The sequence below is a fragment of the Dendrobates tinctorius genome, unplaced genomic scaffold (genome assembly GCF_039654945.1).
Source record: "Dendrobates tinctorius isolate UK_male_01 unplaced genomic scaffold, ASM3965494v1 ptg000060l, whole genome shotgun sequence".
Classification (NCBI taxonomy): domain Eukaryota; kingdom Metazoa; phylum Chordata; class Amphibia; order Anura; family Dendrobatidae; genus Dendrobates; species Dendrobates tinctorius.
In genome coordinates, this window is record NW_027361728.1 from 50635573 (window position 1) to 50707661 (window position 72089).

At 44.6% G+C, this 72089-nt stretch overlaps 1 long non-coding RNA gene across 1 annotated transcript; it reads right to left on the reverse strand.

The window, feature by feature from the left end:
* Nucleotides 1-24143: 24143 nt before the first annotated feature.
* Nucleotides 24144-25179, reverse strand: LOC141092772 (uncharacterized). The gene is made up of 2 exons (XR_012232908.1): nt 24956-25179; nt 24144-24793 (listed from the first exon to the last, which is right to left on the reverse strand). It is a non-coding gene; the product is annotated as an uncharacterized lncRNA (long non-coding RNA).
* Nucleotides 25180-72089: the final 46910 nt, after the last annotated feature.

Here is a 72089-nt window from a genome sequence, read left to right on the forward strand (position 1 = left end):
TCATAGAAGGAAATTAAGTTAGTCTGACATGACTTTTTAGTTACAAACCCATGCTGACTCTGTTTAATCACTTCATTCTTATCCAGGTACTGACATACATGTTGTTTAATAATTTGTTCAAAGATCTTTCCTGGTATAGAAGTCAGACTCACTGGCCTATAGTTGCCTGGGTCCACCTTCCTCCCCTTTTTCAAGATAGGAACAACATTTGCTCTTCTCCAGTCTTCTGGCACTTCTCCTGTTCTCCAAGAATTTTCAAAGATTATGGAGAGGGGTTCAAAAATTTCTTCTGCTATCTCCTTCAGTACTCTGGGGTGTAATTCATCTGTATATGACAGACTTGTGTCTTCTTTCAACCTTAAAAGTATAAAACTGTTATGTTAAACAAGAAAACAGTTACTTACAAAAGTGTTCACTCCCTGTCATTTTTTTGTGTTTTGCTAGCTCACAACCTGGAATTTCACTGTTTTTTTGAGGGTTTGCATCAGTTTATGTAAAGAATATGTCAACAACTGTGATCATTTGGTTTCCTTTTTATTGTGAAGAAAACAATAGGACTAAATAACTGAAAACTTCAGTGTGCATAACTATTCACCGCCCCTTAACACATTACTTTATAAAGCCTCCTCTTGTAACAGTTACAGCTGCAAATCTGTTTGGATAAGTATCTATAAGTGTTTCATTTCACATCTTGCCATTAGGATTTCTTACCATTCCTCAATGTAAAACTACTGCTGCTGCTTCTTAATGTTAGATGGTTTCCTATGGTGAACAGCAATCTTCATGTCTGACCACAGATTTTCAGTTGGATTCAGGTCTGGTCTTTGACTAGGTAAAAACTACTCGAGTATTGTTGCTTTAGCAGTATACTTTGGGTCTTTGTCTTTTTGGATGATGAACCTCTGTCACAGTTTCAAATCGCTGACAGACCAAAACCAGTTTTGCGCAAGAATATCCCTGTATTTTGCATCATTCATCTTCCCCTTGACTCAGACCACTTCCTCTGCCCTTGCTGCCGAAAAACAACCAAACAGGATAATGCTGCTACAACTATTTTTTACTGTGGGGATGGTGTTCTTAGGGTGATGAGCTGCATTGGTTTGGTGAAAGACATAGCATTTATCTTTGTGGCAAAGAGTTGGATTTTGGTCTCATCTGAACACAGCACCTTCCTCCATACATTTGGAAAGCCTCCAACATGTCTTTTGGCAAACTCAAAAATAGTCTTACAATTTTTGTGTGTAAGTATAGGCTTTGTCTTAACTAAAGGCCACCTCTATGTGCTGTATGTCTTATTGTAGTAGTATGGATGAATACTCCAATCTTGGAAACTCTGCAGCTCCCTCAGGGTTACTTTTGGTCTCTATGCTGCCTTGCTGTTTAATTCTATCCTTGCCTGGGATGAGAGTTTTGGAGGGAGGCCATCTCTTGACAGGTTTGTTGTGGTACTACGCTCTTTCAATATGATGATGATGTATTTTATGGTGCTATGGAGGATCATCAGAGATATTTTTTTTAAACCTAACCCTGTCTTATACTTCTCAACTAATTTGTCACTGACTTATTTGGAGATACCCCCTGGTCTTCATGCTGCTGTTTGGTTAGTGGTGCTTCATACTTAATGGTGATGCAGCCCCTGTGGCCTTTCAGAAAAGGAATTCATATACTGACAGAGCATAAGACACTTAAGGGGCATGTTAGCACCGCTCCCCGTTTCGCCGCCCCCGCTGCCATACTCACCGCTCCTGCTTCTGCCCCGACTCTCTCCTCTGACGCGTCCTGCATGCGCGCCTCCGCTCCCCTCGTTTTCCGGCGGCCGGCGTCCCGACGCTCTCCTCCACTTCCCTCGGCTGCGCGCACTGTGCCTCTGCGCACGCGCCGGAGGGATAAGCGGCACGCCTCTGCTGGCAGCCACCTGTCTGGCATGACCTGACCCGGACCGGCCTCCCGACCTATCAGAGGCCACCACCAGGTATTTCAGGCCGCCCTCCCTTAGTGGAGGCGCCTGACTATTGAGTTGCCTCTCGGTTGTCTAGGCCGCGCTCCCTGCTGCTAGTCCCTTGCAAGCTGCGCACTAGTTTACTCCTTGTGTCTTTTGCCTCCTGCTAGTCCCTGTGTCTTCCGCCTGTGTCCCCAGTGTTCCTCTGACTCTCCGGTCCGTGCCTCCTGCTAACCCCTGTGTCTCCTTCCCTTTTCAGTTCGCCTCTTCCTGGACCCCCGCCATCCTCCGTCCTTCTCCTTCTTCCTCAGCCTCTGGACCCTGGTCATCCTGGTTCCTCTCCGGACCTTCCTCTGTTCCTCATCATCTGTTCACCCTCCTGAGCCGACCCCTGGTCCTGGCTAGCGAGGCGCTAGAACTTCCCGAGTCAGTTCCCTAACGGTCCCTGTATAGGGGTCGGTCCACTTGGTGCGCTCGCTCTGGGAGGGCTCGGCGCCACGGCCCAGTGGGTCCACTCTCGTCACCTGCGTCCACAGCGTAACAGTATAGTCAGGCCATGGACCCCGCCGGGGCCGCTGCCCAAAAGGAGTTGGTTTTCCTTAGGGAGAACCAGACCCGTATTATGTCTTTTATGAAGACCATGGATTCCCGCTTGTCGGCCTTGCAGGCCGCTGACCCTGGTAACGCCTCCCAACTGGCCAGCCTCCAGCAGGAGCTGGTTCAACAACGGGACACCCAATCCCATATTCTTTCGTACATGGCTTCGGTCGACGATCGGCTGCTTTCCCTTCAATCGGCCGCCGGACGCGATTCGTCCCGCAGTTCTGATCCCGGACCCTCTCCGCCTCCCAGGCTTGGTAGACCGCCTCGGTATGGCGGCGACCCCAAGTTGTGCAGAGGCATCTTGAATCAGTGCAGGTTGCACTTCGAACTCCTGCCCCAACAGTACCCCACCGATCGGGCCAAGGTTGCCTTCATTGTCTCCCATTTGGAGGGAGAGGCACTCTCCTGGGTAAATCCCCTGTGGGAGCGGGACGATCCCGTGGTCTCCAGTCTCCAGACCTTCACTGACACTTTCCGTAGGGTCTTTGACGAGCCCGGACGGTTGGCTTCTCCACGGAGTCTCTTTTTTGCCTCACCCAGGGCACTCTTACGGTCGGACAATACGCCATCTGGTTCCGTACCTTGGCCTCTGAGGTGGGGTGGAATAACGAGGCTTTGGTTGGGGCCTTCTGGCGTGGTCTCTCTGGCAAAATTAAAGATGAGCTGGCAGGGCGAGACACCCCAACCTCCTTGGAGGATTTAATTTCGTTGGCCACACGCATCGACCTTCGGTTCCAGGAACGCGCTAGGGAGACTGCTAGGGATAGGAGACCGCTTAGACCATCTGCTTCTTTTCACAGGCCGTCCAGCCCACGTCCGCCTGGGGCATCCTCCAGTCCGGCGCCTGAGCCAATGCAGGTGGATCGGGTCAAGTTGGCAGAACAGCGCCGTAAGGAGAAACTGATGGAGGGTCTGTGCCTGTATTGCGGCAGCGCGTCTCACTTCCTACGCTCCTGTCCTGAGAGACCGGGAAACTCCTCCACCTAGGGCAGGTAAGAGAGGCCGATCTAGGTGTGTCTCACTCCTCTCACCCCCTTACCCTTTCAGTTCAGTTGGTTTTGGGTCAGAGACGTGGTTCGGAGGTGGCCTATGTGGACTCGGGCGCGGCAGGGAACTTCATTAGGTTGAAGGAGGTGAAGAAGTATCAGATTCCCGTGATCTCCCTGAAGACTCCACGTGTCATCGCCTCAGTAGATGGTAGACCCCTACGAGAATCTGTGTTCCTGGTAACAGAGGAGGTATGTCTGCAAATTGGGGCCTTGCACCAGGAGCGGATCGCTTTCTACGTCCTTCCCAACCTTTCCCGTGCTGTGCTGCTAGGTCTTCCGTGGCTTAGGACACATGAACCTGTCTTGGATTGGCGTTCCGGTGAGGTCCTCCGCTGGGGCATCCCTGCCAAGAGAAGTGTCTAGGGTCTGTCTGCCCGGCCAACCCCCCACCAGCCTCCTCGGGTCCCGAGGCTCTACCAGCCGCATACTGGGCATTCTCTGACGTATTTGATAAGAAGGAGGCAGAGGTTCTTCCCCCGCATCGCCCGTATGACTGCCCTATTGATCTGCGACCCGGGACCACTCCGCCCCGAGGACGAATTTATCCCTTGTCCCCTGCAGAGACTACGGCCATGTCCGAGTATACAGTCATGGCCAAAAGTATTGACACCCCTGCAATTCTGTCAGATAATACTCAGTTTCTTCCTGAAAATGATTGCAAACACAAATTCTTTGGTATTATTATCTTCATTTAATTTGTCTTAAATGAAAAAACACAAAAAGAATTGTCTTAAAGCCAAATTGGATATAATTCCACACCAAACATAAAAAAGAGGGTGGACAAAAGTATTGGCACTGTGCGAAAAATCATGTGATGCTTCTCTAATTTGTGTAATTAACAGCACCTGTAACTTACCTGTGGCACCTAACAGGTGTTGGCAATAACTAAATCACACTTGCAGCCAGTTGACATGGATTAAACTTGACTCAACCTCTGTCCTGTGTCCTTGTGTGTACCACATTGAGCATGGAGAAAAGAAAGAAGACCAAAGAACTGTCTGAGGACTTGAGAAACCAAATTGTGAGGAAGCATGAGCAATCTCAAGGCTACAAGTCCATCTCCAAAGACCTGAATGTTCCTGTGACTACCATGCGCAGTGTCATCAAGAAGTTTAAAGCCCATGGCACTGTGGCTAACCTCCCTAGATGTGGCCGGAAAAGAAAAATTGACAAGAGATTTCAACGCAAGATTGTGCGGATGTTGGATAAAGAACCTCCACTAACATCCAAACAAGTTCAAGCTGCCCTGCAGTCCGAGGGTACAACGGTGTCAACCCGTACTATCCGTCGGCATCTGAATGAAAAGGGACTGTATGGTAGGAGACCCAGGAAGACTCCACTTCTTACCCCGAGACATAAAAAAGCCAGGCTGGAGTTTGCCAAAACTTACCTGAAAAAGCCTAAAACATTTTGGAAGAATTTTCTTTGGTCAGATGAGACAAAAGTAGAACTTTTAGGACAAAAGCATCAACATAGAGTTTACAGGAGAAAAAAGAGGCATTCAAAGAAAAGTACACGGTCCCTACAGTCAAACATGGCGGAGGTTCCCTGATGTTTTGGGGTTGCTTTGCTGCCTCTGGCACTGGACTGCTTGACCGTGTGCATGGCATTATGAAGTCAGAAGACTACCAACAAATTTTTCAGCATAATTTAGGGCCCAGTGTGAGAAAGCTGGGTCTACCTCAGAGGTCATAGGTCTTCCAGCATGACAATAACCCAAAACACACTTCAAAAAGCACTAGAAAATGGTTTGAGAGAAAGCACTGGAGACTTCTAAGGTGGCCAGCAATGAGTCCAGACCTGAATCCCATAGAACACCTGTGGAGAGATCTAAAAATGGCAGTTTGGAGAAGGCACCCTTCAAATATCAGGGACCTGGAGTAGTTTGCCAAAGAAGAATGGTCTAAAATTCCAGCAGAGCATTGTAAGAAACTCATTGATGGTTACCGGAAGCGGTTGGTCGCAGTTATTTTGGCTAAAGGTTGTGCAACCAAGTATTAGGCTGAGGGTGCCAATACTTTTGTCCGGCCCATTTTTGGAGTTTTGCGTGAAATGATCAATGTTTTGCTTTTTGCTTCATTCTCTTTTGTGTTTTTTCATTTAAGACAAATTAAATGAAGATAATAATACCAAAGAATTTGTGTTTGCAATCATTTTCAGGAAGAAACTGAATATTATCTGACAGAATTGCAGGGGTGTCAATACTTTTGGCCATGACTGTATTCGTGAGAATTTAGCTCGAGGGTTCATACGGAAATCTTCCTCCCCGGCCGGAGCCGGGTTTTTCTTTGTAAAGAAGAAAGACGGTTCTCTCCGTCTTTGTATTGATTTCCGGGGCCTGAACGACATTACTGTGAAGAACAAGTATCCGTTGCCTCTCATTCCTGAACTCTTTGACCGGTTGCGGGGAGCCCGCATCTTCTCGAAGTTGGATCTACGCGGGGCTTACAACCTCATCCGCATTCGTCCTGGTGACGAATGGAAGACCGCCTTTAACACCCGGGACGGGCATTACGAATACCTGGTTATGCCCTTCGGTCTCTGCAACGCTCCCGCGGTCTTTCAGGAATTTGTCAATGATATCTTCCGAGACTTGTTATACTCCTGCGTGGTGGTGTATCTGGACGACAACCTTATTTTTTCCCCGGATCTGGCGTCCCATAGGAGGAGTGTTCGTCTGGTCTTACAACGTCTGCGGGAGAATCGCCTCTACGCGAAGCTTGAGAAGTGTCTCTTTGAGCAGTCTTCCTTGCCTTTCTTGGGCTACATCGTTTCAGATTCTGGGCTGGAGATGGATCCTGAGAAACTGTCGGCTATTCTTTGATGGCCTCGCCCTGTGGGGGTCAAGGCGATTCAAAGGTTCCTCGGCTTCGCCAACTATTACCGTCAATTTGTGCCACATTTTTCGTCCATCATCAAACCCATCTCCAGTCTCACTCGCAAGAGCGTCAACTCCTCGTCCTGGCCTCCGGAGGCTGAAGAGGCCTTTTCCTGCCTGAAGCAAGCCTTCGCGACTGCACCTGTTCTACACCGACCCGAGGCTAATAAGCCATTCATCCTGGAGGTAGACGCCTCTTCCACCGGAGCAGGTGCAGTGCTCTCACAGAGGTCCCCGTCCGGCCGACTGATTACCTGCGGGTTCTTTTCAAAGGCCTTCTCGCCGGCTGAGTGTAACTACGCCATCGGGGATCGCGAGCTGTTGGCCATAAAGTTGGCGCTGGAGGAGTGGCGTTACCTTCTTGAAGGGTCGGTCCATCCGTTTACCATCTTTACCGACCACAAGAACCTTGCATATCTCCAGTCAGCCCAGAGACTTAACCCTCGGCAGGCCAGATGGTCCCTCTTCTTTGGTCGGTTCGATTTTGAATTGCGTTTCCGTCTCGGGCCAAAGAACATCAAGGCGGACGCATTGTCCCGGTCTCTGCAGTCCCCTGATCTGATGGAGGAACCAACTCACATTATCGATCCCGCTAAGATCATCACTGTGGCCCCGGTGAGACTGATTACTCCTCCCCCCGGCAAGACCTACGTCCCTGACTCTGAAAGAAAAAAGGTACTGCATTGGGGACATTCCTCTAAAATTTCTGGACATGTCGGAGTCAAGAAGACATTTGAGCTCATCGCTCGTTTTTACTGGTGGTCCTCACTCCGCCAGGATGTGACAGACTTCACGGCCTCCTGTCCCTCTTGCGCCAAGGTCAAGATTCCTAGGCGACCACCCGCCGGCCTTCTGCTTCCTCTCCCGATTCCTTCGGTTCCATGGCAACATATAGGTTTGGATTTCATCACGGATCTGCCTAAATCTTCCGGATCTACGACTATCCTGGTAGCGGTCGACCGCTTCTCCAAGATGGCGCATTTTGTTCCTCTACCTGCGCTGCCCTCCGCTCCAGAGTTGGCGAAGATTTTTATCCAGCACATCTTCCGCCTCCACGGCTTTCCACAGCATATTGTTTCCGATCGAGGTGTACAGTTCACCTCTCGGTTTTGGAGGGCCTTGTGTAAACTTCTAGAGATAAGACTGGACTTTTCATCTGCGTACCATCCCCAGTCCAAAGGTCAGGTTGAACGCGTTAATCAGGTACTAGCGTCCTACTTACGGCAGTTCTCTAACGCTCATCAGGATAACTGGGTCCATCTACTTCCCTGGGCAGAATTCTCCTACAATAACCATCCCAGCGAGTCATCAGCCAAGTCTCCATTTTTCGTGGTCTTTGGCATGCACCCTGGTGTCCCTCTACCTTTGTCCGGTTCCTCCGGTGTGCCTGCAGCCGATTCCCTGACCCAAGAGTTCTCTAGGATCTGGTCCGAAACTAAGGAGGCCCTCCGGAGGTCTGGGGAGCGCATGAAGTGGCACGCTGACAAAAGACGCTTGGATGCTCCAACCTACCTCCCAGGTCAACAAGTTTGGTTGTCGGCCAAGTACATTAGGCTAAAGCTCCCTTCCTACAAGCTGGGACCGCGCTACATTGGGCCTTTCAAGATTCTCAAACGTCTTAACAACGTATCTTACAAACTGGAGTTGCCTGCGTCGCTTCGGGTTCCCAACTCCTTCCACGTCTCTCTCCTTAAACCGGTTGTCCTGAATCGGTTTCACCCGGCCCCGAACCTTTCTCCTCTTCCTGTCACGTCTGATGACGTCTTCGAGGTAAAAGACATTCTGGCCTCGAAAAAAGTTAGAGGTAAAACCTTTTTTTTGGTCGACTGGAAAGGTTTTGGTCCCGAGGAGAGATCTTGGGAGCCGCAGGAGAATATCAATGCCCCACACATTCTTAAGAGGTTTTTAGCCAGACGCAGTGGAGGGGAGTGTAAGAGAGGGGGTACTGTTAGCACCGCTCCCCGTTTCGCCGCCCCCGCTGCCATACTCACCGCTCCTGCTTCTGCCCCGACTCTCTCCTCTGACGCGTCCTGCACGCGCGCCTCCGCTCCCCTCGCTTTCCGGCGGCCGGCGTCCCGACGCTCTCCTCCACTTCCCTTGGCCGCGCGCACTGTGCCTCTGCGCACGCGCCGGAGGGATAAGCCGCACGCCTCTGCCGGCAGCCACCTGTCTGGCATGACCTGACCCGGACCGGCCTCCCGACCTATCAGAGGCCACCACCAGGTATTTCAGGCCGCCCTCCCTTAGTGGAGGCGCCTGACTATTGAGTTGCCTCTCGGTTGTCTAGGCCGCGCTCCCTGCTGCTAGTCCCTTGCAAGCTGCGCACTAGTTTACTCCTTGTGTCTTTTGCCTCCTGCTAGTCCCTGTGTCTTCCGCCTGTGTCCCCAGTGTTCCTCTGACTCTCCGGTCCGTGCCTCCTGCTAACCCCTGTGTCTCCTTCCCTTTTCAGTTCGCCTCTTCCTGGACCCCCGCCATCCTCCGTCCTTCTCCTTCTTCCTCAGCCTCTGGACCCTGGTCATCCTGGTTCCTCTCCGGACCTTCTTCTGTTCCTCATCATCTGTTCACCCTCCTGAGCCGACCCCTGGTCCTGGCTGCCGTGGCGCTAGAACTTCCCGAGTCTGTTCCCTAACGGTCCCTGTATAGGGGTCGGTCCACTTGGTGCGCTCGCTCTGGGAGGGCTCGGCGCCACGGCCCAGTGGGTCCACTCTCGTCACCTGCGTCCACAGCGTAACAGGGCATTTACACATAGCGATATCGCTAGTGATATCGCTAAAGCGTCACCGATTTTGTGGTGCAGCAGCGATATCGCTAGCGATATCGCTATGTGTGATACTTACCTCCGACCGGCTCCCCCGCTGGTTATTGCTGATCGTGCGAGATCATGCAGCTCCTTTTCTCATCGGGCGCTTCCTGCTAGGCTTCCTGCTGGCGCCGACGAGTGACACGTGGACGCGGGCAGGAGGATCGCCGCATCTGAAAGGTAAGTAACGACCGCTGCTGCATCGCTACATCACTGTGAGATCTGCCTGTGTGGCAGCTCACTAGCGACCATTTAGCGATGCACCAGCGATCCTGACCGGGTCGTATCATTGTCAAAGAACTATATAGTACGCCTAATGTCATTAACTCTTGCATTACTATGGTATGGTTATAATATGTATGAATAAATCGCATGCACAAAAACTAATTCTGTCTTTAAAAGTAACTAAAGCTGAATTAAACAAAATTGTAATTATGTCATTTGTAATAGAGTTCAATATTCTTTCATACCATTAATTTTGTCAAAACTGACAGCATAAAATGAGTTGGCCGGGTATCTGTAGCTAATTTATTAATTACCTACAGATTGACTTAATGTTTGAGAAAGTAAAAACAAATGTTCCTCAAAATGAAACTCTCCACTGTAGATTCTTTGTTGCTAAGCAATATCAACTTCTTTACAAAAGTTGCTGAGAAAAACTAAATAGCGTTGTGTTAGTTGCCATTTCTTCCTTAATTATTAATTTCAGAATTATAAACATAAATTAAATTTAGACACCAGCCAAAAAATACAATTTACTTGCATTATATTACATTAAACACCACTGGGTCTGTTTTTAATTAGCTTAACATCTTGTACAGAGCTGCTACAATTAAATTGTGATACTATATAATACTATACATTTATACAATCAAATAACAATGTTAAGTACAACTACCACTGTCAGCTCATCTTATTTTTGTTAATATTTTATTAAATGTTTCACAAACTCTGAGAAAATTACACCTTAAGCCATTAACAGTGGCATTTAAAAGGGTGCCCACCATTGTCAAAATTACTGTTATTGTGAACAGTTAAGCAAGTTGAAGATGAAATGATTTATAAAACACCTAACATTAAATATGACACATTTCTTTATTACAAAAAGAAAATGGACCAATGCAAAAGTTTGAGTACATGGTTAGTACCTATTAGCAACCTCTTTTAAAAGTTTCACAGCTTGTAAACACTTTTTGCAGCCAGCCAAAAGTCTTTCAGTGCTTGTTTTAAAGATTTTCAGCTATTCTTCCTCTGAAAATTCTTCCCATTCTGTGAGATTACTGGGTCATCTTACATGTTCTGCTATTTTGAGGTCTAACCACAGATTTTCAATGATGTTCAGATGAAGGGACTGTGAGGGCCAATTCAAAACCTTCTGCTTGTGCCTTTTGATGTAGTCTATTGTGGATTTTGACTTGTATTAAGGATCATTATCCATTTATAGAATATATCCTCTTTTCAAGTTCAGATTTTTTTTATAGATGATGTTATGTTTGCTTAAAGAATTTGTTGAAATTTAATTGAATCCAATCATACCACTACCTGTGAAATGTTACCCGTGTCATTGGCAGCTACACAACCCAAAAGCAAGATTGATCCACCCTCATGCTTAATAATTGTCGAGATGTTCTTTTCCTGAAATGTTATGCCCTTTTTCTCCACACATACCATTGATCATTGTAACCTCATCGGTGAACAGGGCTTGTTTCCAAAATGAATCGAGCTTGTACAGATGTTCTTTTTCATTCTTCTGATGCTGAATTTTATGGTGAAGACAAAGGAGAGGTTTTCTTCTGATGATTCTTCCAAAAAGGCCATATTTGTGCAGGTGTCTCTGAACTGTAGAACAATGTGCCTCAATTCCAGAGTCTGCTAAATCTTTCTAAAGATATTTTGTAGTCAAGCAGGGGTTCTGATTTGCTTCTCTAGCAATACTATGGGAAAGATGTACAGCTCTGGCAAAAATTAAGAGACCGCTTTCAAATGTTCAGTTTGTCTGATTTTTCTCTTCATAGGTATATTTTTGAATAAAATGTAAATTGTTCTTTTAGTCTGTAAACCTCTGACAACATGTCTCAGAACTTCCAAGCAGTAAATTTTGTATTTTTTTTCTGACAAAAAAATTGTCAAAATAAAAAAAACAGTGCTTTCAGACCTCAAATAATGCAAAGTTCATAATCATTTAGAAACAACAATACTAATACTCAGGAAGATTTCTGAAATCAATATTTTGTGGAATAACCATGATTTTTAAAAACAGCTTTAATGCATCTTGGCATGCTTGCCACCAGTCTTTCACACTGCTTCAGGTGCAAAAATGTAAGCAGTTCTTCTTTGTTTGATGGCTTGTGACTATCCATCATCCTCTTGATTACATTCCAGAGGTTTTCAATGGGGTTCAGGTCTGGAGAATGGGCTGCCCATGACAGGGTTTTGATGTGGTGGTCTCTTAATTTTTGCCAGAGCAGTATATATTGTTGTCAAATTTAAAGTATGTGTGGGTGAGGGTCAATTTTATAAGGTTTCACCTCAGAATCAGTATCAGTTCCTGTGTTTTTCATGAAGAATGTGCAGGCATTTAATCCATCCTGGTGTGGGATATTGGAGTACAAAGATTCCATATCCATGGTGGCCAGAATAGTTCCTTCTGGTAGAGGACTTATTGAAGCTAATTTCTTCAATAAGTCAGTTGTGTCCTGAATGTAGCTGGGTGTAACCTTTACCAGTGTTTTAAGAACACCCTATACCCATCCAGATATCTGCTTAGTGAGGGTGCCCACACATGAATCCAAAAGAGCCAAGGACCTGATACCAGAGACTCCAAAAATATTGACATTCTACATGCCTCCCAAAATCCACAAAATCGGGAAATCCAGGAAGACCAATTATTTCATGTGTGGGCACCCATACTGAGCAGATATCTGGATTTTTACATGCCACTGAAATTGTAGTCAAATGGAGGTAATGGTGCACATAGACATTTATGCATTGCCATGCTATGGCTGTATACAACTGAGATTTGTGACCGCTTCGGCCTTGAATTTAGTTTATTCCATAATTTAAAAACAAATAAACTGCAGAAAATAACAAAAAAGTGTGAATTTCTGAAACTATAAATTTGAACCTTAACCCCTTCACTACCAAGGGTGGTTTGCACGTTAACTCTCGGGCCAATTTTTACAATTCTGACCACTGTCCCTTTATGAGGTAATAACTCTGAAACGCTTCTATGGATCCCGATGATTCTGACATTGTTTTCTCATGACATATTGTAATTCATGTTAGTGGTAAAATTTCATTCAAATAGCTTGCGTTTATTTATAAAAAAAAGGAAATTTGGCGAAAATTTTTAAAATTTCACAATTTTCCAACTTTGAATTTTTATGCCCTTAAATCACAGAGATACGGCACACAAAAAACTTAATAAATAATATTTCCCTCATGTTTACTATACATCAACACAATTTTGGAACCAACATTTTTTCTTTCGTTAGGAAGTTATAAGGGTTAAAAGTTGACCAGCGTTTTCTCATTTTTGCAACACCATTTTATTTTTACGGACCACATCACATTTGAAGCCACTTTGAGGGGTCTATATGATAGAAAGTACCCAAAAGTGACACCATTCTAAAAACTGCACCGCTTAAGGTGCTCAAAGCCACATTTAAGAAGTTTATTAACCCTTCAGGTGTGTCACAGGAATTTTTTTGAATATTTAAAAAAATGAACATTTAACTTTTTTTCACAAAAAAATACATCAGGTTCAATTTTTTTTATTTTACCAAGGGTAACAGGAGAAATTGGACTGCAAAAGTTATTGTGCAGTTTGTCCTGAGTACGCTGATACCCCATATATGGGTGTAAATGACTATTTGGGCGCATGGCAGAGCTCAGAAGGGAAGCAGCGCCATTTGACTTTTTTGGCTGGAATTGAGATCGGACACCATGTCGCGATTGGAAAACCCCTGATGTACCAAAACAGTGGAAACCCCCCACAAATGACACCATTTTGGAAACTAGACCCCCCAAGGAACTTATCTAGATGTGTGGTGAGAACTTTAAACCCCCAAGGGCTTCACAGAAGTTTATAACGCCCGGGCGTGAAAATAAAAAAATCGTATTTTTTCCTCAAACATGATCATTTAGTCACCAATTTTTTTATTTTCCCAAGGGTAACAGGAGAAATTGGACCCCAAAAGTTGTTGTCCAATTTGTCCTGAGTACGCTGATACCCCATATGTGGGACAAGACTTCTGTATGGGCACACGTCAGGGCTCGGAAGGGAAGTAGTGACGTTTTGGAATGCAGACTTTGATGGAATGGTCTGCGGGTGTCATGTTGCTTTTGGAGAGCCCCTTATGTACCTAAACAGTGGAAACCCCCCACAAGTGACCCCATTTTGGAAACTAGACCCCCTAAGGAACTTATCTAGATGTGTGGTGAGCACTTTGAACCCCCCAGTGCTTCACAGAAGTTTATAATGACCGGGTGTGAAAATAAAAAAATCGTATTTTTTCAACAAGCATGATCAATTAGTCCCCATTTTTTTATTTTCCCAAGGGTAAGAGGAGTAATTGGACCCCAAAAGTTGTTGTCCAATTTGTCCTGAGTACGCTGATACCCCATATGTGGGAGAAAGCTACTGTATGGGCACACGTCGGGGCTCAGAAGGGAAGTAGAGACGTTTTGGAATGCAGACTTTGATGGAATGATCTGAGGCTGTCATGTTGCCTTTGGAGAGCCCCTAATGTACCTAAACAGTGGAAACCCCCAACAAATGACCCCATTTTGGAAACTAGACCCCCTAAGGAACTCACCTAAATGTGTGGTGAGCACTTTGAGCCCCCAAGGGCTTCACTGAAGTTTATACTGCCCGGGCATGAAAATAAACAAATCATATTTATTCCACAAACATGATCATTTAGTCCCCAATTTTTTTATTTTCCCAAGGGTAACAGGAGAAAATGGACCCCAAAAGTTGTTGTCCAATTTGTCCTGAGTACGCTGATACCTCATATGTGGGAGAAAACTACTGTATGGGCACACGTCGGGGCTCAGGAGGGAAGTAGTGACGTTTTGGAATGCAGACTTTGATGGAATGGTCTGCGGGTGTCATGTGCATTTGGAGAGCCCCTGATGTACCTAAACTATTGAAACTCCCCACAAGTGACCAAATTTTGGAAACTAGACCCCCTAAGAAGCTTATCTAGATGTGTGGTGAGCACTTTGAACCCCCAAGTGCTTCACAGAAGTTTATAACGCCCAGGCGTGAAAATAAGAAAATCATTTTTTCCACAAAAATGATATTTTTGCCCCCAATTTTTTATTTTCCTAAGGGTAATAGGCGAAATTGCACCCCAAAAGTTGTTTTGCAATTTGTCCTGAGTAGGCTGATACCCCATATGTGGGGGTAAACCACTGTTTGGGTGCATGGCAGAGCTTGGAAGGGAAGGAGCACCATTTGACTTTTTCAACGCAGAATTGGCTGGAATTGAGATCAGACGCCATGTTGCATTTGGAGAGCACCTGATGTGCCTAAACAGTGGAAACCCCCCAATTATAACTCCAAACCTAACCCCAACACACCCCTAACCCTAATCTCAGCCCTAACTCTAGCTCTAACCCTAGCCCTAACCTTAGCCCTAACTCTAGCCCTAACCCTAACCCTAATGGGAAAATGGAAATAAACACATTTTCTTTTAATTTTATTATTTTTCCCTAACTAAGAGGGTGATAACGGGGGGTTTGATTTACTATTTATGGCGTTTTTTATGTTTGACAGCTGTCACATGCTAAAAGACGCTTTTTATTGTAAAAATAGTTTTTGCATCACTACATATTGAGAGCTTTAATTTTTTCATATTTTGACGCACAGAGTCATGTGAGGTCTTATTTTTTGCGGGACGAGTTGGCATTTTTATTACTTTCATATTTGGGCATGTGACATCTTTTGATCGCTTTTTATTCCGATTTTTGGGACGCAGAATGAACAAAAACCAGCATTTCATGAATTTCTTTTGGGGGGTGCGTTTACACCGTTCCTCCTGCAGTAAAATTGATAATGCGCTTTTATTCTTCGGGTCAGTACAGTTACAGCGATACCTCATTTAGGTCTTTTTCATGTTTTGACGCTTTTATGCAATGAAAACAATTTTATATAAAAAATAATTATTTTTGCATTGCTTTATTCTGTCAGCTATAGCTTTTTTATTTTTTTGCTGATGATGCTGTATGGTGGCTCGTTTTTTGCGGGACAAGATGATATTTTCAGCGGTACCATGGATATTTATATGCGTCTTTTTGATCATGCGTTATTGCATTTTTGTTCGGCGGTATGATAATAAATCATTATTTTTTGCTTCGATTTTTATTTTTATTTTTAAGGGGTTCAATAAAGGGGTTAACTAATGGGACAGTTTTATAGGGCGGGTCTTTACGGATTGCGGCGATACCAAATATGTGTACTTTTATTGTTTGTTTTTTTATTTCCAAAAAATGAATTTATTTGGGAATATTTTTTTTAATTTATTTAGCGATTTTTTTAAAATTATTTTTACACTTTTTTTAACTTTATTACATTGTCCCAGGAGGGACATAACTGTCATGTGACAGATCGCTGACCTGTCACATCACAGATCACTGTGACAGATCAGCGATCTGTCACAGGCACTGCACAAGGCTTCCTCGTGCCTGCGCTTTGCAGTCACTGAGGAAGCCAGCTCCCTGCAGGCCCCCGAAGGTCCCCATCGCCATCTTGGATCCGGGGACCTGCAGGGATGTAGCCCCCCACAACAGTGCTGCACATTGCGCTGCTGTGGGCGGGGCTCAGGGAAGCATGGAGGGAGCCCCCTCCCTACCGATGCTTCCCTTTAACCCCCGGTGCACCGCGATCATGTTTGATCGCGGTGTGCAAGGGGTTAACGTGTCAGGGGCAGTCCGTGACTACCCCTGACACATTGTGCCGGGTGTCAGCTGTGTTAATCAGCTGACCCCCTCGCCTGCGATCAGCGACGCTCACCACGTGGGTGCCGCTGATCGCTATGACGTAATATTCTGTCCATGGGAATTAGGTCCAGGGTCACATGGACGGAATATTATGTCCATTGTAGGAAAGGGGTTAAATTCCGAATTATTTCTGAAATAAAAATTTTAGGCTGCAAAATATTTACCACAGATACATACCATGCCACTGCTCAATATTGTGGGGCTTTGCAGCTAACCTAATGTATTGTTAGCTTCACTACACATTAGTGGAAGAGGAAAACAAAAAAAAATCCAGAACACTTGCTGGTACAATCACAAGGTAGGTGCTTATTCTCACTGTGGCCAATTTAACAGACAGAACCTAGGACAAAAACAAAATGAGTAAATACTCTTCAGTAATGTAAAAAAATAAAGTGTTTCATTGGCACTATTTCAATCAAAAAATAGAGCCATCCCACAACAACAAGGTGTTCCCATTTGGGAAGGAACATAACTCTTGTAGTTCACCTCACTATATGTAAGCAGATCTCAAAACAAATGAGGGCAGGGCAGGACCCAGACCTGACTGTTAAGACAGCTTTCGGTGGAAAGCTATATACTGTGTACAGGATGACAAGCCAAAAAGAGAGAGCCATACCAGAGTTTGTACAAAGTGCAATGTAGGTACACATTTACACTGTAGACAATAAACAAGATGAGCAAATAACCTGCAGTAAGCAAATAAATAGCAATAGTACATGTAAATAACATAGAGTACTTAAAGTGGACGGGGGCATAGCAGCTGTCATGCTGCTGCAATGCAGGTAGGTGCAGGCTCCACTAGATGGCAGTAGAGTGGAAGCAGGACTGCTTATAAACAGAGCTGGCCTGCAGTGCAGCAGTGAGGCTACCACACGTGGCAGCAGAATAGTCAAACAAGCCAAGTCAAGCAACAAACTGTAGCGTGGTACCAATGGAATGAACAAACTCAGGGTCAGAAGCTAGCCGAGAAGGTCAGTAATGGTCAGGAGCGGATAAGCCAAAAGACAAAAGCAGGTCAGGATACAAGCCAAGACAAAACCAGGGAGTCAGCACACTAAAGGGAAACACTGAGTCAAGACGGGATTAGGGGAAAATAGAGACACGGGATCAGACAGCAAATGCAGCAGGACAAATCAGAGCAATCAGAGTCAGCTACAGCAGCCCTAGGCATAAACTATACCTGACATCACCTGCAGAAAGCAGCATCAATAAATAGCCAACCTGAACCCAGACTGAGGCTGGGAAAGGTTAACTCTTGACATGACCAGACTGGGAAAAAGGGAAAACAGGACACAAAACCCGGTCTGGATCATGACAGCAGCACTTAGACCTGCAGTAAAAGATTTAAATAGTAGTACAAAAAACAATGTCTAAATATATTATTAGTGGACAAGTTACTCAATAATTTGTCTGACTTGTCTGCAATTTAAAGAATATATATCCCAAAAAGAATGGAAGAATACGACGCATCACACAACAAAAAGATGGTAGCTAAATTATGATGTATTATCATTTTATATGATGCTCACTAATTCAAATAAGGCATATACAAATACGTCTAACATATATCCAAAATAGAGAATCCACATTCGTGATCAAAGTAATACTTGTGTCCAATCCATCACAGTAGAATTGTATAATAAGAGATTTACAGGTATAGGTACATATATCACTTGATCAACAACAGTGAGGGAACAATGCATATAAAACCGAGTTCCCAAATCAATATCATCACCATTGAGTAGACACATATATCACTTGATCAGCAGCAGTAAGGGAACAATGCATGTAAGCTGTACAGAGGTAAGTTTAACATCTACGAATGTTTTTTGAGAGATGATAACCCACTAATAGCAGTATCCATGAGGCAATGAGGCAAAGAAAGATAAGACCCATACAAATATATACAATTCAATACATAATTGAAAAAACGGTGCACAGTGCATATATTGTGGATAAATCTTCTTCACTATAATGTTGAATGTGAGACATAATAGGTTGCATTATCTTGATAACCGGAGGCCGGAGACAACAAAGAAGACTAGGCCAGAGAGATCTAAATAAGAAAAAAAGAGTTAAAATCAAACATCAAAAACAACTGTAAAAAACTATAAAAACGGAGCAAACTTAAGACCTCATTGAGGCCTTTGGGTCGTACACAGTCCACCCTCATTATCCACTTGGCTTCTAACTGGGAGAGATTTTTCTTCCAATCACCCCCCCCGTCCATCCATGACAACACGATCGATGCCCTTAATTCGCAGAAGTTTCGCATCACATGCATGTACGCCCTTAAAGTGCCGAGGTATGGGTTTCAGAGTAGACATGTCCGCCACGTCACCAGCCTTGATGATGTCCCGGACATGTTCACGTACTTAACCATAGATATGCACATAGCACTTTATCCTCTTTGCTCGCTTTGTAGCGTTTTTTAGCGCACATGCGCATATGTGTCATTATTATTGTTGTGCTACATTGTGTACCAATTTTCTATCATGCCACTTTTTATGGATTGATGCATCACTGGTGTGGTGTTCACACCTGTCTGTCTCTTCTCCTGTTTTTATGCCATAGGGGCATCAATAAAATCTATTTGCATTTATTTGTTGTGTGATGCGTCGTATTCTTCCATTCTTTTTGGGATATCTGTTATATTAGGAAGGGCGATATATATATACGGACCTTCTTAGGATTTATTAATTTAAAGAATATGTGTGAAAAAATAGGACTCATGTAGCCAAAGAGTTATAGTGAAATAGAGTAAGACATACAGTATATAGATAGAAAGATAGATAGATAATAAAATTTGGAAGGAGCAGTAATGAGCGAGTATGCTCACCACTGCTTGATACTTGATAGAGCATCAGGGTGCTTGGACATGCTCATTACTTGAGAAAGTATCATGGGTGCACAAACGCCAGCTTGATTCCCCAGCTGCATTGCATCATGGGGTTTATAGAAGGCACAGTGATAAGATGCTTGGCACACTGTTCTCAGCAAGCAGTTCTGGGAGAGCTTAGATTATTGACCTTATCCCCTAAATATTGCAAATTTGCACCCATTAGTGCCTTTCATGTGGCACTAAAGGATAATCTAACCTTTTTTAAACCTATTAATTAAATAATAATAATAATGTTAAGAGCAGCTGGCAACCTGGCAGACACAGTGTGCTAATCTGCCTCAATGGATCATAAAACAGTTAATGTAGTGGGTTGCCGCGCTAGTAACAAGTTGCAGCATTACTGCTATGGAACAGATAATCAGTCTCTAAATAATCCAGACTGCAGCACTTACTTTTATGTGCTTGAGGGTGCAAATATCCAGTCCCTCCATTGATAGTGGATATTGGTGGTGTTTTAGCACTCTATCCAAAATAGGGAGTGTCCTCCCGTTATGGAATAAACCCCCATGCATGTAAATCTGCTCTGTACCAAACATTCCTAAAAAATTTTATTAAAAAAATTACAAAGGGATCTTTGGTACATCCCCTGTCACGACATTACGCTGACAAGCATGGGAGGTCATGTGCGGGCACACCATTTTGTGGAATTCAAATTGTTCAGAAAAACCCAATGGGAGAAAACATGTCCAAAATTGAATCTAAATGGATTTTCATATTAGATAGTTTGGTCCCCAAGGGGTTGAGTCACGAAATTGAATTGCATGCCCTGTGAGGAGTTTTTAGGGACATGAGGGTTTGTATTATTAGTTTCAATCAATTTTTAGTATTTTGCACTAATTTTGGTTAATTTCTAAGAGGAATTGAGGTTGAGACAATTAAGGAAATAAAAATAGAAATGAAAAGTATACAACGGTATTAGTAAAATAATTTTTAATCATGCATACAAATAATTTATTATTATGATTTCATTGCTCTTAAACTAATTTAAATTATTTATTTTTAACATTGGATTTAATAAAGATTTTTATTTTTTTTATAACATTTTTTAGGAATGTATAGTACAGCACAGATATACATGCATTATTGCCAAACAGGATGAAGGTTCCTCCTATTTGCTATTTATTCATTTTGCATTACATTTTACATTTATGCACCTTCTATTAGCGGTAATGCAGTAATATTGAAGAATTAGCCCAAAAAGTTAATTAGAGAAGTATTAACATTGACAAAGCTTGCTATCCGCATACAGCTGTAGAAAAAGAGGCGTGGGTGGATATAAGTAGGTAGTGTGTTATGAACTCATTTTCTGGTTTACCTGTTGTGAGTTCAATTTCCCCTTCACCGTCGATGTCTGATGAACTCCCTCTTCTGGTGAAGGAAGGCAGTGAGGCTGATTACCAAACACCTGATCTGGTAGATGATGACTGGGTAACAGGAAATTCTGACTGGATATAAGGCAGCCGATGCCCTTCTGAGTCGCTGGTGAATTCTCTGCTGGATTCTTGGAGACCAGTCTGATTCCTGCTTCCCAAAGATAAGTTTTTGCTCTGCTATTGAACTTATTAGTTTTGTTTTGTTTACCTTGTTTTTTGGAGTTCAGCCATCCCCGGTCGGGGGTATGCTGAGTTCCATTTTTGTCTCTGATCGGTTTGTCTCTTTGCTCTGTCTTCAGAATTTACCTGAGTGCTGATATAGTCATTTTGAAGTCCTAGCGACTTCAGGGCCTGTTTTTCCTATCAGACGGTTGGGACATTTTTTGGTAGGGTTTTTTACGGATTGCAGACAGCAGCTTTTCTGTCCTGTCCTTTTTAGTTAGCTTGGGACCCATCGTTTGCTTAACCTATCTTTCTATCTGTGTTAGTGTTTTCATCTTGCTTCACCGTCATTATATGTTGGGGGCTGCCTATTGCTTTGGGGTCTGCTTTGGGGCAGTTTAGATTTCCCCTTTCTTTCTTTAGGCCTATTTAATTCTCCGGCTGTGATCGAGGGGTCTAGGGCATCGTAGGAACCCCCCACGGCTAATGTTAGTTGTTGTGGATAGGATCAGGGGTCTGCAATCCGATAGCTACCAACCTCTCCAGTTTTCTGTACTTAGCTTGTATTTTTGTTTTTTCCTCCTTCGGTGACGCATTCATAACATTTACCTCTGGCTTCTGGTGAGGGTGGTGGAGCTGGCTGTGTTGACAGAGGAGTCATGAGTTCTCCATCCGGGCTCCCTCTGGTGGTGACAGTAGGTAATGAAGCTGATCTAAATGGCAGAGACCTGTCACCTGAGGAGGAGGACTGTGATTGGACATCAGGAGTCTCTGACTGGATTTAAGACAGCAGACTCCCTAATTTTGTGCTGGTGATTTTTCCTGCCCTGAGGTTCTGATTTCCAGTTCTGTTCCTGCCTTCTCAAGCTAAGTGTGCTCTGCTATTTTTCACATGAGATTTGGTCTGGTTTACTCAGATTAGTGGTCAGCCAGCTCCTGCTGGGGCTGTGCTGAATTTCCATTCTTATGTCTCTGTTTATGCCAGTTTGTTTTTTGTCCCTGATCAGATTGGTCTCTTTTTGCTCTGTCTTCAGAATATACCAGAGTGCTGATATACGGAATATAAGTCTAGCGACTTCATGGTTTTTGTTATCAGAAAGTGCTGGACATTTTTTGGCAGGGTTTTTGGGCGTGATTGCAGACAGCATCTTTCCTTTCCTGTCCTTTCTAGTTAGTGTGGGCCCCATCGTTTGCTCAGTCTATTTTTCTATCTGTGTTTGTGTCTTCATCTTGTCTCACTGACAATACATGTTTGGGGGCTGTCTATTGCTTTGGGGTCTGCTCTGGGGCAGTTTGGATTTCCCCTTTTCTTGCTTTAGGCTTATTTAGTTCTCCGGCTGTGATGAGGTGTCTAGGATCATCGTAGGTATGCTCCACAGCTACTGCTAGTTGTGTGGATAGGATCAGGGGTCTGCAATCCGCTTAGTTACCAACCTCTCTGGTTTTCTGTGGCTTAGCTTGTTTTTGTTTTTCCTCCTCGGTGACTCATTCATAACAGTAGTGGCAGTGCAGGAGCCATAACTTGAGAAAGGGGCGGTTCCCTCAAAACGCATCAAGTTTGGCCCTTGCACACGTCCGTCAATACGTCGGACAGATGACGTCACCGCTCAACCACGCCCATGCTCATCACGTTACTACATGGTGGCACCATTAGCCGAGGCTGAACGCTGTACTCTACAGTGATCCTCATGGGGGTTTATTCCATAACTGGAAGACGCACCCTATTTTGGATACAGTGCAAAACACCACCGATATCCACCAACAACGGAGGGTCGGGATATTTGCACCCTCAGGGCTCATATTCAATTGCGAGAGACTCTCATGATTCTCATGCAAGTCTCTTGCATGAAAACCTGGCACTGCCACCGGCACTCGGACTGGAGCATGCGGATACATGTATTTCTATGCAGCCGCATGCTCCGGTCTGAGTGTCGGGGGTAGTGTCAGGTTTTCATGCGAGAGACTCGCACGAGAATCGTGCGAGTCTCACGTGAGTATGAGCCCTCAAGCACATAAAAGTAAGTGCTACAGTCTGGATCATTTAGAGACTGATTATATGTTCCATAGCAGTAACACTGCTACTTGTTACTAGTGTGGCAACCTAGTACATTAACTGTTTAATAATTTTAAAAAATGACGTGCGGTCCATCTATCTACTATAAAATCGTCTAATTCTGTCTGTCTGTCTGTCTGTAACGGAAATCCCGCATTGCTGATTGGCCAGCCGAGACCAATCAGCGACAGGTGCAGTCCGTCCATGAATTGGCGTGGCATTCAAACGACACATGCCACCGCTACCGCCGGGAGATGTGCGGCGCTAGCCGCTGATCTCCCGATGGTTGCCGCAGGTCACCTCCTGCCGCACGGAGGTCAGCAGCAACACAGCTGGGAGATGACAGGTGCAACGATCAATGTGCAGATGGTACCCAGGGTCCGGAGGAGAGGAGATTCTCCTCCAGGCCCTGGGTACCATAAACCTATAAAAAATAGAATTGAAATAAAAAATAGTGATATACTCACCTTCCGACGGCCCCCGGTCTTTTTCCCTACTCTCACCACGTGCCCGGCATCTTCCAGGCCCAGTAATGCTTTGCGTAAAAGACCGCTGATGACATCACACTCTCACGAGAGTGACGTCATCTCCTGTCCTTCGCGCTAAGCATTACTGGGAACGGGAGATGCCGGGAGCATGGAGAGGAGATCGGGGGCCATCGGAAGGTAAGAATAAAAATAAATAAAAAAATAGGTTATTCTCACCTTCCGATGGCCCCCGATCTCCTCTCCACGCTCTCGGCATCTTCCGGTCCCAGTAATTCTTAGCGCAAAGAACCGGAGATGACGTCACTCTCACGAGAGCGTGACATCATCAGCGGTCTTTTGCACAAAGCATTACTGGGACCGGAAGATGCCGGGCGCATGGTGAGAGGAGGAAAAAAGTCCGGAGGCCGTCGGAAGGTGGGTATATCACTATTTTTTATTTTAATTCTATTTTTTACAGGTTTATGGTACCCAGGGCCAGGAGGAGAGTCTCCTCTCCTATGGAGCCTGGGTACATCTGCTCATTGAGCGCTGTGCCAGTCATCTCCCGGCTGCGTCACCGATGACCAGCGGCAACCATCAGGAGAGATCAGCGGCTAGCGCTGCAGATCTCCTGACGGTAGTGGTGGTGTTGGGAGATCTGCGGCGCTAGCTGCTGATCTCCTGATGGTTTCCACGTGTCATCTCCTGCCACACAGATTTGCCGCAATCAGCGATATTGGCGCGGAATTTAACCCTCCGTCAGGCGCAATATAGATTCTCCTCAGTTCATGCGCAATGTGCCTGACAAGCACAGGTCAGAAAACCACCTATAGTAGCTACATATTTCAATTTCAGGACTATAGAAGTAGTCAGTGACCTTCATAGGAATGTATTAAAAGAGATTACACCAAATCAGATGCAAAAAAATACATTTATTAACCATAAACTTATTAAAACTAAAAGTACCACTTTTCGGTTGTACCGCCAAATAGGCTCCAGTTATCTTTACTTAAATATAAAATTATGGAAAAAAACTTAAAGGATATTGCACTTAGATGTTACTTAATTATTTTCTACTCATCTTCAGTGGTTTCAATTGCAGCAGAAGCAGCACAGGTACACTTAGAAAAGCAAGGCTGGCAGACGAAAGTTGCATGGGAAAGGCAGATTGATTCTTTACATATTTTGCAGTCATATTTAGAAAACCTTCTGAAACCAGATACAAATGAGCAGGTAGTACAACTGCGTCTTTTAGAAGGTGGTAGAGTCGGTGTTTGTTCTGGAACGTCCTTGGGACGTCCTTTGTATTTTTATCTTTGCCCAAATAATAAGCTAGATCTGTGTCTGTTTCCTCTGTATCAGTGTCATCACCATCCTGCTCTGTTCCAGAATCAGTGTTACATTCTGCTACCTCATCTTCAGATGAAATGTCACTAGATTCCTCTAAATCCTCAGTTACTGCTGGTTCTTCCTCATCATCTTCTAACAAAAAAATCTTCATTTCTTCTAAATGAAGGGGTTTAGATGAATCATACTGTTTTCTGGCCATTGCAGCAGAAAATCTGAAGCAAAAGAGAAAGAGTATGTGTTAGGGCGCAATGTGCCTTAGAAGCCACCCTCCTTTTGTATAAGAAAACAGTACTTATGTACACTAACTTAACATTAATCCTTCATAAAACAAGCTAAATACACAATCGTGATGAATAAAAAAAGAAAATACTAACCTTTCAATTTGTGTTGAAATCAGGCGCAATGTGCCTGAGAAGCCAAAGTGTTGATATCTGCTCACTAGAAGGTCTGCTGAGTCACTGTGATATCAGGTTTCACAGAGCCTGTAGAGTCAGGAGATAACTAGGAGGGGTGGGGTTTTCTGATAAGTGGGCAAGGAGAGAGAAGTGAAACTAATTACTGTGTGCCTGTCAGATCTATTGCGCCTGACGGAGGGTTAAAGGGGATCTGTCACCCCTTTTTTGGCCTATCAGCTGCAGCCACCGCCATCAGGGGCTAATCTACAGCATTCTGTAATGCTGTAGATAAGCCCCCGATAAAACCTGAAAGATAAGAAAAAAGAGTTAGATTATACTCACCCCAGCATTCGGTCCGGTCCAATGGGTGCCACCGTCCCGTCCGGCACCTCCCATCTTCATACTGTGATGTCCTCCTCCTTGCTTCTCCCTCAGGTCCTACGCACACATACTTTATCAACCCTGTTGAGGGCAGAGCAGAGCACTGCAGTGCACAGGCGCCAGACCTCTTTGACCTTTCCTGACGCTTGCGCACTGTAGTACTTTACTCTGCCCTCAACAGGGCAGATAAAGTACGCATGTGCAGGAGCTGAGGGAGAAGCAAGGAGGAGGACATCATCATATGAAAATGGGAGGCGCCGGACCACAATACCCACTGCACCTGCCTCCACCCCACGGTGAGTATAATCTGTGTTTTTCTTATTTTTCAGGTTTCATCAGGGGCTTATCTACAGCATTACAGAATGCTGTAGATAAGCCCCTGATGGTGGTGGCCCCAGCTTATGGGGCAAAAGTGGGTTGACAGATTCCCTTTACATAAACTACATACATTTTCTAGAATACCCGATGCGTTAGAATTGGGCCACCATCTAGTTTTTGATGAACAACAAAGGTAAAGCAGACAATTGCAGGTTTATATTCTCAGGCTGGGAAGGTCCAATGTTATTGACCCATTCCCAGCAAAAAAATACAAGCCCGTAGCTGCCCCAGAATATTTTTTGGGGTTGATGTCAGCTGTGTAATGTCAGCTGGCAGCAAGCCCAGAAGTTACTAAAGGTGAGGTGTCTTATCAGGTAATAAAAAAAGTAAAAGCACACTGAAAAAAAACTGATTAACCCCTTAGTGACAGAGCCAGTTTGCAGCTTAATGACCAGGCCAATTTTTACAATTCTGACCACTGTCAATTTATGAGGTTATAACACTGGAATACTTTAACGGATCCCGCTGATTCAGAGATTATTTTTTTGTGACATATTGTACTTCACGTTAGTGGTAAAATTTCTTCCATATGACTTGTGTTTATTCATGAAAAAAATGGAAATATGGTGAATTTTTTAAATTTCACAATTTTCAAGCTTATCATTTTAATGCCCTTAAATCAAAGAGACCCTATTTCTCTCTCCTCTGATGTGCGATCACATCAGAGGAGAGAGAAATTAAATGGCAAAATAGGACTTTATTTTTTGCAGTCACCATTATACTGTTAATAGCAGCGATCGCTACCATGGGGTCAGTAAAAACCGACCCAGATTATGTTCTCTGGGTTCTCAGATACCCCCATCAGCCAAGGCCCCAGAGAAATTTTGACTCTGGGAGTCGCTATACACTTTTTGCTCAGTGCTGCTAATTAACAGCACTGTGGTTTAAGTACCCTTAACTACCTCCGTTAAAAGGCCTATCGGCAGACGTTAAGGGGTTAAAGTCTCCCCAACACTATCCCTCGCTCACCAATTTATTACCAAAAATGTTCTCACAAAGCTTGTATGATGTAGTCCATCATTCCCTAATGTCTTCAGCATCTCTGAATAGCAGTGAAGTTCCTGTTATTCATGGGTGCTTGGTAGTGAGGGCAACTATCTTCAGAGCCGCTGGCTCTTGCTGAGAGAAGTATTGAGCCGGTGGCTCTGAGGAGTGATGGTGTCACTACCTGGCACCTTTAAATAGCAGTGCTTTACTGCTATTCAGAGAAGCTGGAGACATAGAGGAATGCTGAACTACATTATCCCTTACACATTAATTGGTGTAGTGTAGTTAACAGGATGTTGTCGCCATGCAAAAAAATTATTTGGGAAGATGCATGGCACAATGCGGATGGCGCCTGAAGATCTAGCATAGTAACATAGTTAGCAATGCCAAAAAAAGACATTTGTGCATCCAGTTCAGGCTCTATTCCGTCAGAATAAATCCCCAGATCTACATCCTTCTAAAAAACCTAATAACTGTAAGACACAATATTGTTACACTCCAGGAATACATCCAGGCCCCTCTTGAACCCCTCATATAGAAAGAACACCGTGAGCACAACTCAAGATGGTGCTAAGGTTAGGTTCCCAAACCGTTAAAGCAACAAATATAAACCTAGCACTCAACTTAAAGGTATTTGCAAGGTGGTTTATTGTAGTACACGAAAAAAGACATTTCGGTCAATGTGACCTTCTTCAGTTACGTGTGGTATATAGATTGTGTAGAGCTTATAGGCATCTATCAGAAAGGACGATGGTGCTTTAAGCATTGAGGAGAATAATCTCTCTCAGGTAATGAGCTTGTCAGTATATAGGAGAGGGGCAAACGTGGCTCCAGATGCGGTGATTATTCTCCTCAATGCTTAAAGCACCCTCTATATACCACACATAACTGAAGAAGGTCATATTGACGAAACGTCTTTTTTTCGTGTACTACAATAAACCGCCTTGCAAATACCTTTAAGTTGAGTGCTAGGTTTATATTTGTGTCTCTTGAACCCCTCGACTGAGTTTGCCATCACCACCTCCTCAGGCAAGGATTTCCATATTCTCACTGTAACATTAAAGAATCCTCTTCTATGTTGTTGGAAAAACCTTCTTCCTCCAGAGGCATAGATTGCCCCTTGTGACAATCACATTCCTCGGTATCAACAGATCCTCAGAGAGAAATTTGTATTGTCCCCATATATACGTATACATGGTTAGTCATCTTTTTTCTAGACTAGTAATAATATTAATCTTTATTTATATAGCGCCAACATATTCCGCAGCGCTTTACAGTTTAACAGTTTTAAAACACAAGTCATAAGTAACAACGTTAACAATACAATAATTAAAGCAATATAAGATGACTCTGCTCGTGAGAGCTTACAATCTACAATGAGGTAGGGGAGATACAAAGAACAGGTGTGTATTTACAATGGTATATTTACAATGATGGTCCAGCCATCTTGAGGGAGTGAGGGATGGATGGAGATAGTGAATGGGCTACACATGCACACTTACACATGACTTTGATTAGTGAATGTGATAGGACGCTCTGAACAAATGTGTTTTAAGGGAGCACCTGAAACTATGCAAATTGTGGATAGTCCTAATTTCTTGGTGTATAGAATTCCAGAGGATTGATGCAGCGCGGGAGAAGTCTTGGAGTCGGGAGTGGGAGGTATGGATTAGTGCAGAGGTTAGTCGAAAGTCGTTTGCAGAGGACAGCGGTCGGTAAGGACGATAGACAGAAATGAGGGAGAAGATGTAGGGAGGTGCTGCATGGTGGAGAGCTTTGTGGGTGAGAACAAGTACTTTGAATTGGATCCTATATTGAATGGGATGCCAATGTAAGGACTGGCAAAGAGCGGATGTTTCTGAGTACCGATTAGCCAGATAGATGACCCAGGCTGCTGTACTAAGTATGGACTGGAGAGGGGATAGTCGAGTAATCGGGAGGCCAATTAATAGAGCGTTGCAGTAATCCAGACGGGAGTGGATCAATGCTACAGTGAGGGTTTTTGTTGTTTCCATGGTGAGAAAAGGGCGGATTTTAGAGATGTTCTTTAGGTGTAAGTGGCAAGAGCGGGCAAGAGATTGTATATGGGATGTGAAGGAGAGATTGGTGTCAAACATAACACCCAGACAGCGCGCCTGCTGCCGGGGTGTTATTGTGGTGCCACCAACGGAGAGGGAAATGTCAGGTTTAGGGAGGTTAGTAGATGGCAGGAGCAGAAGAAGTTCAGTTTTGGAGAGGTTGAGATTCAGATAGAGAGCGGATATGATGTTGGAGACTGCGGTCAGACAGTCACTGGCATTCTGTAGTACAGCGGGGTAAGGTCAGGGAATGACATATATAGTTGTGTGTCATCAGCATAAAGATGATACTGAAAGCCACATCTGCTGATGGTCTGTCCAAATGGGGCTGTGTAGAGAGAGAAGAGAAGGGGGCCAAGGACTGAGCCCTGAGGTACCCCGACAGCGAGATGAAGAGAAGATTACTTTGAGCCAGAGAACAAAACACTGAAGGAGCGGTCAGAAAGATAGAAAGAGAACCAGGAGAGAGCAGTGTCCTTAATACCTAGTGACTGGGGCAAGAGAGTAGGAGATGGTGGTCAACAGTGTCGAAAGCTGCAGATAGGTCGAGAAGAATGAGCAGAGAGTTGTCACCATTACGTTTTGCTGTCAGAAGGTCATTGGTCACATTGATGAGTGCAGTTTCAGTGGAATGTAGGGGGCGGAAGCCGGACTGTGAAGGGTCTAGAAGGGAGTGAGTGGAGAGGTAACGGGTAAGGCAGGAGTAAACTAGGCACTCCAAAAGTTGAGAGATGAAGGGGAGATTGGAGACAGGTCTGTAGTTGTTTGTGCAGGATGGGTAAAGAGCGGGTTTTTTTTAGTAATGAAGTAACTATGGCGTGCTTGAAGGAGGATGGGAAAATGCCTGAGGAGAGGGAGAGATTTAAGATTGCAGTTAAGTGAGTTGTGACGACTGGAGAGAGAGAGACTGGAGGAGATGTGAGGGAATGGGGTCAGTAGTACATGTGGTCAGACGAGAAGAGGAGAGGAGTCTGGAGACTTCTTCTTCTGTGATGGGGTCAAATGTGGAAAGTGAGCCAGGGGAGATGCAGGTGGTTGGGAGCAGATTTCCTGATGGATATTATCTATTTTTTCTGTAAAGTGGGAGGCCAGCTCATCAGTACAAATGTCTGTGATAGGGGCTTGTGCTTTCGGCCTGAGGAGGGAGTGAAAGGTGTCAAAAAGTTTCTTGGGATTGTTGGCTAGTGAGGATATCAGGCTGGTGAAGTAGGTCTGTTTGGCGAGGTGAAGTGCAGCGTTATAGGTTCTTAACATAAATTTGAAGTGGATGAAGTCTTCTGTGTGCGGGTTTTTCTCCATAGGCGTTCAACACTCCTAGAGCATCGCTGTTGAAGTTGAGTTTGCAATGTGAGCCAGGGCTGTTTTACTCTGTGCTTGGAGGCTCTGAGGGTGAGGGGAGCTACTTGGTCAAGGGTGCTTCTAAGAGTATCGTAGTGATGAACAGCCAGATGAACTAAATAATTCTAATTTTGCTAATCTCTCCGGGTATTGTAGTTCCCTCATCCCCTTTATTAGTTTTGTTGCCCTCCTTTGTACTCTCTTTAGTTCCATTATATCCTTTCTGAGCACCAGTGCCCAAAACTGTACACAGTACTCCATGTGCAGTCTAACCAGGTATTTGTACAGAGGCAGTATAATGCTCCCATCATGTGTATCCAGACCTCTTTTAATTCACCCCATGATCCTGTTTGCCTTGGCATCCCCTGCCTGGCACTGGCTGCTCCAGGTAAGTTTATCATTAACTAGTATCCCCAAATCCTTCTCCATGTCGGATTTACCCAGTGGTTTCCTGTTCAGTGTGTAATGGTGATATTGATTCCTTTTTACCATGTGTATAACCTTACATTTATCATTGTTAAACAGCAACTGCCACCTTTCATCCCAAGTTTCCAACTTAAGCAGATCCATCTGTAGCAGAATACTATCTTCTCTTATATTGACTGCTTTACATAGTTTTTTATCATCTGCAAATATTGATATTTTACTATCTAAACCTTCTGCCAAATTGTTAGTAAATATGTTGAAGAGAATAGGTCCCAACACCGATCCCTGCGGTACCCCACTGGTCACAGCAACCCAGTTAGAAAATATACCATTTATAACCACCTTCTGATTTCTATCATTAAGCCAGTTACTTACCCATTTACACACATTTTCCCCCAGACCCAGCATTCTCATTTTGTGTACCAACCTCTTGTGTGGCACGGTATCAAACACTTTGGAAAAATCAAGATATACCACATCCAATGACTCACCTTGGTCCAGTCTATAGCTTACCTCTTCATAACAACTTATTAGATTGGTTTGACAGGAGTGATTTCTCATAAACCCATGCTGATATGGAGTTAAACAGTTATTCTTATTGAGATAATCTAGATTAACATCCCTTCAAATATTTTACCAACAATAAAGGTTTTACTTACTGGCCTATAATTTCCATGTTCACTTTTAGAGCCCTTTTTGAATATTGGCATCATATTTGCTATGCGCCAGTCCTGCGGAACAGACCCCATCGCTAAAGAGTCCATAAATATAAGAAGCAATGGCTTGTCTATTACATTATTTAGTTCTCTTAGTACTGATGGGTGTATGCCATCCGAACCCTGAGATTTACCTATTTTAATCTTATTTAGCTGGTTTCGTACCTCTTCTTGGGTTAGATTGGTGACCCTTAATATAGGGTTTTCTTTGTCTCTCTGCATTTTTAAGTATATACAGATATTCATTATGCAACCTAGGGGGCAGGTCAGTGAGGGTTCAGTGACCAGTCAGCAGTCTGCATTATGAATATCTAATCAGAGCACCACATACTCCAACCCCGCCTTGGGGCACGAGAATCTCATTAACACAAAACTGAAAATAAAGATTAAAGGACAACTACAAGATGGATTTCATCAACCAAGGTACCATTTTGATCAGTACAATGGCATCGACCTGACACTGTCTGTAGTGTCCTGTGCACAATCCTGCTGACAGGTTCCCTTTAAGAGTACTTGCTGTAGGTGCCCCACTTTTGTCTCCTTAGAGGAGAAAACTACCCTGTCTGTTGCTGTGTAATGCAGAATCTTGCTACCTTCTCTTGAGTCTGCTATTCTTTTCATGCACACCCAAACCGGTTCCAATGCTCAGAGCAGTGTTCCTTCTTTTCTAGCTAAACTCAAACTTCTCTAATACATGGGATCTAACTCTCATTCCCTACTTAATTCCTTCTCAACCCTTGGCTGGATCAAAACTTAACCCCGTCCACCCCTGTGACAGGAAATCAGCAGCCTTCAAGACAAGAAAGCATCAAATTACAAATCACAGACTGTAAAATACACATTCCTGGGTCTTTAGAAGGGGTTCTCCACCTTTACAATATCAAAAGCCCCACTAAACAGTTCAATAGTGACTGTGTCAGTAAAATTTTTAAAACTGATGCACAAGTTGTCAGATTCCCAAAATAATTAAAATATTATTCTTAGAGTGTCCAATATGAAGTTGAAATTAATAATCCCATTCAAGAATAAGGAGATGGTATAATCACAAATTTACTAAGTATATGAGCAAATCAATTTGAGGCAAATCATATTCACTTCAACTTCACAAAAATTCTGATTTTCAAAAAATGTGATTTTTTTTTTGCAATTCAGTTGAACAAATGAAGTAAAATAGCACAAGCTGGCTAGATTCATCTCTTCTTTTTGCTGCAGTCCTCACTTTTGTTTTCATCTTTACTATTCATGGCTGATTAGGCCACATGCAAAAATATAAGACAGTAAATGATGTCATATGATTGCTAGTCAGTGCTACAGTCTCCAAAAAGGGAATGTAAAAGCTAGATGTAAGAGAGCATCACCATATATAGGATATATATATATATATATATATATATATATATATATCTGGGATACAGAAGTCACATAGTGTGAGCAAGATGCTTGGAAGAACAAAGAGAAAAGCACTATGAATGAAAATGAAATGAAAAGTGATCAACCAAGAATATACAAAAAATAGAAATATTTATTGTGACCAAACAGATCAAAACAACAAGTATTTAAAAGACACAACAAAGCAAAATACTGGGGATTAGACTGAACAGTGTCATAAGTCTAATCCTCAAATATTCCTGTCAATAAGACATAATAGCAAAGATGGGGATATAAATAGTCAGACACATAATAATACGCTTGAAAGGACATGAAAGGTCAAATGTGCAAATAAGCAAAAAATGATACAAAGTGCATAGCTGTGAAAAATTGCAATACAAGCATCAATGACAATAGTATGCCAAAATAATGAAGTGTGTGTATATATATATATATATATATATATATATACACACACACAGGGGTTGGACAAGATAATGGAAACAACTGGAAACATCAACAAAAGTTAGTTTAATATGGTGGAGGTCCACCTTTTGCGGCGATTACCTTTTACGGAATTTTAGCCCATTCTTCAGTTAAAACACCCTCCAGTTCTTTGAGCGACGATGGCGGCGGAAATCGACATCTAACTTGAATCTGTAAAATCGACCATAAATGCTCAATAATGTTGAGATCTGGGGATTGTGGGGGCCAGATGAGATGCTCAACTTCATTAGAATGTTCCTCGTGCCATGCTTTAACGATTCTATGAATTGGTGCATTATCATCCTGAAAGATGGTGTTCCTCTCCGGGAACAGTGCTTGAACCATAGGATGCACTTGGTTGCCCAAAATGCCTAAATAATCTCGGCTGTTAATTCTTCCATGAAGGGATATCATTGGCCCGGCGGATCTCCATGAAATAGCACCCCAGATCATCACTGAACCTCTGCCATGTTTTACGGTTGGGAGAAGGCAGTCTGGATGGAATGCTTCTTTCGGCTGTCTCCAAACGTACACTCGGTCGGAGGTCGGAAATAGGGTAAACGATGATTCGTCTGTGAATATCACATGTTTCCATTACTCGAGGGACCAATTCTGGAGGTTTCTACACCATTCTAAACGCTTGGAAACATTTGTCATTAAGAGCAGCGGTTTTCGAATTGCAGCTTTTCCATGGAATCCAGATTTGTGCAGCTCCCAAAGAACAGTTTTCATGGAAACTCGGTTCTGTAGGTGCTCATTGAGCTCAGCAGTGATTTTCGGAGCCGTGGTCTTGCGATCCTCTCTCACAATTCACTTTAGAGTCCGACGGTCTCTCTCAGTCAACTACGACTTTCGGCCGGACCCGTGCTTTGCTGCAGATGTTTTTTCTTCTCTTTCAAACGCAGTCATTACTTTGGAGACAGTACCTCTGTACACGCCAAGCATTCGGGCACTTTCTGTTTCACTAGCGCCTGCCATACGAGCACCAGCAATTTGGCCTCTTTGAAAATCCAAGAGTTCTGCCATTGGTAGCAGGTTTTCCTCAATGTTCTTACAATTCTGCAAAACAAACAGTTAATTTACATACACATATCACATAATACAAATAATCAACTACAAAACATTACCATATTTCACGGTTTGCATGTTTATAACCTGTTCGAAGACTATGATGCCAAAACATTAGGTGTGTCCATTATTTTGTCCAACCCCTGCACCTAACATGAAAGAACAAATGATCTATCCTGCCTCATTCTGTTGGAGAAAAATAACGTGTTTGGTTAAAAAACGACATGCAGAGCAAAGATGTTACCCATGTCTGTGGCACAAGAGGAAAAGGGGTGAGCCCAGCCTCCAAAAAGGGAAGAAAAACTCTGAAGAGATGACAGGCACAAGGGACAGGAAGTAAGGGAACCAGAATAATACCGGGTGGGATCTTTGGAGTGAGGTCAGGTGAGTAAAAGGTTTGCTTTTTATTATCCCCTTCCAGTTCTAATTTTCTGGAATCTCCAAGCATAACAATTGTCTTTTAACCCCTTAATGTCTAATGACGGACACAGTCCATCATTAGACATATCCCCTGCTTTGATGAGGGCTCCGGCGCTGAGCCCGCATCAAAGCCGGGACATGTCAGCTGTTATGAACAGCTGACATGTGCCGCAATAGGCACGAGCGGAATCGCCGTCCGCCCGCGCCTATTAACTAGTTAAATGCCGCTGTCAAAGCTGACAGCGGGCATTTAAATAGCATTTCCGGCCGCCGGGCCAGAAATGACCTCATCGCCGACCCCCGTCACGTGATCGGGGGTCGGCGTCATGTTGCCTGGACAACCAGAGGTCTCTATGAGACCTCTATGGTTGTTCCAGGCATATGGCTTTCAGCACCACCCGGTGGTCGGCACTGAAAGCACAGCAGTAAATCTGCTACATATGGGCGATCTGCTCATCGCCCATATGTAGCAGAGCCGATCGGGTTGCGCAAGCTTCTAGCCTCCTATGGAGGCTATTGAAGCATGCCAAAAGTAAAAAAAAAAAGTTTAAAAATAAAAAAAAATTAAAAAAACCTAAAAGTTCAAATCACCCCCCCTTTCGCCCCAATCAAAATAAAACAGTAAAAAAAATCCCACATACACATATTAGGTATCGCCACATTCAGAATCGCCCGATCTATCAATAAAAATTCAAAACGCCAGAATTACGTTTTTTTGGTCACCAAGACATTGCATAAAAATGCAATAACGGGTGATCAAAAGAACGTATCTGCACAAAAGTGGTATCATTAAAAATGTCAGTCCGGCACGGAAAAAATAAGCCCTCACCCGACCCCAGATCATGAAAAATGGAGACGCTACGGGTCTCGGAAAATTGCGCAAATTTTTTTTTTTTTTTTGCAAACTTTGGAATTTTTTTCACCACTTAGATAAAAGAGGACATAGACATGTTTGGTGTCTATGAACTCGTAATGACCTGGAGAATCATAATGGCAGGTCAGATTTAGCATCTAGTGAACCTAACAAAAAAGCCAAGCAAAAAACAAGCGTGGGATTGCACTTTTTTTGCAATTTCACCGCACTTGGAATTTTTTTCCTGTTTTAGAGTACACAATATGGTAAAACCAATGATGTCATTTAAAAGTACAACTCGTCCCGCAAAAAATAAGCCCTCACATGGCCATATAAACAGAAAAATAAAAAAGTTATGGCTCTGGAAAGAAGGGGAGGGAAAAATGAAAATGTAAAACCAAAAATACCCCTGGTCATTAAGGGGTTAATACCAGTTATTTTAATCACATTGAATAAATTGCATGCAGACCGATTTTTCAGGCCAAATTGAGTGAAACTGGTGAATTGGAATTTTAACAGATTCGCTCATACTTCTTCATCAATCATAATATCGTATCAAATTTCATACCTCTAAAACTCACTTAAATGTACTGAGAGTTTATTTCTGCATTAAGATTGACAAAAGCAATTGTATATAATTCAAATATATACAAAATTCTCTGGCTCGTTTAAATGGAGATATAAATAAAACAACTGAAAACAACTTCTGTAAATGCTTTTTATAACCGAATAACACTGAGTAATTATAATTGTCATTGTGAAATTGCAACTTTATTTTATCTTGGCTCTGAATGTATTTCTTCTGCCAAATGAATTCCCCTGAAAGTAACCTTCCTGGAATGACAACATAAGTAGGCTTATAATCAGATATAAACCGTTAGACGTCTGATTTTTTGCACCTGTTGACACTACGGTTCAAAAAGACACATCAATCTTATGCTGCTGATGCAGCTTTTATTACATTAAACTGTGCAAAAACATACAGGCAAATATATCCTGACCTTTTTTTTTACTCTGAAAAGATGTTCATACTCTTCAATCAAAATTATTAGATTATGGAAAAACATTTGTTACAATATCATTATACTGTGCATATCTATGCACATTTGGAAAGGGTTGTCAATTCATTTAATGATTTTTAGAATTATTCATTATTCTTAGAGAGTTGCTTTAAATAACAGGTTTAAAGCAAGTTTCCAGTTAGAGCAAATAAAAGTTTTCCTATATGTAGTAAAAAAGACATACTATATTCTAATATGCATATTTTGATATGTTACTTTGAAGTTATTTGCTTACTAGAGAAGGACTTGTGATGAGTGAACCCATGGTTTTTTGGGTTCTCCGGTTAGAAACTTTTTAAAAAGTCCAGTTAGGGATACAAACTTGACCCTGGAACCCAAATCTGAAAAAAGTCAATGGTGACTTGAACTTCAGTGCTGTAAAATGACCCGGAGTAAGGGCTAGGGGGCTGCAAATTGAATAAAAATGGGGTTAAGAGCAAAACAATTGCCCTGCAAACAAATGTGGCCAGGTAAATGATGTTAAGGGGTTCTATCACCATAGCAATCATGGCAAAATAGAAAGTAAAGTCAGTCCAGTGAAAAATTTCACCGATAGAGCATTGGACACAGAACCCTGACAGAAACTGATACATTTCAGCTCCAAAATGTCAACTCCAGTAGCATACGCTATAAATGTTGCTGATGAAAGCTATTAGTATGATCTAGGATTGAGATGGCAGCTCACCATGAGGCTTGCTACCAGAAGACCAGTTAAAAATTTCACACAAAGAGCATGTTTTCACATTTCCCCTACAGAAGCTGATAACAAATTTCACCCACAGAGCATGTTTACATATTTTCCCCACAGAGCCAAACTTTTACTTTCAGTAGCATACAGTAGAGCAGCCACAGAAAAAAAGCTTATAGTTTGATTATGGATAGAGCTGGCGATCCACCTCGAGGCTTGCTACTGGCAATGCCAGCCCCTTTGACTTGGGACACCTCCGCAATGCTGTTGCCTTAGGGTCCTGGGGGCCTGAAGTGTTTATTATTGTTCAAAGCAGGCAACCACGCCTGAATACTTCAGGGCCTGAAGTGTTTATTATTGTTCAAAGCAGGCAACCACACCTGAATACTTCAGCTAGGGTTAATGGAATTGTACTGTTTCTATTTTCTTACTTGTTGGAACTGGTGCCATGATTATCAGGGTGCCAGGTGTAACACAAAGTGAAGGAACTGGAGGCATTCTCAGACATCAAATCTCAAACAGCCTCTATTTGTTCTGCCCCTCACCATTAGTACAATGGAAATTGGGCTTATGATATTGCTCTTAATGTAAATATTGCACAGTGCACAAATTATTTTGTCCATAACATTAGTATGGGGCAGACTAATGCAACAATGACCTTAATGAGATCACAGCAGTCATTCGTGCCGCTCACACTGAACTGTGCTCTTAGCAGATCACTTTGTCATATTTTTCAGACTGAATGGTTACATCATGGTACCGGTCATGTTGAAAATCAGAGAGATGGATTGCAGCGTGAAACCTTATGGATTATCTTCACATTGGACAGGTGAGGGATACAGTTTATTATTTTTGCTTTTTAATTGGGGACATGGACAATGGATGGATATCTTCACATCTGACAGCTAAGAGATATGGTTGTTAATTATTTTTTATTTTTTTAAAGGGGACAAGGGCTTCAATGGATTAGGTGTAAAGATGAGTATAATTGTGTTTTTTATTTTTAAATAAATGTTTAAAACAGAGTGTTTTGTTTTATTCTTGCTGTGTGTTTATTTCAATACTTACTATGGGGTTAGTAATGTGGTCATCTTATAAATGCCTCTCCATTACTAGCCCCTGGGCTATATGTCACCTGACAATACAAAGGTGACATCAACCCCAACCCTATTACCCCACTTGCCAACACCACAGGGCAATTGGGAAGAGTGAAGCTAAACTCCAAATTTTGGGGCGGCTGAGGGCTAATATAGCTTGGAAGGAGGGGCAATATCTCTGGCCCCTTCCCAAGCTATTAATATCAACCCACAATTCTCTACTTAGCTTTTGCTAGTTTCAATTCATAGGGGGACCATACATCATTTTTTTCTGGGATCCCCATATATTCACCAGGAAAAACTAAGCTCTGAGCTGTTTATAGCCTGGGTGTCACGATCCATTTTTGGATTTGTGGCAGCTCTGATTCCACTCAATTTAAACTTTTTTCCTTTGAGGCCAGCGGGGGTTATTTGGCAATCTGGTGTAACTGCAGTGCTGCTGGGTCAGCTGATGTGGGCAGTAACCACTCCGATCATCCTTTAAATGGTCACCTGTTGCATCAACTGACTGTCAGTGATAGAGTATTCTTCAGTGACTAAGCCTGTGTGAGGAGCTCTCTGGGTTCAGTGGTGCTTCTGCTAGGATCATTATCATGGTGCCTTTATACTGCTGTGCGGTGCTTTGCAGCAGAGAAAGCGAAGTGTTTTTTCCTTGTCCCTTTTGTGTCTGTCACTATCTCCTGTGTATTATCTTTAGTGGCTAGGCTAGCACCCTTAGCCAGCCAGTGCACTAGCCAGGGCAGTGTTAGGTGACAGTGAGGGTTGAGGTATTCTGATGGCAATGGGGGGAAGGACCCACATACGGTATTAGGAGAGTGCAGGGACAGGCTCAGGTTTGAGCTCAGGTGGTGACCATCCCTTATTCCCTATTTGTAGGGCCTTCCTCTCCCCAATACCATCCTGTTGCTTGTGTGTTGTGCATCCGCTGACCCACAACCCGTTGGGTTGTGTTACATCGTGACATTATCACCGACCCTTAATTTTGTCCGATGAACCCATTTCTCAAAAGCAGGCATTTCCCAGCTGATCCCGTTGCTCACTGATGAGGAGAAGGAGATGTTGTGTCAGGTATTGCAGCAGCTTCAGCAGTTGTCAGATTTCTGGGCCTCGGCTCAGGTGCAGGCTCAACCAGAACCCAAGATATTTCTCCCTGACAGGTTCTCTGGTAGGAGAGATAATTTTTTGATTTTTCAGGAGTCCTGTAAATTATACTTCAGGCTCCGCCCTTATTCCTCAGGAAGTGAGGAACAGCGTGTGTGGATTATAGTTGCCCTTCTCAAGGGTGATCTCCAATCCTGGACCTTATCCCTGCCGGCCGATTTCCCATCTTTTGTGGTCTATGGACGAGTTTTTAACGGCATTGGCACTGGTGTATGCAGATCTTGGTGGAATCTCTTTGGCTGACTCTCATCTCCATAAAATCAAGCAGGGGCCTGGGCAGCTGAGAAGTACTGCTCAGGGTTTATGAAGTGGGCCACTGGCATGCAGTGGAATTACCCTGCCCTTAGGAGCCATTTTTGTCAGGGTCTGTCACCTAGCCTGCAAGATACTCTGGTCATTGAAAGCCACCCTGTCCCTTGCTATCTGGGTGGATATATGCCTCAGGGAGAGACATACACCAAATCTTCCCCCCTGTTGTCCATTCTAGGGAGGAGGACACATCAGTGCAGATGGACAAACCCATGCAGGTGCGAGGAGTTACATCTCAAACAGGGTTGCCTGCAGTTTGCCATGGCATGGGGCATGTTTTTTCTGTGGTCAGACTGGTCACTTTATCAGTCCAAATACATAGAAGAAGCTGACAGCACTCACTATATTGGGGCGCCTATTCATGATTCAAGGAACCCACTTTGAAAATCCCAGCAGTCATAAGGTAGAAGAACAGCGCTCCATCCAGGTGTAGTAATTGAAAAAGAAAACTTTATTCCGCCATGGTAAAAAATGATGTTCTGACCAACAATAGGTCTTTGTCAAGTATAAATGACAGTGCACAGGGCTGACTTAAATAGTGTGGAGCCACAGCAAGCACCAATTACCACCAAGTCACAGCCCATGCATAAAATGCTTGCAATAAATGACAAATAACAGACATCAAAAACATATAAGATCCATATCATTTACAATAAATATGAATATAATATACACCATCAAAGAATAAGTTGAATTGACATATATCCATGCTATATTCATCTCCATACCAGCAAATGAAAGACATGCATCCTCATCTCTATAGAAACCATCATCCAATCATTGAGTCTGGATATTATTTAATGCAAAAAATTTCCATCATGATAGCTCAATCATAATCACTTACAAAAAAGCGCCAGACAATTCATAAACAGGACGGGCCATCAATCCATGGTCATCTCTCATTATTTCCCAGGCCGGCATCAGTGTAATCATCAATCCCTTATTTGCTATTAAAATCCAGTGGCTGAGTCGCGCATACATCACCCTGCGGCGCCCCAGGAGTCAGGCACCCTGCCAGGTAACGTGACATATCAGAGACAAATCACCAGTGCTCAGGCTCGTACAGCCACCGGAAGAAGCACCATCACATGAACGATACTTCATCTGCCGGCTGGCCACCACACATGTTACTAGCCGGCACCACTAGGCATCCGTCAACTGTCCGGCTCACATGTCCCACCCAGAATGCACATCCATAGCACACAGGCACGCACAGTCATTAGGAAAAAAATGCCGCTCATCTAAGGGAGCGATATCGCCCATATCCATGGTAACAAGAAAACATAGGAGCTTCCATAATGGGAGAGAGAGACAATCATTATATTTTTAATCTCAGTATTTTAGAAATTTGACAATCATCAAATCTTTGGAAAAAAAATATAAATAAACCAACAAAGACAATTTTAAATCTTTATTGACTTCTCATTAAAGGGAATTTGTCACCCCATTTTCGGCCTATGAGCTGCAGCCACCGCCATCAGGGGCTTATCTGCAGCATTCTGTAATGCTGTAGATAAGCCCAGGATGTAACCTAAAAGATAAGAAAAACAGCTGGATGTGGCTGTTATAGATGTCTAGTCATTGAAAAGTATGGACAAGTACTGTGGGACATATGCCTGGTTCATTTTAAGGAATGTAAGTTCCCCACATTGGCTGTGCTCCAGCTGTGATGGTGACATCAGCCTCTGCATTGTTCTTCAACTGAGCATTCACTGTCAGGAGTTAAAAAAACAGCAGTAGCTTTTTAACCAGCTTGTTTTTGTAGTCACATATTTTGCAATCACTTTCTAGTTACGTATGTAATGATGGTAAGTTGTCCTTGTAGCAGGGATTCATCAGAGTGGCCACTGGTCATAATCACCACTGGTAACAATACAAGCAATTTGTTGGTTGTTAAACAAGCACAGCAGCGTGTATTGTTCATATGTGATAGGCTGCTCAGAGCCAACAACAAGGTGTATGTTCTGGGTCCTCTGTATCCAAAAGCAACACTCCAATGACACCCATGAGCTGATTTCAGAGCCACCATGCTGTGAGTACGGTTGGTCATCCTCCTCCCTTACTGTCCCCTGGCTTCAGATTTTAGTACCTGGCTGCTGTTGGGCCACTAACCCACCCTCCAAGCCATGTGTGGGTGACAGGCCTGATAACAGTGTGAATTGGCCCTGCTCCTTTTTCCTCCTGTTCCATCTCCTCATCCATCATGGCCTGATTTGCTTCTTCCAGCTTGCATATAAGTGGTATAATAATGCTAATAAGGGTGTTCTGATGATATTGTTGGAATATTTGAAATAACTTATAATGGCAAACATGGCCCTCTTGGAGGACCACTCATTTTTGATGAAGTGGTGTTGTTCTGCAGAGTGACTCAGCCATGCATGCTTCATCTGAAACTCCACTATTGCCTGTTGCTGCTTACACAGTCTCTCCAACTTATGCAAGGTGAAGTTCCACTTTGTTGATACCTTGCACATCGGCTGATGAGCGGAAAGGTAAAAGTGATGCTGCAGCACAGACAGGCGATCAGCAGCAGGGACTGAATGCTGAAAGCACGCACACACTGCCCGCACTTTCAGCAGCAGCTCCGACATGTGGGGATAGTTTTTCAGGAAACTCTGGACCATGAAGATTAGAACACATGCCAGGCTAGGGATGTGCCAGAGTTTCTATGAGACTTTGCCCTTTTTTCCAGACCACAAGGCAGGGCTTGAGGTTCACCGGCACTAACCACTCATCTGTCTGCTGTTTGATCTCAGTTCACAGCTCCTGCACATTGTGGGATTTGTCTACCAAACAGAGAAGTTTAAGAACAGCCTGGTCTTGTTTCGTCCTGGCTGTTCTCAAGTTGGTGGTGTAGATCTTCCTGTGACTAGATGTGAAAGTGATGGAAAAAGCGGAGTAGGAGGCAACCTGAACAGGTATATGTCCAGGTAGAGGTAGTACCCGAGCTTGAATGCCTTCTGCCTCTTTCTCAGCAGCCACTGCATTTTCCCAGTGGGCAGTTAGGGAGATGTAATGTCCCTGGCTGTGCCTACTGGTCCACATATCAGTGATTATGTGGGCATTGCCACTGATGGCATTGCGTAATATATAGCTTATTTTGTCTGCAACATGTGACTCTGAACAATGCACTGTCGGGCAGCCACACCATCATTTTATGAAGCTATCTGTCTCCACCAGACAGGATGGCAGCATTTCAAAGGTCAGTAATTTTGACATGCTGTCATTCAGGGCCATGGATCATGGGTGGCTATGAGGGTATTTCCTATTTCTTTAGAGGGTTTGGAGGATGGAAAGCTAAATACTTCCATGGGATGCTGTTGACATGCTCGGGGACACTGATGATGGTGATGCTGTAACATCCTCACTTTGCAGGGAGGCAGGTGGCCCTGTTGATCATGAGCAGAAGGAAGAGGCAGACACTGCAGCAGAAGACGGAGCAAGAGGAGGCTCTGATCTGTCATGCTTTTTAAGGTGTGTACTCCGCTACATCTCGTGCTTAGAATTTGCATGCCTAGTCATACAGGTGGTGCTCAAGCTCAAAAGACCAAACCAACAGTTGCTTGTCATCAGCAAACTCCCAGAAGAAATGCCAATTCAGGAAGCTCTGTGGAGCTGTCTTTGGTGTGCTGATTTCAGGGGTGTGGTGGGAAGTAGTATTGAGCAATACCGTCCGATATCGTGAAATATCAGATCGGATTGGATCGGACCGATACCCAAAAAGTATCGGATATCGCCGATTCCGATACCGGAAACCAATGCAAGTCAATGGGACAGAAATATCGGAATTAAAATAAACCCTTTCTTTCCTTGTAGGTTAATTCTACATGAGAAAAAACAACTAATAATAATGTAGAATGTATTGGGGGAGGTGGAGGAGAGATTAAAGGCATAGAGGTTTAGCCCAATCAAATGGAATAGCAGGAATAAATTTTTTTTATAATACGTTCGGAGTTACAAAGAAGGCTGAGGAACTGCCGAGAACCAGCTGACGGTACTGGAACCCGGATGGGTAGCAGAAGGAACAAAAGCCAATGGAACTACCGAGGACCAGCTGACAGTACTGGAACCCGGTTACTAAGAAGGAGGTACCTGTGCTAGAAAGCACTACCAAGGACCAGCAGACGTTGCTTGAACTCGGTACCGAGAAGGAGGCACCTAAGCCAAAGGCACTGCCGAGAAACAGCTGACGGTACTGGAACCCGAATGGGTAGCAGAAGGTACCCATGAAAAACAAAGTTGCAAGGCTGCGAGCTGGCCGCAGTTACCGAAACCCACAGTCCTACAGGGGGTGCTTGTCCTATTGGCACTACGGTGCCAGCCTTTATTGCCAGAACCCGCAGCCCACATAGGAAGCACCTAAACTGCAGGCACCGTAGAGTCGGCTAACCCGACCGCAACACGACAGGACAAGGTATTCGTGCCAAAGTGACGTTGACACTTCCCTGAAACAGCTGACAGTGCTGGAACCCGGAGGGGCAGCAGAAGGAACAAGAGCCAATGGCACTACCGAGGATGAGCTGATGGTACTGGAACTCGGTTACTAAGCAGGAGGTACCTGTGCTAGAGAGCACTACCAAGGACCAGCAGATGTTGCTGGAACTCAGACACCGAGATGGAGGGACCTAAGCCAAAGGCACTGTCGAGAACCAGCTGATGGTGCTGGAACCTGGAGGGGCAGGAGAAGGAACAAGAGCCAATGGCACTACTGAGGACCAGCTGTCGGTACTGGAACCCGGTGACTAAGCAGGAGGTACCTGTGCTAGAAAGCACTACCAAGGACCAGCAGACATTGCTGGAACTCGGATACCGAGATGGAGGCATCTAAGCCAAAGGCACTGCCGAGAACCAGCTGACGGTGCTGGAACCTGGAGGGGCAGAAGAAGGAACAAGAGCCAATGGCACTACCGAGGACCAGCTGACGGTACTGGAACCCGGTTACTAAGCAGGAGGTACCTGTGCTAGAAAGCACTACCAAGGACCAGCAGACGTAGCTGGAACTCATATACCAAGATGGAGGCACCTAAGCCAAAGGCACTGACAAGAACCAGCTGACAGGGCTGGAACCCAGAGGGGCAACAGAAGGAACAAGAGGCAATGGAACTACCGAGGACCAGCTGACGGTGCTGGAATCCAAATGGGTAGCAGAAGCTACAAGTGCCAATGGCACTATCGAGGACCAGCTGACGGTGCTGGAACCCGGAGGGGCAGCAGAAGGAACAAGAGGCATTGGAACTACCGAGGACCAGCTGACGGTGCTGGAACCCGGAGGGGCAGCAGAAGGAACAAAAGGCATTGGAACTACCGAGGACCAGCTGACGGTGCTGGAACCCGGATGGGTAGCAGAAGCTACAAGTGCCAATGTCACTACCGAGCACCAGCTGACGATACTGGAACCCGGTGACTAAGCAGGAGGTACCTGTGCTAGAAAGCACTACCAAGGACCAGCAGACGTTGCTGGAACTCGGATACCGAGATGGAGGCACCCAAGCCAAAGGCACTGCCGAGAACCAGCTGATGGTGCTGGAACCCGGATGGGCAGCAGAAGGAAAAAGAGGCAATGGAACTACTGAGGACCAGCTGACGGTGCTGGAACCCAGATGGGTAGCAGAAGCTCCAAGAGCCAATGGCACTACCGATTACGAGCTGACAATACTGGAACCCGGTGACTAAGTAGGAGGTACCTGTGCTAGAAAGCACTACCAAGGACCAGTAGACGTTGCTGGAACTCGGATACCGAGATGGAGGCACCTAAGCCAAGGCACTGCCGAGAACCAGCTGACGGTGCTGGAACCCGGAGGGGCAGCAGAAGGAACAAGAGGCAATGGAACTACCGAGGACCAGCTGACAGTGCTGGAACCCGGATGGGTAGCAGAAGCTACAAGAGCCAATGGCACTACCGAGGACCAGCTGACGGTACTGGAACCCGGATGAGTAGCAGAAGGTACCCATGAAAAACAAAGTTGCAAGGCCACGATCTGGCTGCAGTTACCAAAACCCACAGTCCTACAGGGGGTGCTTGTCCTATTGGCACTACGGAACCAGCCTTTATTGCCAGATCCCGCAGACAACATAGGAAGCACCTAAGCTGCAGGCACCATAGAGTCGGCTAACCGGACCGCAACACGACAGGACAAAGGATAGGTGGCAAAGTGACGTTAACACTACCCGGAAACAGCTGATGTGCTGGAACCAGGCTGGGCAGAGGGAGTAGCCGTGCCAAAGACACTGCCGGGAACCAGCTGGCGGTGCTGGAACCGAGGGTAAATACTACAAACAGAGTGGAGACACAGGCCTAATTGGAGCAAGTTTAAATTCTGTAGTTGTGTGAGTGTGGACAGAGCAGGAGAAATTGCCGGACACACAGCTGGGGATCAGCTAACATTACTGAACCCCAATAACACTGGAGCATATGTTGACTGTGCAGGCGGCACTTCTGAGCAGTAACTGGTGGTGTTGGAGCCCAGGGTTAATACTACAAACATAGTGGAGCCAGAGGCCTAATTGTATCAAGATTAATATCTGTTGTAGACTACAACTGATTTTAAACTTGCTCCAATTAGGCCTCTGGCTCCACTCTGTTTCTAGTATTTCCCTGGGCTTCAACATCGCCAGTTGCTGCTCAGAAGTGCCGTCTGCACAATCGACACTTGATCCTGTGTTATTGGGGTTCAGTACCGTCAGCTGATCTCCTGCTATTTGTCTGGCAATTTCTCCTGCTCTGTCCACATTCTAGTGGGAATGTGGACAGAGCAGGAGAAATTGCTGGACACACAGCAGGGGATAAGCTGACGTTACTGAACCCCAGTAACACAGGAGCAAGTGTCGATTGTGCAGACGGCTCTTCTGAGCAGCAACTAGCGGTGTTGGAGCCCAGGGTAAATACTAGAGACAGAGTGGAGCCAGAGGCCTAATTGGAGCAAGTTTAAAATCAGTAGTAGTGTGAATTTGGACAGAGCAGGAGACATTGCTGGACACACAGCAGGGGAGCAGCTGACGTTACTGAACCCCACTAACACAGGAGCTAGTGTTTTTCTCTGTGCAGACGGCACTTCTGAGCAGCAACTGGCAGTGTTGGAGCCCAGGATCAATCATGGTGTAGGCTGAGGCCTAATTGGAGCAAGTTTAATATCTGATGCGGGGTGAATGTGGAGGGAGCAGGAGATATTGCTGTACACACAGCAGGGGAGCAGCTGGCGTTACTGAACCCCACTAACACAGGAGCTAGTGTTTTTCTCTGTGCAGACGGCACTTCTGAGCAACAACTGGCAGTGTTGGAGCCCAGGATCAATCATGGTGTTGACTGTGGCCTAATTGGAGCAAGTTTAATATCTTGTGCGGTGTGAATGTGGAGGGAGCAGGAGATATTGCCATACACACAGCAAGGGAGCAGCTGGCGTTACTGAACCCCACTAACACAGGAACTAGTGTTTTTCTCTGTGCAGATGGCACTTCTGAGCAACAACTGGCGGTGTTAGAGCACAGGGTCAATCATGGAGTAGGCTGAGGCCTACTTGGAGCAAGTTTAAAATCTGATGTAGTTTGAATGTGGAGGGAGCAGGAGATATTGCCGGACACACAGCAGGGGAGCAGCTGGCGTTACTGAACCCCACTAGCACAGGAGCTAGTATTTTTTTCTGTGCAGATGACAATTCTGAGCAGCAACTGGTCGTGTTGAAGCCCAGGGATTACAGTTCAGGTGGTAGAAACATGAACACAACAGGAGACCTGGATACTGTTGCCAACCAATTATTTAATCTGGAAGAGGACTGGAAAATTGAGGCGAGATCCAGGCCTTGTTCATTTTCAGAAAAGTAAGCCGGGCAACGTTATCGGAGGATAGTCGCATGCGATGGTCTGTTAGTACACCACCTGCGGCACTAAAGACGCGTTCCGATAATACTCTAGCAGCAGGGCAAGCCAGCACCTCCAATGCATACTGGCTAAGCTCTGGCCATGTATCCAGCTTAGAGACCCAACACTTGAAGGGGGAAGAGCCGTCTGGGAGTACATTGGGATGGCAAGACATGTAGTCTGTCACCATCTGACGGAAACATTGCCTCCTGCTGACTGGAGCCATCTGTGACGGTGTAGACATTTGAGGCGGGCACACAAAACTTTGCCACATTTTGGCCATACTTGTCTTGCTCTGCTCAATCTTTTTGCAGAGCTTCCTCCAATGCCTCGACACACAGAGCTGCTTTGTAAAGCACTGGCAGCACTGCTCTCGGGTAGAATTGAGAACATGATGGAATGCACCAGTGTGTCTTGGTACTCCCGCATTTTTCACTCCCGATTCAACGGTGTTAGGAGGCTTTGTAAGTTGCCCCGGTAGCGAGGATCTAGGAGTGTGTACACCCAATAATCAGTCATGTTGAGAATGTGTGCGATGCGGCGGTCATTTCTCAGGCACTGCAGCATGAAATCAACCATGTGCTGCAGACTCCCAACTGGCCAAGAAACACTGTCCCCTGCTTGAGGCATCATCTCTGCCTGCTCTGCATAACCCCACCCTCGCTCAACATACTGACTACTAGAGCATTGTGTACCTCCCTCCTCTGGAGAGATGTCTTCCTCCTCCATTGACTCCTCCTCATCCTCCTCACAAAGTGTCCCCTGCCTAGGCCTTTGTGAGGAACCACGTTGCACAGACTGTCCTGAAGCAGAAGGCATTTGTGACTCCTCATTCTCCACCTCTTCCAAAACCTCCTCCTTTAGTGCTTGCCGTGTTTTCTGAAGCAGGCAGAAAAGGGGGACAGTCATGCTGACTAGTGCATCATCTGCACTCGCCATCCATGTGGAATCATCGAAGGCACGCAAAACGTGGCAGATGTCCTTCATAGAGGCCCATTCAGTGGTGGTGAAGTGTGACCGGTGCGCAGTGCGACTTGTTTGCGCCTGATGCAGCTGGTACTCCATTAGTGCTGCCTGCTGCTCACACAACCGCTCCAACATATGTAACGTTGAATTCCACCTGGTGGGTAGGTCACATATGATGCGATGTTCCGGAAGGCGTAATCGGCGCTGCAGAGCTGCAATGCACGATCTTGCCATGCTGGAACGCGCAAGTGAGCGCACTCTATGCAGACCTTGTGCAGCAGTGCATCAAGATCCGGATAGTCCCTCAGAAAGCTCTGCACGACCAAGTTGAGCACATGTTCCAGACATGGGATGTGAGTGAGGTTGCCTAGGCCCAGAGCTGCCACCAGATTTCGGCCATTGTCACACACTACCAAGCCTGGCTGGAGATTCGCTGGCACAAACCACACGTCGCTCTTCTGCTTGATGGCATTCCAGAGCTCCTGTGCTGTGTGGCTTCGATTCCCGAAAGAAATTAATTTCAGTACGGCCTGTTGACGTTTGGCCACGGCTGTGCTCATATCGGTCGTAACAGGTAAACGTTCACAGGTTCATGTGGAGATAGACCGTGATGGCTCCTGCAGCGCTGATTCTGAGGAACTGGAGTATGAGGAGGAGTCAATGTGTACAGACTGGATTCCTGCAATCCTTGGAGTTGGCAGAACACGTACAGTGCCACTCTCAAGATCTGTACCCGCCTCCACAACATTGACCCAATGGGCAGTGAGGGAAAGGTATCGTCCCTGTCCATGGGTACTGGTCCACGCATCGGTGGTCAGGTGGACCTTGCTACTGACGGCGTTTAGTAGCGCATGTTTAATTTTTCCCTCCACATGCTTTTGCATGGCAGGGACGGCTTGTCTGCTGAAACAAAAGTGGCTGGGCACGGTGTATTGTGGGACTGCCAATGTCATGAAGTTACGGAAGGTGTCCGTCTCCACCAGCCTGAATGAGAGCATTTCAAGGGCCAGTAGTTTTGCAATGCCAGCATTCAGAGCCTGTGCTTGGGGATGGTTTGCCAAGTATGACCATCCTTTCTCCCATGCCTGTGCTACCGATGGCTGTAGAGTGGCCTGGGAGTGTGAGGATGACAAGGAATGTGGTGCTGTGGGTGGAATGTCACTGGGTCTCTGGACAACAGTGCCAGAGGTTCTTCCATGGCGATCCTGCGAGGAAGCCGAACCAGATGTGTGTGAGCTGGAGGAAAGGCTACAACACGAGCTGAAGAGGTAGTAGGTGATGTTGTAGGTTGGCCTACGTCTTCAGTGCGTCCTTGTAACTCCATCATGTGCTTTGTCCGCACATGTTTCCACATATTTGTGGTATTGAGGTGGCTGACTAGTGTTGAGCGATACCATCCGATACCGTGAAATATCGGATCAGATTGGCTCGGACCGATACCCAAAAAGTATCGGGTATCACCGATTCCGATACCGGAAACCCCATTCAAGTCAATGGGACAGAAATATCGGAATTAAAAAAAACCCTTTCTTTACTTGTACATCCAGTTCAGGAGGGGGGAAGAGTGTGGGCGGTGCGTGGACGGACACTGTGCGTGTCTGTGTGTGCAGGCAGGGTCTGTACGGGCCTCTCGGGGGTCTGTGCAGACCTGCCGGGGGACTGTGCGGGCTGCCGGGGGTCTGTGCGGCCTGCCGGGGGTCTGTGCCGGCCTGCCGGGGGTCTGTACGGGCTGACAGGGGTCTGTGCAGGCCTGCCAGGGGTCTGTGCGGGCTGTCGGTGGTCTGTACGGGCCTGTCGGGGGTTTGTGCGGGCTGCCAGGAGTCTGTGTGGGCTGTCGGTGATCTGTATGGGCCTGCCGGGGGTCTGTGCGGGCTGCCGGGGGTCTGTGTGGGCTTGCCGGGGGTTGTGTATGTGTGCAGGCATCGTCCGATGGGAATACACGTCCAATCGGGCTATGCCTGCTACAATGACAGAGATTGACACATTAGCCAATGATGGGACAGTAGTAGTCGCATCATCCGGCTAATGTGTTGAATGTAAAAAAAAAAAAAAAAGAAATCATACATACTACATACATACTACATATATAATACATTCATACAACATACATGCATACTACATACTACATACATACTTCATATATACTACATTCATACAACATACATACATACTACATACTACATACATACTTCATATATACTACATACATACAACATACATACATACTACATACATACTACATATATACTACATTCATACAACATACATACATACATACAACATACATACTACATACAATACATTCATACATTCATACAATACATACATATAGACATACAGTACATATAACATAGTGTACATACTCACCATCACTTGTCACTTTGATCCCCGAAGCCAGTGTCATCTTTAAAAAAATATTAAACTAACAAACAACCGATATACTCCCTGATCCGCTGAAATCCACGAGTGTCCCACGACGATCTCCCGTGGAGAAAAGCAGCATCAGCTGATGCCACCGCTCTCTAAGGGCCCCAGGAATACAATGACGGAAGGTAGGTATCCTTCCGCACTGTATTCCTCCGCCACTGTAAAGAAATTGTCCCCAGTCTCACTTTTGGCATTGCTGTGTGAGAAAGTTCCCACGCAGCTTTTGCCATAAAGTGAGACCAGTGAACTATAGTAACCTCTCAGTGATGCAGTGCAGGAGATCGTCATGGGACACTTGTGGATTTCTGCGGATCAGGGAGTATATTGCTTGTTTGTTTTTTTAATATTTTTTACAGTGAGATGACACTGGCTTCGGGGATCAAAGTGACAAGTGATGGTGAGTATGTACTCTATGTTATATGTACTGTGTGTCTATATGTATGTATTGTATGAATGTATTGTATGTAGTATGTATGTATGATGTATGAATGTAGTATATATGTAGTATGTATGTTGTATGAATGTAGTATATATGTAGTATGTATGTATGTTGTATGAATGTAGTATATATGTAGTATGTATGTAGTATGTATGTAGTATGTATGTATGAATTTAGTATATATGTAGTATGTAGTATGTACAGTATGTATGTTGTATGAATGTAGTATATATGTAGTATGTATGTATGTTGTATGAATGTAGTATATATGTAGTATGAATGTAGTATGTATGTAGTATGTATGTATGTTGTATGAATGTAGTATATATGTAGTATGCATGTATTATGTATGTAGTATGTAGTATGTATGTATGTTGCATGAATGTAGTGTATATGTAGTATGTATGTATGATGTATGTATGTATGTTGTATGAATGTAGTATATATGTAGTAAGTATGTAGTATGTATGTATGTTGTATGAATGTTGTATATTTGTAGTATGTATGTAGTATGTCTGTGTTTTTTTTTACATTCAACACATTAGCCGGATGATGGGACTACTACTGTCCCATCATTGGCTAATGTGTCAATCACTGTCATTGTAGCAGGCATCGCCCGATGGGACTTGTAGTCCCATCGGACGATGCCTGCACACACACACACACAACCCCCAGCAGGCCCGCACAGACCCTCGGCAGGCCCGTACAGACCGCCGGCAGGCCCGCACAGACCCCCGGCAGGCCCGCACAGACCCCTGGCAGCCCACACAGACCCCTGGCAGGCCCGCACAAACTCCTGGCAGGCCCACACAGACCGCGCATCATGATGACATCATTTCAGCAGCCAATCACAGCCACAACACTGGCTCATTGCATTATGGGAACTTCCGATTCCGGTATCCGATATTGTTAAAAATATCGGTACTCGGTATCGGAATTCCGATACAGCGAATATCGGCCGATACCCGATATTTGCAGTATCGGAATGCTCAACGCTATTGCTGACACTTTTCCCTCTTTTGACTTTCTGATTACACAGCTTGCATTTGACAAAGCAAATGTCATCTGCAACTGTGTCAAAAAAGGACCACGCACTGCAAGTCCTGGGAGCGCCCGCTTTGGGTTTTGGAAGAGGAATGCTCCTAATGGGTGCCGAAGTGGAGGCTACCGGCAACCAAGTCTGCCCCCTCCCTCTCCCTCCTGTTTTGGCCATTCAGGGAATCTCTTCCTCAGAGCTGCTCCCACCACCTTCCTGTTCCTCACGCCATGATGGGTTAAAGACCTCATCATCTACACTCCCCTCTTCAAACACCTGCTTCTCCTGGGTAGTCTCACCAGCACAGTATGCACCAGAAAGTGGCACCTGAGTCTCATCATCTGATGCGTACTGAGGTGTGCTGACCACAGGCACTGGCCCACCTGCCTCTTCAGATTCAGAGGGACAAAGCAGTTGCGCATCACTGCATACTCCCTCTTCTTCACATTCTAGAATGCTACTTGGCTGGCCCCCTGTTTCCAAGACAAGAGATTCAGAGAACAGAAGTAGAGATGGCTACTGTCCAGGGCTCTCTGACTGCCTGGGCAATTTGGCAGGTGGTGAAGAGACAGATGGTTGCTCTTCAGTGCTCTGGCCCTGAGAGGATGTGGAAGTAATTGAAGTCGATGCGTTAGCTGCCATCCATCCAACAACGGCTTCAATTTGTTCGTCCCGCAGCAGTGGGGTACAGCGAGGTCCTACAAAGCTGCGCATAAAGGACTGTTCCCTGGTAAAACTGGAGGATGCTGAGTCACTGGTGCCCGCAGCAGGCACAGAATCCCCACGTCCTCTCCCTGCTGAAACTCCACGCCCACGACCACGTGCCTTATTCCCTGCCTTGTTCAGGGATAAAGATAGGCAGAAAAGTACAAACGGGAGCTTAGTGTGCTTATTCCTGAACAGCTGCTAACAGGTATAAGAAACACTAATTTTATAAAGTGTGTGGACTACACTTTAATATGAGCTAATGTGGCCTGCACAACTGTCAAGTGGAGTGTTTGGTGAACTTTATTTACGTGTTTTTTTTTTTCAAAAAAACAAAAAGGATGTGACCAAATTGTGAAAGCGATAGTATCGCAAACTTTTTGGAGCTATTACAATGCAGGAAGGTAACCTACAATGCAATAGATGAGGCTCCAAAAAATAGGATAATACTAATCTGGCTGGGGCTGCAGGGCACAAGCCAGAAAAAATGCTCCTCTATCTACTCCTATATAGTGTTTGCAACCAATCTAGCTGAATACAGATGGAAGCACACTAATAGGAGAAATTCAGGAAAAATAAGCAGCACTACAGCAAAAAAGAACAATGTATGAGGCAGTGATGCACGCTGAGCGGACTACAACCAGAGGTGGCTGCAGAACACACTACAGCGTGAGCTGCACTCACACACAGAGACCTCACAGACAGCAGTGAACAGTGCAGAGAACTGTGCACTAGCACTGAAAGGCTGCAGAAAGGCTCCGCTGTCTACTCCTATACTGTTTGCAACCAATGTAGATGGATATGGATGAATGCACACTAATAGGAGAATTAATGAAAAATGAGCAGCAATAAAACAAAAATAAATATGTATGAGGCAGTGACGCACGCTGAATGGCCTACAACCAGAGGTGGTGCAGGACACACTATAGCATGAGCTGCACTCACACAGACCTTGCAGACTGCTGTGAACAGCGCTGCAATGCAAAAGAAAGCTTCTCACAGGGGTTGCTAAACTAGCCTGGGTAAAGCACAATCTAGCAAATCGATATTTCTAATTGACCCTCAGAGTCACAAGAGCAGCGTCCTGTCCCTAACTGAATTCACAGCAGAGTGAACCTAAAATGGCGGCGGCTTTTATAGTGCATCATGACATCATTTCAGCAGCCAATCACAGCCATGCCATTAGTTAACATGCCTACATGCCTAACAGGATGTGCCCACACTGCTTAGGATTCCTCGTGGGCTGAATCAAATCAAACTGGCTCATAGCATTATGGGAACTTCCGATTCCGGTATTCGATATGCAAAAAGTATCGGAACTCAGTATCGGAATTCCGATAAAGAGAATAATGGCCGATACCCGATATTTGCGGTATCGGAATGCTCAACACTAGTGGGAAGTAGTAGTGAATGTACTTACTATGGGCCAACCCCTGTGCCTTTGCACCATGCTACCTCTTTTGGTGTGCTGCTGTGGCAGTGTGGCCACCTGCTCTTCATCCAAATTGTGCATGTCACTAGAATGACCTCTGCTCACTGTGAGATCTCGGACCTCATCATCCTCTGTATCATCTTCAACCCACTCCTTAACTCTGCTCTCCTTGCTGGTGTTACGACTTGGCGAGGCAAGCCTACCTGAAGTGGACCCTCTGCGTTGGGGTGCTGAGGGGCCCTCAGGTGAGCGAGTCAGGTGGTGCCGACCCCTATACAGGGATTGTGAAGAGCAGGCCCAGGGGTTCAAGTACCATGACAGCTGGTACCAAGAGGGACGGCTCAAGGGAAGCAGGATGATACCCATGGGACAGGGAGAGCCCCAGATGACAGGTGTGGACTGAGCGGGAGAGGTAGACAGAATACTAGAATGGCATGGAAGGATCCTCAGAGAGGAACAGGCGAGAAGAAAACAGGACAATTGATGGGAACAGGACTGGTGCTGGACAGTACTGCGGAGCCGAGTAGGGACCAGGGGATACCAGCACAGAGCAAACACAGGAGGCAGTAAGGACATAGGCTGCAGAGCCAGGAAGGGACCACGGGGTACCAGGACGGAGCGGGTACAGGAGGCAGGAAGGACTAGGACTGCAGAGCCAGGAAAGGACCATGGGTTACCAGGACAGAGAAGGCACAGGAGGCAGGAAGGACTGGGACTGCAGAGCCAGGAAGGGACCATGGAGACCAGGATGTAAACTGGGCTGGGGGAACACAAGCATAGGAGAAAAACTCAGACTAGGCTGAGAGACAGAGGGCAAGCCTAACCACAAGTATTACACAAAGATCAGGGGACTCTGCTAAAGGTGGGCGGCCTGATATACTAGGCTTCAGCCTCACATTGGTCCGGCGGTGCTTCCGGGTCAGGGCCACCGGAGCTTAAGGAGGAGAGAGATGCACGGCTGCAGCCTATGGCACATGCGCAAAGAGTGCAGTGATGTCGTCGGCCGCGGACCTGACAGCGCTGGAGGAGGACTCCGTGAGACTCGGTCAGCAAGATGCTGCGATGCTGGAGCAGGAAGGTGAGTATCCTGGAGTGGGGTGGTGGTGATGGCGGCTGTAATAGTACCCCTTCCCTTTTGCCGCTCCCTCCTGAGATTGGCAAAAAATTTTCTAAGAATGCAAGGAGCAATGATATTTTCCTGGGGTTCCCAAGATCTTTCCTCAGGCCCAAAACTGTTATGAATGGGTCACCGAGGAGGATAGCAGGCCCAGGCTAAGCTACAGAAAAACAGAGAGGTTGGTAACTAAGTGGATGCAGACCCCTGATCCTGTCCACACAACTAGCAGTAGTCATGGAGCGTACCTACGATGATCCTAAATGCCTCAGCATAGCCGGAGAGCTAACTAAGCCTAAAGCAAGAAAGGGGAAATCTAAACTGCCCCGGAGCAGACCCCAAAGGAATAGATAGCCCCCAAACATATATTGTTGGTGAGACAAGATGAAAACACAAACGCAGGCAGAAAAATAGACTGAGCAAACGATGGGGCCCACACTGACTAGACAGGACAGGAAAGGAAAGATACTGTCTGCAATCACGCAAAAAACCCTGCAAAAAGTCCATCACGACTGATGCACAAAAACACTGAAGTTGCATGACTTCGCCCCCCACTATATCAGCACTCTGGTATATTCAGAAAGCAAAGCAAAAAGAGACCAATATAAAAGGGGACAAAACAAACTGGCACATGCAGTAACATATGGGCGGTGATTCAGCACAGCCCCAGCCGAAGCTAGCTGACCCATACAAAGCAGAGATCAATGCAACCAGATCAAATGCAAACAGAATAGCAAATGAACCACTTAGCTGAACATGCAGGGAAGGAGCAGGAGACTTCAGGAGGCACTGGAAGAAAATCACCAGCAGGGATAGAGGGAGTCAGCTGTCTTAAATTCCAGTCAGAAACCCCAGATCTCCAATCATCTTCCTCATCATCAGGGGGCAAGCTTCTGTCAATCAGATCAGCTGCACCACCTACAGTAACCAACAGAGGGAGTCCAGAAAGAGAACTCTCAATCCGACCAGCTCCACTATCTTCAGCAACCACCAGAGGGAAGCCAGAGAGAGAATTCACAACAGTACCCCCCTTGGGGAGGGGTCACCGAACCCCCATCCATACCACCAGGCCAGTCAGGATGGACCTGGTGAAAATCACGAACCAATCTTTCGGCATGAATGTCAGAAGCAGAGACCCAAGAATTATCATCCAGGCCACAACCCTTTCATTTGATCAGGTACTGAAGTCTCTGTCTAGCCAAACGAGAATCCTTTATTTTCTCTTCCTCATACTCCAAATTACCTTTAACAAATACAGGGTCAAGAGGCGCCGCCATGGGAACTACTGGCTCTACAAACCTCTTCAACAAGGATTTATGGAACCCGTTATGAATCTTAAATGTAACTGGAAGAACCAAATGGAAAGAAACGGGATTAAGGATTTCCAAAATCTTATAAGGTCCAAAGAATCTTGGCTTGAATTTTGGAGACACAACCTTCATAGGAATATTCTTTGAAGTCAATCAAACCATATCACCCACTTTAAACCCGGGACCAATGGTCCTATGCCAGTTGGAAAAACGTTGGGCTTTTTCCTGAGAGTGGGACAACTTATCCACCACATGGTCCCAAATCTGCTGCACTCTCTCTACCACAGAATCCACACTTGGGCAGGCCGAAGATTACACCTGCCCTGAAGAAAATCGAGGATGAAACCCAAAGTTACAGAAAAAGGGCGACATCAAAGTGGCAGAACTAGCCCTATTGTTTAGCGCAAATTTAGCTAAGGGCAAAAATGTGACCCAGTCATCCTGATCAGCAGATATGAACCATCTCAAATAGGATTCCAAAGTCTGGTTTGTTCTCTCAGTCTGACCATGGGTCTGAGGATGAAGTGCAGAGGAGAAAGATAACTGAATTCCCAGTTTGGAACAAAAAGCTCTCCAAAATCTGGAAACAAACTGGACTCCTCTGTCCGACACAATGTTCTCAGGAATCTCATGCAACCGAACCACCTGTTGTAAAAGCAAGGGCACCAACTCAGGAGAAGATGGCAACTTTGGGAGTGGTAAAAGATGGACCATCTTAGAAAATATGTCACAGATCACCCAGATAACAGTCATTCTCTGAGAGACAGGAAGATCAGAAATAAAATCCATTGAGATATGAATCCATGGCCTCCTGGGCACCGGCAGGGGCATCAACAACCCACTAGAACGAGAACAGGGCTTGGACTGAGAACAAGTCACACAGGACTGCACAAAATTCCTGACATCACAAGATAAGGCAGGCCACCAAAAAGACCGACTCACCAAATATCTGGTACCCAAAATACCTAAATGACCAGCCAATGAAGAGCAATGAATTTCAGACATTACTCTTTTTCTCCACTGGTCAGGGACATACAATTTTCCCCTAGGGCAACGTTCAGGATTGTCCTCCAGAAATTCCTCCAGGGCAAGTCTCAAATCGGGTAAGATGGAGGAGAGAACTACACCCTCATTTAGAATGGAAGTAGGCTCAGTCACATCAAGAGAATCTGCAAAGAAACTGTTAGGAGTGGCGGAAGGCACTAAAAAAAAAAATAATTAAAGTGCCTTCGCCACTCGGGGTCCACCGTTCGGTGGATGACAAAACCGCTGCTGAGAGAGGCAGAGCACTAAAGCGGTAATATGCACAGGGTTCTAACTCACCCAGGTGCAAAAAGGCAAGCTCTGTTAGATGACACAGAGCTGCAGGGAAAAATAATACCAAAAGTATTGCTGAGCCTGTTAACAGCACAGGATCTCAGCGGCACACGTGCGGTAGCCGGAAACCGGAGTAGTTAATACAGTCACTACAACCGAGCGGACTTACCGTGTACATGTGTGCTTGGCGTCGCAACTGCGCACGCCTGGACAGGCTGCAACCGCAAATATCGCAAGCGCGATGCAGGACACTAAGCTGCTGGAAAGATGGCGCTTATGCGCGCTGGCGCAAGCGCAGGTGCTGACAGAATACCACCCACACAGACGTAATAACCGAGGGAAGACCGACTCACCAAATATCTGGTACCCAAAATACCTAAATGACCAGCCAATGAAGAGCAATGAATTTCAGAATTTCAGACATTACTCTTTTTCTCCACTGGTCAGGGACATACAATTTTCCCCTAGGGCAACGTTCAGGTTTGTCCTCCTGAAATTCCTCCAGGGCAAGTCTCAAATCGGGTAAGATGGAGGAGAGAACTACACCCTCATTTAGAATGGAAGTAGGCTCAGTCACATCAAGAGAATCCGCAAAGAAACTGTTAGGAGTGGCGGAAGGCACTAGAAAAAATAATAATTAAAGTGCCTTCGCCACTCAGGGTCCACCGTGCGGTGGATGACAAAACCACTGCTGAGAGAGGCAGAGCACTAAAGCGGTAATATGCACAGGGTTCTAACTCACCCAGGTGCAAAAAGGCAAGCTCTGTTAGATGACACAGAGCTGCAGGGAAAAATAATACCAAAAGTATCGCTGAGCCTGTTAACAGCACAGGATCTCAGCGGCACACGTGCGGTAGCCGGAAACCGGAGTAGTTAATACAGTCACTACAACCGAGCGGACTTACCGTGTACATGTGTGCTCGGCGTTGCAACTGCGCACACCTGGACAGGCTGCAACCGCAAATATCGCAAGCGCGATGCAGGACACTAAGCTGCTGGAAAGATGGCGCTAATGCACGCTGGCGCTAGCGCAAGTGCTGACAGAATACCACCCACACAGACGTAATAACCGAGGGAAGGGGTTTCTTAATGAGTCAGTCACCAGTCCAAGCATCCGTCACCATACACACAGCAGCAGTATAAAAAATACTAGCGCATGGCATAACGGCCATGCGCACTTTTTATAGCGTACGAGACCTGCCGGAAATCTCCAGAGCCCTGAGCTAAGCCAATGAAATCAGGAGCAGGACCTGAGCACCTGACTCCTGGACTCCAATGGGAGCTCGTCCCGTGGGCATGCTCAGAAGCTGGGAAAATGGACTTAGCCTCTGGAGACAAATGTGTGAATCTGGATTCCCACACAGGCATTATAGAACTCAGATTCCTAACAGAAACTCCTAGAAAGGGCGTCCACCTTAACATTCTTAGTGCCCGGATGAAAAGAGTCCACAAAATTAAAATGTGTGAAAAACAAGGCCCACCTAACCTGTCTATGATTCAAGCGTTTGGCTGATTCAAGAAAAATCAAATTCTTGTGGTCGGCGAGGACCACAACTTTATGTCCAGCTCCCTCCAACCAATGTCTCCACTCTTCAAATGCCCATTTCATGGCCAACAATTCCCGATTCCCCACGTCATAGTTATGTTCAGATGGGGAGAATTTTCAAAAAAAGAAGGCACAGGGATTCATCTTAGAAGTCACCGAATCTCTTTGGGACAAAACAGCTCCTGCACCAATCTCAGAAGCATCTACCTCCACCTGAAATGGGAGTGAGGCATCAGGTTGCCGTAGAACCGGAGCAGAAGTGAATCTTTGCTTAAGCTCCTGAAATGTGGAGACTGCCTCTGGAGACCAATTCACCACATCAGTGCCTTTTTGGTCAAATCAGTCAGTGTTTTAACAATACCAGAAAAATTACTTATAAATTTACGTTAGAAATTAGCAAAACGCAAAAGCTTCTGGAGAGCCTTCAAAGAAGTGGGCTGAACCCAATCATAAATGGCCTGTATCTTGGCCGGGTCCCTTTCGATAGCCGATGGGACAAAATGTATCCCAAAAATGAAATCCTCTGTACACCAAAGAGGCACTTCAATCCCTTAACATACAGAGAATTTTCCCTCAAAATCCGGAACACAGTCCGGACATGTTCCACATGAGAATCCCAAGCACTGGATAATATCAAAATATCATCCAGATAAATGATCAAAAACTTATCCACAAAGTCCAGGAAAATATCATTCATAAAAGACTGGAAGACAGAAGGGGCATTAGTGAGCCCAAAAGGCATCACCAGGTACTCAAAATGTCCCTCCTGAGTATTAAACACCGTCTTCCATTCATCCCTGTGCTTGATGTGAATAAGATTAAATTTTCCCCTGAGGTCAAGCTTGGTAAACCAACAGGCACTTTTAACTCTGGAAAATAAATTAGAAATCAGGTGTAACAAGTACTGATATTTAACAGTGATTTTGTTGAGGGCACGATAATCAATACAAGGCCTTAATGAACCATCTTTCTTGGCCACAAAAAAAACAGCACCTAAAGGTGAAGAGGATGGTCTAATATGACCCTTCTCCAACGACTCCTTAATATAGGATCGCATAGCATCATGTTCGGGTACCGATAAGTTGAAAAGCCGACCCTTGGGAAATTTACACCCTGGCATTAACTCAATTGCACAGTCATAACTCCTATGACAAGGCAAAGACGCAGACTTACTCTCACTGAATACATCAGAAAAATCAGCCAAATAGTCAGGAATATCATGAGACTGGGGAGAGGTTGAGAAAACAGGAGTGTCACTAAGAACACATTGACAACCCCAACTCACCACAGACACAGATTTCCAATCTAAAACAGGATTATGAGTTTGCAACCAAGGGAAACCCAGAACAATAGTATCATGCAAATTGTGCACCACCAAAAATTTACAATTTTCTTGGTGGTCTGGGGTGAGCCACATTATCACCTAGGTCCAAAACTGGGATTTATTCTCCGCCAAGGGAATAGCATCAATACCCCTCAAAGGGACAGGAGTCCGCAGGGGTATCATGGGAAAATCACAACGTTTAGCAAAGTCCAAATCCATCAGATTCAAAGCTGCTCCTGAATCAGCAAAAGTCCTAGCGGAAAATGTAGACAAGGAGCAGATCAGGGTAATCGCCAAAAGGAATTTAGGCTGTATACTGCCCACCGCAAATGTGTGAGCAAAATGCTTTTCTTGTTTAGCGCAGTCAGCAATAATATGAGAGGCGTCCCCGCAGAAAAAACACAAAATATTATGCCTTCTAAACTCCTGACGTTGCGCCCTAGACAAAACCCTATCACATTGCATGGGTTCAGAAGTTCATTCGAAAGGCGGCAACGCCTCTCTTGTAGTTTTACGTTCACGTAAACGCTGATCAATTTGAATGGCCAATTACATAGAGTCGTCAAGACCAGAGGGAACAGGAAATCTGACCATAACATCTTTTACGGTTTCTGTCAAACCCTTCCGAAAGAGAGCTACTAGGGCATCGTCATTCCATTTAGTAAGGACAGCCCACTTTCAGAATTTTTGACAATATAACTCTGCAGAATCCTGACCCTGGTTCAATGCCAGTAAGCTTAACCTCAACTGTGGGTAAAATCCTAGAGGGTTTCCTAAGCGATATTATACTGGGGTATCTAAAGAAGATAAACATGCGAGTCTCTCGCAAGTGATTATGAGCCCTAATGGTCTGTATGGCATCTGATTTTTGTCTAGCACCCATTAGATTTAGGAGTCAAATTGCAACATGTTGTGATTTTTAATTACAACAAATGCAGCTGAGAACCAATTTGCAGATCTGAACTGCCTCATTAAATTACAATGATCTGAGTGCAATCCCTTTTTTTGATTGGATTGAACTTGCCGATTTATATGGCCATTTGAGTGAGCAACAATGCAGCCATTCAGTTTATAACACAAGGTCGAGAGTAGAGATAAGCGGTGTTCGATTCGAAATGTTCGCCAATTTCAAATTCGACCTGTTTTGGGCGGTGTTCGAGTCATTCGACAAATACGAACCATTTGCTTCAAATTCGGCAGTTCAAGGTTATGTTCGATAGCGCTCATTCACCAAAAGCATAACTGGATTTTCACAGTAATACTGTTATTCATTGCTAAAATACAGTTGCAGTGTATAGTGGGCGGGGAATAGATCTATGCTGAAATAATGCCGATCTCCATTTTTTTTACCGTATTTACAGTGGGGTGATGCAGTTTGTCAGCCTATCAGCACACACACAGATCAAAGTGCATTTTTTGCACACAAGCAAGGGCATGTGTCATTGGCTGTGTATGTCACATGTCCTTTCCCTATAAGACCCAGCCATTTTTCCCATCACCGCCATTTCCTCAGTGCTGCAGCTCTGTGTCAGACGGCACCACTGCTGCTGTGGGCACTATACAATGTCAGTTAGTCAGCCAGATAGCGAGTGAATTTCAAGTTAGATAGAGAGATAGGTTTAGGGAGTAGGGACTAGTTTTAATATCAGCCCTTATGAGGGCTAGTTCAGAGAAGTAGGGATTAGTTGTAATATCAGTCCTTTTTGAGGGCTAGTTCATAGAAATAGGGACAAGTTGTAATATCAGCCCTTTTGAGGGCTAGTTCTGAGAAGTAGGGACTAGTTGTAATACCAGCCCTTTGAGGGCTAGGTTAGAGCAGTTCACAGCACTTTTTGCCAGGCAGGTCTGTGCCAGTGCTGTGAAAGTGTTTTTCACAGCATCTGGCCTACTCCTCGTCAAGACGTGGTTGACTTTGTTGCGTCCTGTTGCCTGCGGTTCCCTGGGAGCACATTGCCATGGATTTCATCACCGACCTGCCCCGCTCATCTGGGTGTACAGTGATCCTGGTAGTTATGGACCACTTCTCCAAAATGGCACATTCTGTCCCTCTACCTGGACTACCCTCAGCTACTGAGTTAGCCAAAGTGTTCATCTGCCAAATCTTCAGGCTCCGTGGATTATCTCGACGTATTGTGTCTGACCGAGGAGTTCAGTTCACCTCCCTCTCTTCCGCTTACCATCCACAGTCTAACGGGCAGGTGGAGCGAACTAACCAGGCATTGACGAATTACCTGCATCACTTTTCCAATGCCCATCAAGACAACTGGTCTATTAGTTCCAAGTTCAATTTTTGTCCCCTTTTTGAATATTGGCACCACATTTGCTATACGCCAGTCTTGTGGTACAGACCCTGTTATTATGGAATCTTTAAAGATTAAAAATAATGGTCTATCTATGACTGTACTTAATCCCTGCAGTGCTCGGGAGTGTGTCCCATCTGGGCCTGGGGATTTGTCAATTTTAGTGATTTTTAGATGCCGCCGTACTTCCTGCTGGGTTAAGTAGGTGACATTTAATGGAGAATTTTTGCTATCACTGATCATGTTATCCGTCATGGGATTTTCTTGTGTAAACACTGATGAAAAAAAGGCATTTAGCATATTGGCTTTTTCCTCATCCTCATCCACCATTTCACCCAGACTATTTTTATGGGGGCCAACACTATAATTTTTTAGTTTTTTATTATTTATGTAGTTAAAGAATATTTTGGGATTATTTTTACTTTCTCTGGCAATGAGTCTCTCTGTCTCAATCTTTGCTGTCTTGCTTTTTACAGAATTTATTCAATCTTCTGTATTTATTTAATGCCTCATCAGTAGTGTTGAGCATTCCGATACTGCAAATATCGGGTATCGGACGATATTCGCTGTATTGGAATTCCGATACCGAGAATCAATATTTTTACAATATCGGATACCGGAATCGGAAGTTCCCATAATGCAATGAGCCAGTGTTGTGGCTGTGTTTGGCTGCTGAAATGATGTCATCATGATGCGCGGTCTGCGCGCATCATGATGCGCGGTCTGTGCGGGCCTGCCGGGGGTCTGTGCGGGCTGCTGGGGGTCTGTGCGGGCTGCCGGGGGTCTGTGTGGGCTGCCGGGGGTCTGTGCGGGCCTGCCGGGGATCTGTATGGGCTGCCGGGGGTCTGTGCTGGCCTGCCGGGGGTCTGTGTGGGCCTGCAGTGGGTCTGTGTGGGCCTGCCAGGGGTCTGTATGGGCCCGCTGGGGGTCTGTGCGGGCTGCCGGGGGTCTGTGCAGGCTGCCGGGGGTCTGTGCGGGCCTGCCGGTGGTTGTGTGTGTGTGCAGGCATCGTCCGATGGGGCTACAAGTCCCATCGGGCTATACCTGCTACAATGACAGTGATTGACACATTAGCCAATGATGGGAGAGTAGTAGTCCCATCATCCGGCTATTGTGTTGAATGTAAAAAAAAAACATACATACTACATATATACAACATTCATACAACATACATACATAATACATACATACATACTACATATATACTACATTCATACAACATACATACATACTACATACTAGATATATACTACATTCATACAACATACATACATATTACATACATACTACATATATACTACATTCATACAACATACATACATTCATACAACATACATACTACATATATACTACATTCATACAACACACATACATACTACATATGTACTTCATTCATACTACATACTACATATATACTACATTCATACAATATACATACTTACTACATACTACACATATACTACATTTATACAACATACATGCATACATACTGTACATACTACATACATACTACATATATACTACATTCATACAACATAGATACATACATACTACATACATACTACATATATACTACATTCATACAACATACATACATACATACAACATACATACTACATATATACTACATTCATACAACATACATACATACTACATATATACTACATTCATACTACATACTACATATATACTACATTCATACAACTTACATACATACATACTACATGTATACTACATATATACTGCATTCATACAACATACATACATACTACATACATACTACATATATACTACATTCATACAACATACATACATACTACATGCATACTACATATATACCACATTCATACAACATTAATACATACTACATATATACTACATTCATACAACATACATACTACATATATACTACATTCATACAACATACATACAGTGGGGAAAAAAAGGATTTAGTCAGTCAGCAATAGTGCAAGTTCCACCACTTAAAAAGATGAGAGGCGTCTGTAGTTTACATCATAGGTAGACCTCAACTATGGGAGACAAACTGAGAAAAAAAAATCCAGAAAATCACATTGTCTGTTTTTTTTTCATTTTATTTGCATATTATGGAGGAAAATAAGTATTTGGTCAGAAACAAGCAATCAAGATTTCTTGCTCTCACAGACCTGTAGCTTCTTCTTTAAGAGTCTTCTCTTTCCACCACTCATTACCTGTAGTAATGGCACCTGTTTAAACTTGTTATCAGTATAAAAAGACACCTGTGCACACCCTCAAACAGTCTGACTCCAAACTCCACTATGGTGAAGACCAAAGAGCTGTCAAAGGACACCAAAAACAAAATTGTAGCCCTGCACCAGGCTGGGAAGACTGAATCTGCAATAGCCAACCAGCTTGGAGTGAAGAAATCAAATGTGGGAGCAATAATTAGAAAATGGAAGACATACAAGACCACTGATAATCTCCCTCGATCTGGTGCTCCACGCAAAATCCCACCTCGTGGGGTCAGAATGATCACAAGAACGGTGAGCAAAAATCCCAGAACCACGCGGGGGGACCTAGTGAATGAACTGCAGAGAGCTGGGACCAATGTAACAAGGCCTACCATAAGTAACACACTACGCCACCATGGACTCAGATCCTGCAGTGCCAGACGTGTCCCACTGCTTAAGCCTGTACATGTCGGGGCCCGTCTGAAGTTTGCTAGAGAGCATTTGGATGATCCAGAGGAGTTTTGGGAGAATGTCCTATGGTCTGATGAAACCAAACTGGAACTGTTTGGTAGAAACACAACTTGTCATGTTTGGAGGAAAAAGAATCATACACCATACCTACTGTAAAGCATGGTGGTGGAAACATCATGCTTTGGGGCTGTTTCTCTGCAAAGGGGCCAGGACGACTGATCCGGGTACATGAAAGAATGAATGGGGCCATGTATCGTGAGATTTTGAGTGCAAACCTCCTTCCATCAGCAAGGGCATTGAAGATGAAACGTGGCTGGGTCTTTCAACATGACAATGATCCAAAGCACACCGCCAGGGCAACGAAGGAGTGGCTTCGTAAGAAGCATTTCAAGGTCCTGGAGTGGCCTAGCCAGTCTCCAGATCTCAACCCTATAGAAAACCTTTGGAGGGAGTTGAAAGTCCGTGTTGCCAAGCGAAAAGCCAAAAACATCACTGCTCTAGAGGAGATCTGCATGGAGGAATGGGCCAACATACCAACAACAGTGTGTGGCAACCTTGTGAAGACTTACAGAAAACGTTTGACCTCTGTCATTGCCAACAAAGGATATATCACAAAGTATTGAGATGAAATTTTGTTTCTGACCAAATACTTATTTTCCACCATAATATGCAAATAAAATGAAAAAAAAACAGACAATGTGATTTTCTGGATTTTTTTTTCTCAGTTTGTCTCCCATAGTTGAAGTCTACCTATGATGTAAATTACAGACGCCTCTCATCTTTTTAAGTGGTGGAACTTGCACTATTGCTGACTGACTAAATACTTTTTTTCCCCACTGTACATACATACTACATACATACTACATACAATACATTCATACATTCATACAATATATACATATAGACACAAAGCACATATAAAATAGAGTACATACTCACCATCACTTGTTACTTTGTTCCCCAAAGCCAGTGTCATCTTGAAAAAATATTAAAATAACAAACAAGCGATATACTCCCTGATCTGCAGAAATCCACGAGTGTTGTATGTATGTTGTATGAATGTAGTATATATGTAGTATGTATGTTGTATGTATGTTGTATGAATGTAGTATATATGAAGTATGTATGTAATATGTAGTATGTATGTATGTTGTATGAATGTAGTATATATGTAGTATATATGTAGTATGTATGTATGTTGTATGAATGTAGTATATATGAAGTATGTATGTAGTATGTATGTATGCTGTATGAATGTAGTATATATGTAGTATGTATGTAGTATGTATGTATGTTGCATGAATGCAGTATATATGAAGTATATATGTAGTATGTATGTTGTATGAATTTAGTATATATGAAGTATGTATGTAGTATGTAGTATGTATTTATGTTGTATGAATGTAGTATATATGAAGTATGCAGTGTGTATGTATGTTGTATGAATGTAGTATATATGTAGTATGTATGTAGTATGTATGTTTTTTTTTTTACATTCAACACATTAGCCGGATGATGGGACTACTACTGTCCCATCATTGGCTAATGTGTCAATCACTGTCATTGTAGCAGGCATCGCCCGATGGGACTTGTAGTCCCATCGGACGATTCCTGCACACACAACCCCCGGCAGCCCACACAGACCCCCGGCAGACCCACCCAGACCCCCGACAGGACCGTACAGACCCCCGGCAGGCCCGCACAGACCCCCGGCAGGCCTGCACAGACCCCCGGCAGGCCCGCACAGACCACCGTCAGCCTGCACAGACCCCCAGCAGGCACGCACAGACCCCCAAGAGGCCCGAACAGACCACCAAGAGGCCCGCACAGACCCCTGAGAGGCCCGTAAGACCCCGCCCGCACACACAGACACGCACAGTGTCCACCCACGCACCGCCCACACTCTTCCCACCTCCGAAACTGGATGTACAAGTAAAGAAAGGGGTTTTTTTTATTCCGATATTTCTGTCCCATTGACTTGAATGGGGTTTCCGGTATCGGAATCGGCGATACCCGATAATTTTTGGGTATCGGTCCGATCCAATCCGATCCGATACTTCACGGTATCGGATGGTATCGCTCAACACTGCTCATCAGTATCTACTTGCTTATTTATTATTTACTTATTATTTATTGCGCCCCTACAGCTCTATTTAGCCATAGTGGTTTCCTCCTATTTCTAGCGTGTTTATTCCCATACGGTATATATTGTGCACAGGTCCTAATCAGGATGCTAATGTCTCCCATTTTTTGTGCATGGAAAACACACAAATGACAAGGTGTAAAGAAAATCGTCCAACATTTTTGTATGAGAGTGGGACTGATATTTGTATATGCTCGTTTGACCCTAGCCACTATTTTCATTTCCAGTGGCTAATATTGAAGAAAAATGATGTTAAAAACTAGTCAGTTAAATTCTTCTGTTCTTTTTGCAGAGGCCCCAAAATTCCAAACTCAAAGAATCTAATTTTCTGATTTGTAAAACCTGACACATATGAAAATCAATAGCTTTTTGTTGATTCACTACTAACATTTTGATAATATGAATATATTTTTCACAATAAGAAAGTGTAAGCAGATTTTCGGTGTTATTAAAGGATAGTTACATTAGTAAATTTAGTGCAGTGAAATTACAAATTTTCTTACACAGATGTAGATGCTATTAGCAAACCATCTGCTGCGATACTGTGATAATTCTGGCATATTAATTTTTATTGCATCATTTTATGCACCATTGATTTTAAAGGGATATGAATCTAGATCATTTGTCTGTATCTATATTTGTCTTACTCAGTTATTCCTTTCATTTCACATATATAAATGAATTGTTTATCCATATGATTATCTGATAAATGCTGGTTTACAAGAAAACAAACAATTAACTACATCTATAAATATATAACATATTTCACATTATTTTGTTAATAACAACTAGTACGGAATGCAATTCACATAGAAATGCTGAAATGTTACTGCTTTTATAATTTGGCATTTTGAATGACATATACTTATATACAAAGTATTTCAATCATGATGGGGAAAGGCATTAATCATTAGTGTATGCAAAGTAAAACATTGCTATATGATCACATGACGACTAGAGATGAGCGACTTTTCCTTTTTTCGAGTCGAGTCGGGTTTCATGAAACCCGACTTTCGCAAAAGTTGGGTCGAACAAAATCGGCCGACTATAGGGAAAAGTCGGGGTCCGACTGAAACATGAAACCCAATGCAAGTCAATGGAGAAGCAAAGTCGGCAGGGAGTGGAGGACAGTAAACACACCTAAAGTGCCCATTTCAATGCCAACGACATCAATTCTTATTACTTAAGCTTGGCAACCTTAATTTACTTTATAACAATAGTTACACATTGAAAACTGGGGGTTATTGGCTGAGGTTGTGGGGGGGTAGGGCTGGTTTTCATGTGCCCTGGGCCAAAGAGTGTCAGTGCGCCCTTTTAACACATACCACAATTCATAATGCTCCGATACGGCACAGAAATATATGTATAGTACAATGAAAAATACTTCACTGCTTACATGACATGACTGATATCTATTTTAAATTCTACAATAGCTCAAAAACTGAACAGTATATTACTCCATACAGTTTTATGGCCACCACCTAGTGCGCCATACAGAATAATGAGCCCCATATATTTCTCCATACAGAATAATTGGTCCCATATAATGTTCCATACAGTATATGATGAGCTCCACATAATGTTACAGTATATGTTGGTCGCCATGGACGATGCTCCAGTGTGTTATGGGCCCAAATAATGCTCCATATATAATGGGCCCCATTTCTAATGCTCCAGTGTATAATGGGCCCTGTAAATGCTGCTCCAGTGTCTGATGTCCCCCATTTGGAATGGTCCAGTATATGTTGGTCCCCATGGACGATGCTCCAGTGTGTTATGGGCCCCAAAAATGCTCCATATATAATGGGCCCCATTTCTAATGCTCCAGTGTATAATGGGCCCCATAAATGCTGCTCCAGTGTCTGATGTCTCCCATTTGGGATGCTCCAGTGTATGATGGGCCCCATATATCATTGTCCAGTGTATATTGCTCCCCAAAAAATGCTCCCGAAATTTAAAAAAATTAAATACCTCTCCTCGCTGGGCACTGCTCTACTCTGGACTCCTCAGCATTGCCATTTTAAAGCTCTCTGCACTTGTACTGTTTCGGTAGAGAGCATACAGATGTGATGTCATCGCGCTCTGTAACCTGAATGTCACTGTCAGGAAAGGCGGAAGACGTCACGGCGGTGGAGCAGGGAGAGGTAAGTATTGCAAGTGCTGTGGCCCTGAGCAAGCATGGGGGCCCACTCGTGGGTGACAGCACTGGCACAGGGCTCCTCGTAGTATGACGGTATGTCTGACGGCGAGTGAGCCCTCCCACCGGCAGAGACACTTTTGCGTACGATGAGGGGAACTGTGCCAATGTCGTCGCCCACGAGTAGGACCCTCCCACCTGCTCAGGGAACCAGCACATCCATAACCATACTTATAGTATGCGGGAAGGGGCACCTGAGTTTCATCAGTGTCACATTCTGGCTCTGTAGAGTGCGAGGGGAATGTAGTGCTGTGGGTCAATGTACCAGCAGAATCATCCAGCAGTAGCTGTGTTGCTCAGTGCACTCCATCTCCAGTTCATATTGGACTGGGAAATTCAGAATTTCACTTGATAACACAGGCATAGCCTGTGAAAAGAGCTCCGTGGACTAATCTGAAGTGTGGGCTGCCGCATCCTTCACTTTTAGTGGGGGGTGAAGGAGACAAGGAAAGGGGTGGATCCTGACCAGAAGCCTGCACTGACGACTCAGTGCTTGCATTTTTTTAAACTTCAGAAGAGGAAGCGATAGAGCTGGAGGCTTTTTCGGCAATGTAAGGCAAAACCAGTTCCTGATGCTCCGGCTTTAAAAGCAGTTTACCTACTCCCAGAAAAGGGAGCCTTAATGGCCTTCTTGTGCCAGCTGATGATGCAGGCTCAACACCTCCTGCCTTAGCTGCTATTGTGCTTTTGGCAATACCAGCAGATGCACCACCACCACCATCAGTACCAGCTGCCCCCCCACACCCACGTCTGTGGCCTCTTCCACCATACGTAATAATTTTTGTGAAAATGGACTAAAAATACCAGCAGATATATGGTACTGTTTCTGAAGTGGACAGCTCTATACAGTCTAGGGATAATTGTAGATCTCCGTATATATTTCATGAGTCAGACACAGATGGTCACAGGCTCAGTATGGATTAGACAATAATATAAAAATTTGCAAAAGGGTACAGTATCACTAGATAAAAGGCATATATAGTATGGTTTAAACATACTGAAATTCCATATACATTTCAGGAGGCAAACACAGACGCTTTCAGACCCAGTATGGATCTGACAACAATATGGAAAGTTGAGAAAGGGTACTATGGCGCCCCTGACGGTACGGTGACCACAGAGGTACTGCACCTCATCCAAAGGTGTGGTATCCCACCCTCAGGTAAGGAGGGATCACCACTCAGGACTCCTAACCCTGCACTCAACACACACATGTTAGTCAGTGCTTTCTGGGTGTACCCGGCAGGAGGATGGCCTCAGCCCAGACTGACTAGGAAAGGGTGTTGGGGGTTAGTCTGGAAGGTAGGTACAGTGGGAACAGCTTAGGTAGTGGAGTGATTGTGGGCATCCAATCAGAGAGAGCAAGCTGGCAGTTGATGGGTGGAGCTAGTCTGAAGTAAATTAATCTTTCTAGAGAGTTGTCAGTCGATGACAGAACAGCGTAAAAGCAGGATTGCTGTGAGAGGGCTGAGGGTCAGAGAAGAGAGAAAAATCTTGTCCAAGCTCC